This window comes from Pyrus communis, chromosome 5 (genome assembly GCF_963583255.1).
Source record: "Pyrus communis chromosome 5, drPyrComm1.1, whole genome shotgun sequence".
Lineage (NCBI taxonomy): Eukaryota > Viridiplantae > Streptophyta > Magnoliopsida > Rosales > Rosaceae > Pyrus > Pyrus communis.
Window position 1 is genome coordinate 184,873 of NC_084807.1, and position 71,207 is coordinate 256,079.

Consider the following 71,207-nt stretch of genomic DNA (forward strand, 5'->3'; position numbering starts at 1 on the left):
ACATAACTAATGAATTAGCCGAGCGGAAACCTAACTTAGTTGATCGGAGATCTCATGGTCTAAGTTCAATAGGCAAACTGGTTAGGCATGATTCAAAGAAGTTAACACACTATATACCTCATTCCTATGGTGGAAGAAGTGTGTTGTCTACAGAAGTTTTAGGATGTATATTTGTACTTAATGACAGTGATATCTTATAAATAAGAGGAATAAAGCAGATTATTCTTAATCAGTGGTCACCTATGTGAGAGTAGAAGTGGGTCGCTTTTATGAGTATGAGATAGCTAAATTCTCTAAAGCTCTCATGAATCCGGGATCTGTTCAGGACCAAAATGAACACAACCGTATGAACCAGAATATATTAGGATTAGTGATGTGTGTTGCTTATTGTCTCGGTTTACTACTGCGGTGAACAGTTCAAGATTCTATATTCACTGCGTCACCAAGTAAATCCGATAAGTATTCACTATGGTAGGTTCAAGTCCAAAAGACACCTCTCCCGATGCGTCTCTTGTCCGTCTGTACTTTCAAATTCTTCTCATTCATGTGGGGGATTGTTAGAAATTATATATTGTAATATATAATTTTAATAATTGAATGAAAAATATTGTTAATCAATTTCTTGGAAAGGTTATGTTGTTTAGGTGTATTCCTTGATAAGTGATGTATACTTATAGATGAAAAGTTACATCTCTTTAATAAGTAGAAATTCAATTCTATTTAAACCCATGAAACCATTGGTATTAAATATAGAAAATTAGAGTTAATTTTTACTCTTGAGAAATAGGGTTTCCCCACTTTGTTTCTCTCATGCTTCGTGAGTCAAATTCCGAGTCGTGTCTTGAGAGTATGAAATATATAAAGTTCGCCAGAGTCCGAAGATTGAAGTGTTTTTACTTCGGATTATAGATTGTTGAATCCTGAGAGATGGACGCCTACTGAACTACAAGCACAAGAGTAGGGGCGAAATTCTATCTTTAGGACATTGTATTTATGCAAACCTCAATCTCCAAATTTGTCAGTTATTCTAACTTTCTTTCTAGTTGTTTATATTAATCTCATATATAATTGATGTTGTGAATTTCTTTATGATTATTATCATTGGAATTATATTATTATTTTTCATATTTTCTAATATTGCTCCAACAAGTATTTATGTTAAGTATATTAGCAAACGTAGTGCTTTTGCTCTTGCAACGGAATTGTCTTTTTCCCCAGTACTTTTACAAGGATTAGAATGGGGGTAAGCGTATTGCAAATTATTCTGTTCAATAGAAATATAGAGACATGCAGGATGGAACCGATCACATATTTGGTCCTTATTCTTGGAAGATGATTGCATTATTAAATAAACTACATATAATTTGGGTTGGGTTAGATCTATTTTGTTGGTTTAGAATGTAGACAGTTTTGAGTGAGACAGTTACGATGCTGCTGCAGTGGTTTACAAGTACAACAAAAAACTCCACCTTTACATGCAGTTATTGAGATTTCTGCTGCTGTACAATTGTCTTCAGAAAAAATGTTGAGCTTAATGTTATTTTTCCCCCTCTATATGTCGTAAGTTAGCAACTGTATAATGGAACAGAGAAGTTCATCTAGATTATAGTTGGCTTCCTTACATATTCTAAATTCTTTTTTATTTTATTTCTTTATCTATCATGCGAAGAAATGATGACTAAGTTTCTGTTTTCCAGCATGTTTGCAGAACTCAGAGTCCTCTCACAAAGTTTCTGCAGGACCACTGACGGAGAAATTTTTGAACCTCGACCAGAACATGGAGGGAGCAGCCATGGTTGTTGATTCCTTGTTCAACACAAGCCACCCTGATGTTAAATCAAGCAGTTTAAAGGGCCGACAGGCTTGGGTGTCACATGTGTATAATACTTCCACTAGCACGAATGCCACTTCATGGGTGGAAGCCGCCTTAGGGGCTAATATTTTGAAATTCAGTTTGTTCAGAGCACAATGAAATGGTGGAATTCCAAATGGTGAGAAGTATCATTATGCTGTAGTAGAGAATGCTCCAGCGGAATCTAATCTAGATAATAGTACACCCCAAACCAAACTAAATCGTCCACGAGCTTTGAAGAAAATGAGCAGTGAAAGGGACCAGTACCCCAAAGAAAACAGATTAAAAAAGACAGCAAGGTTGGCAGAAAAGCTACTTTTTGTTTGTTGTGAGTGGTTTCTGAAATACTTTGGAGGATTCACTAAATGTGGGGTTCAGATTGAACAAAGAGGAAGGAATCCCTGAGATTGCACGTTTGCTAGGGCAACTCAAAAGGGTGAATTTATGGTTGGATGACTTAATGAAGGGAAGGATTTACGTAGATAAGAGAATAAAGAGCCTGCAGAAGCAGCTCTATGAGTTTGTACTTGAACATATTGACTCCGTTGTATCAAGTAATTAGATATATGCCACTAGCAGGAACAGAACTGTCACCTTCATCTCCAAATACCTTCTCTTTTACCATTACGCATTGTGTTTCTCTGTTTCCTTTTTGACAATCTCATCTTTACCTCTTAGTCTCGTACTAATTCAAGGAAGCTGACAGCCACAAAGTATCAGACTGCAATTGGGCATTTCTTCTGTTGTTCAAGTGTGTAATTGAAATCTATATATTACACTGGGAATATGGTATCAGATTAGACTACAGTTTTGTTCAATTAATTTCATGCTTGCTCGGTGTGGCTTGCTGTGGAGTCGTTGCGCTGTGCAAAGGGATGAAACATAATCCTTTGAAATTTCTTAGTCCATTGGAGAGTAAGTTCACCGTAGCCGTAGTAGTTACTAAAACATACACACGCATGCATGTTTTGGGTCAGTCTTACCCGACAGTTTCTGACAGGACACAGTGACACGACATGAAAATAATGAGTTTCGGATCAACACGATAACTAATCGAGTCATTACCGGATGATCCGTTAAGAACGGGTTCTTAACGGGTATACATGCGGGTAACACGTCGGTAACCCGTTTCGACCCGTTAAGAAAAAAATTATTTTGATAATTTTAAAGTTTAATTACTAAAAGATTTATTATAAAATACAATAGCCATATTAATATATACAATATATTCTATATTAAATATACGGTTTTGTATTATTATTCTAGGGAATTGTTATTGGTACTTCAAAAATCTCATTCTACACTCCAAACTTTCTATATTTGGAAAGAAAAATACACTTGTGAGGAGTGTTGAATGAGATTTTTGGAATGCCAATAACACTTCCCTTATTCTATATAAGTTAAAAAAAATAAAAAAATAAAAAAAAAAGTTATAATCATTATTTATTTTTATTATGAGAGTTCCTTATTATCATTACTAGGATAAATTTTACTTAACATGTTGTCCAAAATTAAAATAAACTAGTATAATATTTGTATAGACAAGAACTAAAAAGACATACAAACAAGTATGAAAAATGTGAAAGAATATATAAACACTCATGATTCATCATTATTCCTCCGCAAGTAGATAATGGTAACACTTACATTATCGTTTAGATTTTTAAAATCCTTCAAACCCTCATGAATAATGTTTTTTATTTGAGGGCAAAATTAATAATAATTATTGTAGAAGTCTAAAAAACGTAAAAAAAATAAATATACAATCACTCATAGTGACAAGCTTTACAACTTTCATGAAGGGATCAGCTTCGAAATCCAACACTATAATCCATAAACCTTAAATTTATATTTAACCGTCAATTATCATTTATGCTTTATTCTTCTTACTGAATTTCATTTTTTTAATTTTCTTTTTTTTAAAACATGATCATCTGGCAAATGTAAGAAGATGAAAGGTTCAAATCTTTGATATCATGTTTTTATATTTATGGTTAACTGAAATGTGAATCAATGTCATATAGTTTGTAGAAACTTTATAAACATCAAGCAATATTTTCACTAACCGTAAAACTCTAAATATAATATCAATGATCCAAACCATTCATCTTCCTACATCCTTTAATAGATCATGTTTTCAAAAAAGAAAATCTGAAAAAACAAAATTTGATGAGAACAATGAAGTGTAAATGTAAACAACAATCAACGGTTAAATTTTGATCTATGATTTATATGATTATAGTGGCGAATTTCGAAGTTAAGCTCTTCATGAAAGTTGTAAAGTTTGTCATTACGAGCGTTTATATATTTTATTTCTATATTTTTTACACTTCTACATTAATTAAAAAATCATTAAAGACTTTACTTAAATAACAACCGTAAGATAAATGAGAGTAAATCTGTATCATTGGATTCTATTTCACTTATATTATTAGAACTTTTTTGGACGAAAAAAACCCCTTCTCTATTCCAATATTTTCTAATTTTACCATTTGATCAATTTAGGTAAGCCAAAACATACTTAAAAGAAAATCCGACTTTATGTTTTGGATGTAACTATTTGGTATGTATATACTTATTTAGTATTATGTTTTTCATTTGATTATTTATTGGTTTAAAATATATTTTCCTTAACGGGTAACGAATCAAGTCATATTACCTGTTAATATTATTGGGTCGATTTCGGATTGGGTCATTTTACCTATTTATTTTAATGGGTGTTATACAACACGACCCATTAAGATATCGGGTATGACACGAAAATGATATGAACGCAGAAAACACGACACGAATATCAGGTCTAAGTCTGTCCCTTTGTCCTGTGATGGTGTACGTAAAATACAGTACAATTCTCATTTGTTTTCTAAAGGTGGACGAATTGTCAACAAATTTGGAAATAGAACAATGCAATGCAACTAGAATATTTCTTTCTTTTTTTAAATCAGTCAATGCAATGCACTATGCCTTTTATATTTACATAAGGGTAAAGAAAGAAGGAAAAGGAAGAAAAGAGACGAAAATTGGCTCCTGCCTTTCATCCTGACTACAGAGTGCAGGCAAGAGTATATTTGATGATCAGTCATTACTGGGCATATTCAGCTGGTCAGGTCAAGAAAGCTGAAGCTGATTCTTCTGAGTTTGAAGTTCTTGATCCCATTTCAGGTATCTTCGTTTCAGCTTTCACTCCTCTGCACGATTTCATGTGTGAGTGCAATTTTTCTGGCTTAAACAGCTTCCTGCACTGCCTGCATTAACATCAAGTCTTTCGAATTTTAGTCGCTTGTTTAGATTTTCCACATAAATGTTCTCTTGGTCACCAAGTTTTATGAATGCCAACATTGACCACATTCACTGTTTTGGGAGAGTTTGTAAACTTATGGCCACATGCTTCTTATACTAATATGATTTGGTATATTGAGGGTAACTTGAGAGCATAATTCTTAATTATCAACAAACACTTAATTAGGGATTTTTGAGGTAGATTTGATTGGGGATTTTATATTATTATATTAACATTAGTTTTTTTGTCTTTGTGCAAACCCTTTACTTTCAACTTGTTATTAGAACAGAGTTTCATCCTTGGTTGAATTCACTGTTAACGCTTCCATGTGGGTCAACAAAGCTAATTTTTTTTTGTTCACCTATTGGCCATGAACCTGAGGGTAATGATTGCCTACAATTGTTAGAAGAAGATGAAAGAAGATTGAATGAAAGAGAGAAAATGTTTACGCTGCCATGAATAAAAAGGAGGAAAACAATTAAAAGGAAGAGGAATTATTGTTGACACAACACGAAGGTAGTAAGGATTATAACTGTAAATACTTGAAGCACCAAAGTTATTGGAATCCATCAGTTTGATAGAAATTCCAAAGATAATTTTGATCAATTGATATTTTTTTTATTTTTTTGTTAAACGATAAATTTTGTTAGATTAAATATTAGATTAGCCACTGACAATGGTCTAACTCACACCGTCATGCAAGAGTTTAACTTCTTTCCACCACTATGTGGTAAAAGGTTACTTGCAATTAATTGAGAATTGATTGAAATATGATTGAAATGGGTTACAACTAAGACAACACTTTAGGACAACTAAAAGGTTTAGAGAAATTAAAACAAAATTAAAATGACGTTAATCCTACAGAACTTGAAAGGTTCACAATTTAATACAGACTTTAAAACACTCTTTTTTCATTACTTTTCCTCGTAGAAATCCGCCCCAATTTTGTCGTACGTCAATTGTCGCTGCCTTGGAGAAAAGAGAGAAGGAAAAATAGTGTTTTTTGGTCATGGTAGGATCCGTTTCCTATCATGAGGGTTTTATTGTTTTATGTTTATTTTTATACAAGAAGTGTTATTGGTACTTCAAAAATCACATTCTATATTCTTCATAAGTGTATTTTTCTTTCCAAAAATAGAAAGTTTGGAGTGTAGAATGAAATTTTTGGAATACCAATAACAATTCCCTTAGTATATTATAACTTTTCTAAATTTAATTCGAAGATGATGCTTGGTTTGGACAAACATTGGCCATTTATGGATGATGTCTACCCTTACACTGGAAAGAAAAAAGAAGGGAAAAAAAAATTAAAAAAAAAATATATATATATATATATATATATGTATATATATTTTAAGGGATAAAGAGATTTGGTGATTCGGACTTCCAAAATGAGGCGCCAGTTCTAGTTATGTTTTCAAAAATATATCGTTAGTTCCAACTAGGCACGTAAAAAGAGACGTTAGTTTTAATGGATTATGATTGGTTGAGCTTTCAAAACGACTACAGTTAGTTTCAGCATATCAGGAAACTACAAGTGTGGCTCACTTAATGCGTGGTCCCACGTATGGAAGCTTAAATGGTAAGTATTTTAGAAATTTGTTTTAATTAGGGAATTTATTTTGAGGTGGATTTTATTACAGATTTTATATTATTATATTAAGATAGGTTTTCCCCTTTTTTTTTCTTTTTTTTTTTTAATCAAATAGGTTTTCCTTTGTCATTGTGGGTTAATGATTGTTTTGATTTATTTCTTTGTTTTATTCTTATAAATACGTAAGAATAAAACATTGAAGTTGTATTTGAGAGTGTGAAATTGTAGATAATTCTGAAATAACTTTTTAGTTAAAATAGTCTTTGAGATTTGCCTAAATCCTCATTTTGGTCTGGGCGATTTGAAATCGATAGAATTGGTCCCTGAGTTTGTCCACTATCGATCATTTTGATCATTCCGCGAAAAATCTCCATTAAATAAGAATAAAATGACAAAAATACCCTTTTAAAAAAAATCATTTTGGCCTATTGTTTATTAAATTGAGAGTTAATTATTTTAATCCTTATTTAACATAATTATTCATGGAATGACCAAAATGATTGATGATGAATAATTTCAGGAACCACTTGTCTTGATTTTAAATCTTAAGAATCAAAGTGAGAAGTTATGCAAATCTTAGAGATTATTTTGACTAAAAAAAACCTTTTGAAATTTACTGCAAACCCTTTATTTTCAAGTGCAGTAGTGTTGGTTGGTTTGATATAAGCCAATGAGACTGAATCTTAATTTGACCTGAGAGATTACCAGTTAGTTGGTACTTGATTGGAAGAAAAACACTGCAGGCCTTGTGCTGATGTGGTTTGATTGTTATTTAGTGTAATACGAGCCGGTAAGCCATTACCTAACCTAATTTAAAACTGGACTTCAGTTGGATTTGGCAGAGTAGAGGAAGTAAGAGTTATCATTAATCAACTAATACATAAGCCTTGCCCATCAAATTATCAATGTATGCAATGCAACCAGGGGAGGGAGGAAGGGAGTAGGGATAGTCACTTACGAGCAATGCGGGCGACCGACGGGCCTGTAAGCAGCAGTAGCCGCTTTTTGGCCACTGAAGTCGCCCTCTTTTTGCTGCTTGGTCGCATCTTTCTGTCCATCATAGCTTTTCCTGCAGCATCAAATCCAAACACAAGCAAAGCCAAAGCCAAATACATATATATATTAGTAGTCTTTTGTCAGTTTTAATAAAGACTTTTCTCATGAATTGAATTTAATCATTACATTGATTCATACTTACCTACTGGCAGTGTGGGGTTGCTGCGGCAGCTCCTGTGGATTCCGGCAAGTCCCAAAAACTCCGGTTGATCTACCTTCAGACTTGTGATCTCCTTTTGAAATACGATGATCAGCCTTGATACTGTCTTGGCTGCTGGTAGACTTGTTGGAAGTTTTATTGGCTCGATTCAACATGACCACAACAGCGTCATTTGTGTCGACAGCACCACAAGTAATCAAATTGCGGAACATGTTGGAAGATGCACTTGAATGTCTCTTAGTAGTACCATTTGCCAATGGCGTCTGCTGAGACAGTGAATGTGAAGACGAAGAAAAAGAAGAAGCAGAGGAAGAAAAAGAAGACGGAGTTGTAGAAGAAGCCAATTCTCTGGCGTCTTTGTCCTTGTTAATAATCTTCTTTTTCCTCTTCAATAAAAAGTTGGAATAAAAATAAGAGCTTTCTAACTTGTCCCTGCCAGCTGCTGAGTGGTTGTGTTCTTGTCGTTCTCCTTTGGGTTTCAGTTTGATGGCATTCACATCATCGAATCCATCGGTCAAAGTAGACCTCTGTGATTCTTGGCTCATTTCAGAGGAAACTTTTGTTTGGATATCTATATTATTCTTTGGATAAATTTGTTGGTGCAATTGAAAGGAGGCCTCTTGTTTTGAATTGGGTGGCTCAACCTCATCTTTAAACAGGCAACTTCTATTTTCGGCAAATGTTTTCGGAGGAGAATCTGTTGCATACAAAATACAATGGTCAACAAAATTAAGGTGGCCAGAAAGGATTCCAAATATGAATATGCGAAATTAATTGAAATTAACCTAAGGGACTTAAAACATATAATTAACTTGGCCAGAAAGGACTCCCAAGCATAAATATATATGAATTGACATTTACCATCTATTTCTATAGATAAGCACATTCAATCAATCAATCAAATTGGTTATATATATATATATATATATATATAACTGTTATTAGCATTCCAAAAATCTCATTATACATTTTTTACAAGTGTATTTTTTTTTTCTAATTATAAAAAATTTAAAGTGTCAAATGAGATTTTTGAAATGCTAATACAATTCCTTATATATATATATATATATATATATATATATATATATATATATATATTAAAGATTTGACGTTGTGTGTAAAATAAATGATGATATATACCAAAAGGGGAAGAGGTGATCTCGGATCCTTTGAGGACGTATTCATTGTCGGATATTGGTGTGATGAGGTCTTCGTCCAGCAAGTCTTGCCAAACATAACCCGTCTTGTACCTCCTGCATTCGCGCATGTCGTTCCATCCACATGAAAATGAAAATGAAATCGAAATCGTACATGCCAACTTGCTAGCTATTGGCCTAATTCATTAGAATGATATTGGAAAAGTACGTCTCCAGTACTCTATTAAGATCAATCGATCAATCATACCTCTTGTAAGACCAAGCGAAGCCCTCCGGCATGTCCTTTCCTCGTAAATCCGCAAGCCACCTCTTAACATCTTTTAAATCAAATAATAGGAACCATCATCATTAGTTGATTAACTAATCAACAAGCATATGATTCTCGTTAAATACGATACAGAGATCTCAAGGAAGGAAGGCTACCTACCTCGCAGATAGACGCCGTTGCGAGTAAAATGGTTGACCCGAATGAGATGGGGATGATCAACGCGACCCATTCGACGACTGAGGAAGTAGATAACGTGAAGTCGCCTTACTTCACCTCCTGATGATGCAGCTTTGGCTTCCATTGGTATTTACTACTACTCTTCTTTTTTTTTCTTCTAATACTACTCCTTAGTTGTGCGCTGCCAATACCAACAAATTAGTACATTAATACCAAAGTACATTAAATACACGAACAAAACTAGAAACAGAACAAGACACCTCTCTTCTTTTCAAAATTAAAATAACATATCATAATAGCTAGTTGTCTCAGGAAACCCAATGGAGATCTTTGTCTTTCTGCCGGCCTGCGCCACAAAAAACCCGAAAAAGACAAGTTTGCTTTCATCTTCATATATTTGTTCGATCCCTATATTTATATATTTGGCAATTTATAATAGATTAAAGATATATTGTAATGCAGGCCTAGCATGCATGTTGCTATATATCTATAAAAATATATAAAAAATTTATTTATTTGAAAAAAGAAAAAAAGAAAAAACTGAACTTTCTCGCAGAAAGGAAAAGGAATCATCGGTTGTCGAGATTACCCAGTTTTTTATATTAATTTGTGCATCTTTTTCCCCTCTGGTAGACTGGTACGTTTTTTTTTGGGGGGGGGGGGGGGGGAGGGGGAGTGGGTGGGGGGAGAGAGAGAGAGAGTTGATATATAGTATTTAGCTCAGTATAATATTATTATACAGTGCAGGATATAAGGAAGATGAGCATAAGATTTGGTCGCAGGTAGGTATGTGCGCCCGAGCTTCATCAGATATCCCCGAGATTTACCAAAAACAGTTGTTACGCACCTTTTGACCAACATACTTCATCAATATCCTTTCCGGAATGAAAGACCCTCACTTGTTCATTTAATTAGATTCACCTCTTCTTTCTCTTGTTTCTCTATATATGGCATCACCTCGGATCCAATCAGTGTGATTTATATACCTTATATAATTTATAAGAAATGCATAGTGTCTGAAATATTCTCATCTCTTATACAAATATAGTATTATTAATACCTATATTGTCAGGTTTAATGATGTACAAGTGAGGAATGAGGATTCCCTTATGTGTCTTACAAAGATTTCGTCACGTGTTAAAGACTATTAAACCATTTGGTTCGGGTGAACCATGACATTTTTGTAAATCACGTCTTGAATAGAGAATTGTTATTAGCATTCAAAGAATTTTATTTTACACTTCAATCTTTCTATATTTGGAAAGAAAAATACTTTTTTAAGGAGTGTATAATAAGATTTTTGGAGTGCCAATAACACTTCCCCTTGAATAAACTCAAAATTTTTGTGAGCCCTTAGATAGTTGAAAATTTAGGCAGATTAATTAAGAAATGAATATCTGGTGAGAAACCGGACCCAAATAAAACTGTAAGTTTTTATTTGTTTGCCAATGTAGCATAGTAAATATTATCTTTATAAAGTGACATGAGTCACCAACATTGATTAAGGGGAAAATTCTTGAAATGTCATGAAGTTATACACATTTTTATAAAGTTTCATATGAACTAAAATTTTAAGCGTTTTGTCATATCAACTTTCCTAAATCATTAATTTTTCATCTCATTCTAACACCATTAAGTTTTGGCTTAAATGTCAAAATAGTCTCTGTTTTATAGTCATATTGTGACATCCCACATCGCCCAGGGGAGTGATCCTCAAATGTATATTCACATCCCTACCTAGCACAAGGCCTTTTGGGAACTCACGAGCAACTTCCCAGTGGGTCACCCATCATGGGATTGCTCTAGCCCCCTTCTCGCTTAACTTCGGAGTTCCTACAAAACCCGAAGCCAGTGAGCTCCCAAAAGGCCTTGTGCTAGGTAGGGATGGGAATATACATTTGAGGATCACTCCCCTGGGCGATGTGGGATGTCACAATCCACCCCCCTTAGGGGCCCGACGTCCTCGTTGGCACACACGACCAGGGTTAGGCTCTGATACCAATTGTCACATCCCGGCCCGGGGTGGATCACTTCCCGGACCCGCTCCACCACCGTAGCACGATATTGTCCGCTTTGGGCTTACCATTCCCTCACGGTTTTGTTTTTGGGAACTCACGAGCAACTTCCAAGTGGGTCACCCATCATGGGATTGCTCTAGCCCCCTTCTCGCTTAACTTCGGAGTTCCTACGAAACCCGAAGCCAGTGAGCTCCCAAAAGGCCTTGTGCTAGGTAGGGATGGGAATATACATTTGAGGATCACTCCCCTGAGCGATGTGGGATGTCACACATATGGTCAATTTAGTCCCCGTGCTTTTGATTTGGCTAACTTAGTCCACGTATTTGTCTCTGTTAGGCAATTAAGGACATTTCATTCAATCTCTTTTAAAAAATTCATAAGAAAAATCACACGAGAAATAATTACCCTTTCTCTTTACAGAAAAATGAAAATCAATGAGAAATAAAACTTCATATCTGAAAAATGATTAAGATTGTGACATAGAAAAGAGAAGGCGTAATGGTAGGGAGGAGGAGAAGAGAATAATTTTTCTTTTAATTTTAATTTTTATTTCATTTTAAATATTTTAAATCAAATAAATTATAATTTTACAAATAAGTTTATAATAATTTATAAAAAAAAAAATTTACAAAAAATTAGATGGAAATGTCCTTAATGGCTAACGGAGATAAACACAATGATCAAATTGGCCAAATTAAAAACACATGAACTAAATTGACTCAACGACTAAAACAAAGGGACATTTTAACATTTAAGCCTTAAGTTTGCCATCCAAAACACTTGCACATGACTTGTGTTTAGGGTTATTTTGGACATTTGACCTCATTTTCAGTTCATTGTTTGCGATGAGCAATAACTTTGTAAAAATAATGTAAGTTTGATATTTACCATTGTTATAGAGGACAACTATATTTCAAGAGCATGTGATATGTGTTTTGGGGACCATACTATTGGAGAGAAACTCGATCAAAATTATATCATGTCATTATATTAAGTTTCATTTTTATTTAGAATAAAAAATATTATTCTATTATATAATAATATTCATTTTTTATTTTGTAGAGACCCTATATTTTTGTTTCATCGAACACAACTTTTTAGGATAGTTAAAATGTCCTAAATGTACTTAAACACAAGTTTTGTGCAAGACACACAACTTATTAAAGGTATAATGGTATATGACAAATTAATAATTTCAAAATGTTAATATGATAAATTGTTTAAAATTTTAATTCATATGAAAAATTGATAATAGTGTTAAGTTCATATGACATTTAAAAAAAATATGAAATTAAATTAATTCCTACTTATATTTAGATATGCAATTATATGTCTAATAATCAATTTGGCGGGAAAACATCACCCATTAACCATTAATATGAAAAATTGCTTAATTACCTCAAGTTCCATTCTATATATTATTATTATTTTTCTTACATATGATAGATTGCTCTGGTAGACATAGGGCCTTCATTTTCATAAATCATGCTGATTAAATGAGGACATGGGCTCCAACTTAACGCATCTACCCTCTAACACGACGTCGACCACCATAAATAAAGGTCAAGAGGGGCGGGTTAGACCGTCCCATTCTAGCCGAAATGCCTAGGAGATTTTCTTCCTCATTAGCATTCTCATGAATCTCTCCCTCTATGTTTGGTTCATCATTGTACAGGCAGATACCTAGCTATGGGGAAACTCTACATATAACCAACTCTCCCTACCCTACGTCCGAGGTGTATACACCTAGGGCACTAATTTCGTGCGTTCTTATTGTTGATGCTTCTTGATCTCGACGCGCGACGATTAAACTTGAGATATATTCCGGTAGGTATGTCCTAATTTCATCAAGTTAGCATATGGTTTTTCACAATGATGTGATTCTTTTCCTAATAAAGGGAAACTCCTGCATATTAACTCCATTGCATATAGAGTACTGAGCTATTTTCGCATGGGGAGTGAACCTTTTGGCAACTCATGCCAAAAGGTTTCGAAAATAATTTCTTTTAATCAAGCGATATTACTACATTAAATTACAAACTATACTAAGGAGGGAGAGTTTAAACTCGAGACATAGTGATTTGAAAATGAAGGCCATTTATTAGGACTAAATTACAAACTAAGAAAACATATAATATATAGAATGAAACTTGAGGCACGCAATTTTTCATAGAGTCCCACATCAAAGAAATACAAAAAAAAAAAAAAAAAGGAATTGTTATTGGCACTCCAAAATTCTCATTCTACACTTCAAACTTTCTATATTTAGAAGGAAAAATACATTTGCGAGGAGTATAGAATGTGATTTTTGGAGTGCCAATAACACTTCTCAAAAAATATACAATTTATATGTAGGTGTTACACTTCTAATATAATCGATCTCTTTTGTGATGAAATTCAACACCTAGTTAAATTGAAACAATAACAGTAACATTGATGGTATGCTGAAAAATTTATCAAGCCCTAACTAATAGGGCAATCTACCCACCTGTGGGAATGAAAACTTAGTTCATCAATATTTATTGTTTGAAAGATAAAATGGTCATCAATTTGATATTATGCTTTTTGAGGAAAAAGAGAGGACTTATATTAAGCTTCTTTCTATATATAAATACATTTATATACATACATATATAGGGAAGTGTTATTGGCACTTCAAATATCTCATTCTACACTTCTCACAAGTGTATTTTTCTTTCCTAATATAGAAAGTATGGAGTGTAAAATGAAATTTTTGAAGTGCTAATAACAATTCCCCATATATATTAATATAAAACCAAGAGCTAGTTGGTTACGTGGTGCATGCTATATCAGTATATGATCATATATGCGCCAAATGAAGATGACTGAAGGAGAATGATGTCTTCAAACTAATTTCTCACACTGAATAGAAACTTTTAGTCCCAATTAAAAAGTAAGAAATCAAACACAGCGGATTCATCACTTGTGTGATTTATCCATATAGAAGAAAAGATTGAATTTTCTTACCTCAGAGCTGGTAGCTTGAAAAGATACAATTTAACCAATACTGCCCCGCGCGAGTGGGATCAAAAGTGATCATTGTTCTGAAAAGGAGCCGATTTTGGAGAGAGCTAGCTGATGATATATATGATATATTTGAGGGGTATATATATATATATATAGGTAAGTGTAAAGTGATAAAGCGAAGAGAATGTGTGAAGTGAGGTCACTGTTTATTGGTACCAAACAAGACAAAAAAGACGAAATAAGGGCAATTTGTAAGATTATGAATACTTAGGAGGAAAGATACCTTTTTAGCGAGGGAGTGACGGAGTGCGAGTGTCCGATTGAAAATGCAATTTCATCCAAAGTTAAGCGTGCCGTTTCAGTCGAAACTCATTAACTGAAAAGGATTATCAATATATGTTACCTGCGTAAGTTAATCAACTGGAAAAGTAAACGTACGGAACGGGACCAAACAAATTAATTAACAGAAAAAAAAACGTCTTCCATCGAGATGAATTTGATGAACAATTCCTTGTCGTCTAGTTACTCCAAGTATATGTTGAATAAACCTGTCCTCACGTCTTTAAGTTTCTAACTAATACAGGTACTTCTTTTCCTCATTCATAATGATCCACAACCACTACAATACAGATAATAGTATAAGCTGCCTAAGAGCATTGACTTATACTAAAGTGGTAGTTACATATATGAAGTTCTAGCATATGTGATAAGATTCTTCATAGAGCTAGTAGTTGAACTTGAACTACCTAATTTAGGTGTACATAATGTGTACTTCTATCGTTTGTGGAAAAAAGAGAGGATAATTAAGAAGTAGATTTAAAATTCTATACCCGATGAAATTATTGCGTCTACTCAGGTCGTGGGTGAAAATTTAAGCAACTGGGAGAAAGAGTTTTATAAATGCATGCAGCTGCTGGAAAATCTGTAACTATGGTAGTTGGTGGCTAGAAGATGGGAATGAGGAGAAAGGTTTGGGTTTTTGTTGCTATGGTGCTAGCTTGTAGCAGACAAAATGGGTCTTCGGGCTTTACCCAAAAAAAATGGGGAGAAAGCCTCCCTTTTACTTTGGTCATGGCCTCTGTTTTATGAAAGGTCTAGATGTTGGAGAAAAAGTCTCCTCTTTTGTGATAAAATCAAATACCTGTTGTGGATGCAGATAGTAAAATTGTAACAATATTGATGTGATTAGTAGTGAAAATAGAGGAAGGAGTTGAAAAGAGTTAGTATCTCATTTGCTTGCCCAAGACATTGCTCCACGTAATGGTCTAAGACTTGGGTACTCTCTTTTAGCTCAAAAGTTTCCTCTGTCAAAGAGTCCTCCATGGACCTTGTGGGCCGCCGTCAGAGCACATTGCCATATTTAATGAAGACCTTATGGCCTAGGTCAATTGGTAATCTAACTCTAAAATTAGAAAAACAGTTTCTAGCACAACCAAATTAGCCTAGGCAAACTGAAGCCCGAGCACCTTGTGAGGCCAAAACATCCCAGCGCTTCCCATTTATGTAGCCTAAACGCAAATGCCACAATTTGCGTGTACTTATTTTTTCGCGAGGTCGTTTGCTCTCACTGACATTATTGTCACTTGTATTGTGTATCCCACCTTCTAGTTGAAGGATATAACATGTCACTAGATAATTTTATCTATTATTTAATTCTTAAATATGATGTCACATCTCGAATCATCATGATTTACGAAGTATCCATTTAAATCTAGAAATTGGATCGACACAATATTATAAATACATATCGGAATGAAATAGCACTCTTTTAGTTGAAGAGTTTTGCCATTGGAAAGCCCTAAACATGCATGCTTGTAGCAGGCACGAAACCATTCTCCTTTCTTAGGCACAGTTGTCCTGATTTTAAGTTTCTATCCACCTTCATGTCGTGTAACGTATTACACACATGATAGCTAACCCTTGAATCAAGTATACATGATTGGATAGAATTCACTGCAATCGTAGAATCTAAATAGCAAGGACTTGTGGATCGAAATTTGCCCCAAGTTCTAAAACAATTTCTTCCTTAGAAGTCCTTTGCCTCTTAGTTCAATCATTTGGTTATCGGGTTTTAATTGTGAACTAAAGCTATTACGAAGACTCTTGTCTATAGAAAACAAAACAAAACAAAATTTTAATTAGCGAAAGTTATATTCTGATTAAAATGGGTCTTTATTTAAAAGGAAAATTAATGAAAATGGTTTGAAAACTTTGAGTTTTAACGATAAGGACAAAATAAAGGGTAAAATGAATAGTACCAAGTTTGACTTTTTAGTGTAAAAATGTGGTTTTTCGTTAAAGTGAACAGTGTCACATCCTGGCCCGGGACGGATCACTTCCCGAGCCTGCTCCACCACCGTAGCACGATATTGTCCGCTTTGGGCTTACCATTCCCTCACGGTTTTGGTTTTGGGAACTCACGAGCAACTTCCCAGTGGGTCACCCATCATGAGATTGCTCTAGCCCCCTTCTCGCTTAACTTCGGAATTCCTACGGAACCCGAAGCCAGTGAGCTCCCAAAAGGCCTCGTGCTAGGTAGGGATGGGAATATACATTTAAGGATCACTCCCCTGGACGATGTGGGATGTCACAATCCACCCCCCTTAGGGGCTCGACGTCCTCGTCGACACACACACGACCAGGATTAGGCTATAATACCATTTTGTCACATCCCAGTCCGGGGCGGATCACTTCCCAGGCCCGCTCCACCACCGTAACACGATATTGTCCGCTTTAGGCTTACCATTCCCTCACGGTTTTGTTTTTGGGAACTCACGAGCAACTTCCCAGTGGGTCACCCATCATGGGATTGCTCTAGCCCCCTTCTCGCTTAACTTCGGAGTTCCTACGGAACCCGAAGCCAGTGAACTCCCAAAAGGCCTCGTGCTAGGTAGGGATGGGAATATACATTTAAAGATCACTCCCCTGGACGATGTGGGATGTCACAAACAGTACCGCGGACTTTTCGTTAAAACTTATTATTTTAATTGTTGTCCCATCTAATTTTATCGATTTCGAATTAAGCCTTTACGAAATCGGGAGTTGCTCCCACTAGGCATGGACCATTTTCATACATGGGATTGGAAATTTGCAACGGCAGACTAAAAACCGCATGAACAACTAATCATTCTATCACGCCCATTCAGGAGAGTGTATGCTACTCCCATGCATGTTATGCATGCTCCAATTATGTTTGGCCTCTAATCTCTAATTTAAATTGCTTGTACAACTAATCCTAATTTAACATTAGTTGAATTGTTACCCAACAAATAGTGCCTTATTGGAATTTGAACCTTAAATAAACCTCAAACAACCACAGTAGTCATTTAAAATATTCCTCAACACTAACGTCAATACGTATGCATTAGCCAGTCCTTTGGATTGGAGTCCCTAAATCTCCCACCATGGCAAGCATTTAGGGCAGTCCTCCATAGTGATTACGCGCTTCGGTGGAAGGCCATGAATAGAACAATTTTCCAATTCAATAATAATTGGTGAGGGTTTTGTTACAGGTTTTATACATATCTGTCTTAAACGAAATTTAAAACAAAAGATCTAATGACATCGCATCGTGTGGATTAAAGAAGCTGGTTATGGTCTAGGCGGGGTGATTTGTTGTTAATTCTAACATCACTTCCTCAAATAAAATTAAACAAGCAAGCAAAAAAATATAATCACCATTCAATGAAAGCTAGCCTTGGGGCCGTGCCTTTTTCTCTTAATTCTTCTCAGGATCATCTTCAAATGGAGTTTGATGAGGAGGAAGACTGAAGATTACAACACCAAGAAATAGAGGTTGAAATGTCTCTGTGAGTCTTCCTGGTCCTCGGAATAGATGAATAACCGTGACTTGCCACCAGTTGTCCCCCTTTTTAAAGAAAAAGAAATAGAGGGAGGATGCATGCAAGACCCATTTAATTAAATCTGAAGGAAAATTCAAAATTAAGAACAAAACATACAAGGCCAAACCATACTCTCATATTATAGCTGCCACTTACATAGCTTAATTATATAGTCTAATCCATAATCATCCTTATATTTATATTCAGCAATTAAATTTAAATAAAAAAGAAATTCTCATTCTAATTATGCATTCAATTAATTAGGTTTTGTGGACGCGTTACTGGGCCAAAATTGTACCACGTATTTCAGCCCTAGTATCCCCTAGTATCCCTAGGGTATGCCGAAATTTGTAAGGTTAGGATCCAAGTCCAACTTGGTCTCCATCTTAGCTCCCACTACTCAAAGAGAATTTACAACAATTAAAATTTTTAATTCGGCTAGGAAATAATATTTTAAATAGGATTTATAACTTTTAGTGTCATATCTTGGTCCATACCCCTACCACATCCCATGCTTGAATCCATCGTAGCACGATATTGTTCGTTTTAGACTCCAACCACGCTTTCACAGTTTTGTTTTTGGGAACTCACACGAGATAATGTATAAAATGTGAATAAATTAAAATCTAATAAGATTTCTAAGTACACGAGTGCGCGGTGAGTGGGTCTTAGTAGACATTCCAAGTTAGAGTGTGTCATTTAGAATCTAATTTGGATATGGAAATAATTTTCCATCACAGTCCTAGTCATAATAGGATATTGATTTCCTATTACTTCTATTCAACAATTCAATAAAATTAGGAAACCTAATTCAATACAGAACTCTATTCCAAATAGAATCCCCTTTCCTATTAGATTCATAATCTAATTGAAATCATGAGAGCTGCTCCCAAAGGTCCTCATTGTGAGGACTTGGGAAGTTTTTTTTTCTTATATGAACTCTCAGATTAATCTTGCCGTAAATTAAACTCTCAACTTAAATAATTTTTGTCATATCCCGGCCCGGGGCAGATCACTTCCTGGACCCGCTCCACTACCGTAGCACGATATTGTCCGCTTTGGGCTTACCATTCCCTCACGGTTTTGTTTTTGGGAGCTCACGAGCAACTTCTCAGTGGATCATCCATCATGGGATTGCTCTAGCCCCCATCTCGCTTAACTTCGGAGTTCCTACGAAACCCGAAGCCAATGAGTTCCCAAAAGGCCTCGTGCTAGGTAGGGATGGGAAAATACATATAAGGATCACTCCCCTGAGCGATGTGGGATGTCATAATCCACCCCCCTTAGGGGCCCGACGTCCTCGTCGACACACCACGGTCAGGGTTAGACTCTGATACCAAATGTCACATCCCCGCCCGGGGCGAATCACTTCCTGAGCCCGCTCCACTACCGTAGCACGATATTGTCCGCTTTGGGCTTACCATTCCCTCACGGTTTTGTTTTTGGGAACTTATGAGCAACTTCCCATTGAGTCACCCATCATGGGATTGCTCTAGCCCTCATCTCGTTTAACTTCGGAGTTCCTACGAAACCCGAAGCCAGTGAGTTCCCAAAAGGCCTCGTGCTAGGTAGGGATGGGAAAATACATATAAGGATCACTCCCCTAGGCGATGTGGGATGTCACAATTTTAGTTACATGAAACAAAATATTAATTGATAAAACAAAAAAAATAAGTAGATTAAACTCTCAACTTAAATATTTGGTTCCACCTTCAATATAATGTTCATTATTTTAAAAGTAATTATTAAGACTTCTTATCAAAATAAGGATAAACTTAAAATTTTACCTTCTTTTAATTTAAAAAAGAGGAGTGTTGTTTGTCAAGTAAAATACAGATTAATGGTTTAGTTTTATGTAATTGGAGAAACTTGGCTTTATCCCCAAGTAAACCCTACACACTGACACTGATTCTCTGTTAATTTTTTTATTTATTGTTTCTCACCACTTGTATATTTTATTGGATAAAGTACAAAAAACTACTTCAACTATTAGTGTCACGACACTTTCATACCTTATCTTTTAAAATTGACAATGTCATACCTCATCTTTAGAATTTGTGTCAATGTTATACTTTCCGTTAGCTTGGCCGTTTATTTCTCAGTTAAATGCTGACGTGGCTTGATCCAGACCCAATTTTTATTAAAAAATTAATAAAATAATATTAAAAACTAAAAAAAAATCATTTAATATTTTTAAATATTAAAATAATAAAGAAAAGGAAATAAAATAAAAAATAAAATAAAAACCTCAGGTGTCCCCCCCCCCCTCTCTTCCCTATCTTCTTGCAACCCAAAAATAAGAAGAAGGAGGAAGAAGAGAAAAAAAAACCCAAACCAAACCCAGTTCGTCCCCCTTCTCCCCACCACAAACCCAACCCCCTGCAACCCAGAAAGAAGGAGGCAGAAGAAGAAAAAACAAAGGAAAAAAAAAAAAAAAAAACCCCAACCCAACCCAAAGGAGGAAGAAGAAGAAGGAAGAAAAAAAAAAAGAAAAAAAAAAGGAAACCCAGTTCGTCCTCCCCCTAACCCAACCTACAGAGGAAGAACAAGAACAAGAACAAGAGAGAGAAGAAAAAAAAAAACCCAATTCGTCTGTTCCTCCCCCCCCCAGCACCCACCATCTTCCCTCCACACCCATTCCCCCCATTTTCTTCGCGCCCAGGTTCTCAACCTTCCGAATTGGCCTGGCGAAGGTTTCCCGATTCCACCTCAACGGGATCTAGGTTTTTTTTTTTTTTTTTTTTGGGTTGCAGGTAGTGGGTGCGAGGTTGGGTGCAGAGGGTGGGTGCGAAGGTGGGGAGGTTGGGTGCGGGGAGAAGAGGGGGGGGAGCGGGGAAGACAAATTGGTTTTTTTTTTTTCTTTTTTTTTCTCTTCTTTTTTTTTGGGTTGCAGTTGTAGGAGGAGGGGAGAAGATGAAGATGAAGATGGGGAGAAGAGAGAGAAGGGAGGGGGAAGGGGACGAACTAAATGTTGGTTTTTTTTTATTTTTTTATTTTTTTTTAACTTTTCTTTATTATTTTAATATTTAAAAAATATTAAATGATTTTTTTTAGTTTTTAATAATTTTTTAATAAAAAATGGATTCCAGATCAAGCCACAACAGCATTTAACTGAGAAATTCACGCCTAACTAACGGAAGGTATAACATTGACAAAAATTCGTAAGATGAGGTATGACATCGTCAATTTTAAAAGATAAGGTATAAAAATATCGTGACACTAATAATTAAGGTAATTTTTTGTACTTTACCTTATTTTATTTCAAACAAGAGCCACCTTACGTTTGTTTGAGAGAGTTTCACAGTTTGCATTGAAATATGACGAATAAGACATCCGTCTGGCAGCAGGAGCGGGAGCAAGACCATCCCAATTGCATCTTCCTACCGCAAAACCTCAAATTCCGATCACTCACGCCTTCAAACTCGGTGCCGTTAAATCAGCGCCTGTCAATTTCAGGTACCTGAATTTCTGGCTTTGTTTTGTTTTCACCTCTTGAGTCTTGTGACTTGAGATTTCTTGTTTGCTTGATTAGTTGGCTGAAGAACAAGTCGAAAATATGATTGTTGTTTTCGTAGACTGTATTTGCATGCATGTCAATCTTTTTTGTAAATTCTGAATGGTTCAAGTTAACGTCAAGATCAATAATAGATGATGTTAAGTATCCTTAAACTTTCAGAGGTTTTTTTTTTCCTTTCTTTCTTTCTTCTGATCAGGTTCAAGAAGAGCGTTTTGAGATTGCAAATAAGGGAAAGATGGCATGCTGTGTATGCATCAAAAAACTCAAAGATAAATCGGGCACGGTTGAAAAGGATGATGCTGCCCAAGGCCCTTCTCTGCCAACCATTTTGGCTGGACTTCTAAGGCTTATCGTTCTTTTTCTCGTGTTTGTTTTTGCATCAGTTCTATCTTGGTGCATTGGTTTATTGGGCACTATGCAATTTTTAGATTGGGCGTTGTCCTCGTCTCGTAAATAAATTCAGAACCTTGTCTGCTAACCATTTTGGCTGGATTTCTGAGATTTTTTCGGCCTTTTTCTCATGTTTGTTCTTATCAGTTCAGTTGTATTCTGGTACATTGGTATTTGGATTGATACTATGATGATTTTCCTCCTAAATAAATATTCCATTTCATAAGTTTAATAGAGAAGGATGCAGGGACATTTTGATGTTTCATATGATTGGAATTTGGAATTGAATTGATTTGAGTATTGCTGAGGATTGATTTTATCATTACCAGTTTATCTGTAGAGGCCGTCTTGACTTCTATGAATTTCTTGCATCAAGGGGATACAATGAGCCGATACATTCTCTAACATACCAACCGGAATATATTTCACTTTATCTACATCTCTCAAATCATATTACACAAATCATATTACAAACAACTCGGGAGGGATAACCTATTTATTTTCATTTCTCATTCAGCTTTGCCCCGAAAAACGATCATCTGAATTTGCTTTCGTTTTTAAGCACCCGACAAAAAAGAGTAATACTACAAGCACCAAAATAAATCCACGATTTTATGGGTTCTGTTGAATATAAGGAATATGTAGAACTGGCATCTCATCGTCAGCGTGGTGTTTACTTAAACGCTTATTAGGATGGGCTCAATACACAACAAAATCCTGCCACTGTTAACTGAAGAATCTGAAATTTAACAGGAACGACTAGACTAGAAAACAAACATGCACACCGGCTAGCTATTCATCTCTTGTGGTACTTTTCTTCTCAATGTTGAATGGTGTCAACTGCTAACTGGAACTTCTCTCTTTTGCTTCTGGGTTATCATCTGCCACTGAAGTTGTAAAATTGCGTCGTTCATCAGCAGTGGCAGTAATAACTGGCATCCATACATCTGCAGTACCACTCAACAGTGACTTCACCTGGGGATCTGCAGCCATCGCTGAAGAAATCATCTCATCTACATCATCCAACTTTGCCGATAATTTATCCAACTCCTTGGCTATTTCCAGCTGATCAGATGGTATGCAGATATATACACCAACAGAGAAAAGACCTTAAATATTTATTTCATATGTAGAATTCATGATTGTTTTGTTTCTGAAAATGTAAAACATTGAGGAGAAATGAGGAAACCATGGAAAAGAGAATCTATTTTCAAACTACCTCGTCCAGATGCTGCGTTGACTGCGATGGAAGTTTTGTAACCTCCAATCCAAGGGCTTCGATTTTTGAACGCAATTCAACTTCTTCTTCATTGGTCAATGCTTCCACCTTCACAGTATAAGTTATAGAAAAGTTCCTTCTCAGGGGAAAATGAAAGGAAAACATTCATACAAGCATACAAAAGTAGTTCCAAAACTAGGACTACATACATCAGACCCTGAGTTGGCAAAGTGTAATTATTACTAGACAAAAGCATAGTTGTCATCCCATATATCCCACATTTACTTTCTTCTTCCAACAAAATGTGAAAACCATTTTCAATTAGGTGGGATGCGAATGCTTTTAGTATTCGAGAAAAAAGATAAAAAGGTATAACGAATCACACGGCACATCAATACAAGGCTTTCATGCTACGACATTCACGTACACAAACTCAATCTCCTAACAGAGCTTTGAAAACATTCTCTGACTAAATTTTCCAGCTACTGCCCCAAAATTTGGTTACACAAGTGGTTCTTTTCAAATCCTTTATATTAACTGTAAAACTTTAAAATAGTCTCCATGACCCTCAGAGGAAGTTTGTAAGTGTCATAAAAGACCACACGAATTTATTTGCCAGTCATTCTTACTCCATCATCCTAAAGTTGGGCAGTCTTACTCTAACATATGCACCCTCTAGCAAACAAAACAGGTGTAACTGTCATAAAATAACTCAAAAGAATATGCTTACTAGTTTCAAAGGTTAACCAAGGGGATGAATCAATAATTTTCCCAAAAGAACAGATGGAAATTCATTGAAGCATTCAGTGATATTGCTACCAGTGTTAGCCATTCGTAGCAACTAGCAAGTATACGATGATTGGCATCCTCCCCTGGTATTTTACCCCATTAGATCATACTCACCTTTTGAAGATAAAGATAGGACAGTCTCTCCTACTAGGTTTTCAAATTCAAAAGAAAAGAAGAAGGATTTTGCATCATTACCAGAAAGAAAGAGGAACTGTGCCTCAATTTCAATCTCAAATGCATAATTATTTAATTATGTTTTGCAATTTTCTCTTCAGGATTTCAGTCACCTCTTTTGCAATCAGTTAAGTAGCAATACATTGTGTGTGAAAAAGATGAAGCGCTTGACATCATGCAGAATCTCTTCCACCACTCACCGCTTTGATTGGACATCATGTTGAAATGAATCCTACATATGTTCATGACAAGAGTCCCTTTTTCTAAAACAAAAGAGATGTCTACCACATCACTCAGAAGAGACATTGTAATTTTCTTCCGGTCAATGGGGAAGGGGGAATTCGAACTCTGGCCTTAAGTGTGGGGTAAATGTTCACTGCTACTGGAACTATAAGCCCCCACATGGCGTTACGCCATCACATTGCATAACAGAGTGGATGGGCATGACTGTCTTCAATTTTACCTTTAGTATGACACAAAATGGTATTCGCAGGGATTGGAATCCAATTACTCAAGTATTCATGAATTATACACAACAAATGGCTAACAATGATATCTATCAAATTATCAAAGGTTCGTCAAGAGAATCCAAATAAAGCCAAAACTAAAAGCCCCAAGTCACCTAGTAAAACACATTCTAAAAAAGAAATTTGAAATAAGAGCACATCAGAACACCTCAGAACACCATAAACTCAAACACCCAGATCATAAATTTATCAAGACAAAAAGCGGTTTTCTGCCACACCCAGATGATTACAACCATGTTTCTATTCATAGTTTTGATAAATTAAAACCGTAAAAGAGAAGTTAGAAACGAGAAGCAAATCAAATTAGGCGAAATTGGAAGAAATAAATGTTGGATTTGCAAAGGAGAAGATAATAAAACCTGTTGGAGGAGACCAGAGAGGAGCTGAAACAGGTGGGCATCTGGCTTTCCTTCCTCTGCCATGGGAGAGATTCGTCACCCCTCACGTGTGTTCCTTCGGACAGTTTCGCTACCTGGCAAACGGGTGTGATTGTCATGGTCGTGTCAGCCTAATTATATTAACCGATCGTGTTTGTGTTAAATTTGTCGGTCTGTCCTCCTAATTTCTCTAATCTTTCATGCTTTTGTATTTAAACAATTACGGTTAAGCCACGTCAATATTTTATATTGATTTTATTATAAAAATGATAAGATAAAAAATAATGTGTGAGAGGAGGGAATGAAATAAGATGTGAATAAGACCATCTCCAATGGTTGGGCTAAAAATTAAAATTTTTAGCCGGAAAAATTTAGCTCTTAGCCCAGAAACAGTTTTTATGTTCCAACCGTTCTAGCCTAAAATTTTAGCCCGAGATTATTAAAGAATGAACTTAGGCTATTTTTTTGTTAAATTAATTTTTTTTTAAATAAATATGTAGACTATCGTAAATTAATTTTATGAACATTTTAATCTAAAAAAATTTAAATTCCGATAAATATTGGGTGGAGTCCACTCCGATTTCTGGGCTAAATTTTGGGGGGAATTTGGCATTGGTTTAGCATTTAGCATTTAACCCAAAATTTCCCCTTGGGTTGGAGTGGGTTTGGGAGGAAATTTTGAGGGATAATTTGACTTTTAGTCCACCATTGAAGTTGGTCTAAGAGAGTAAAGAATCCCCTTCCAAATTTATTATGTTAACAATTTTTATTGGTTTGACCAGTTAAACGATCTAACGTGTTATACCTTTGACCTAGGACTCATTGGCAAAACTATACAGGCACAAGTAGGTGTGGCCGCGCTTTCGGTCATAAATCGACATTGTGTAAAAATCTGCCCCCTGGTTCTTTGAACATGCACTAAATGTTGCTGTTGAGTTGTGCGCGGCACCCAGGCTAAAACGTCGTTTTTTATCTAAAAAAAGAGAAAGTTGAAGCAACATCATTTCGGGTTTTTAATATAATATATGTGTGTGTGTATAATGTATACACATAATAAGGGACTACTCGTCCCTTATTACACATACAAGGCTGGAGTTTCGTGGTCCAAAGACAAACTTCAGACAAAAAGAAGGCATAAGCTTCTGCCATTGGAAGCAGCAACCAGCAGGTCAACGCTGCCCAGCCACGCGTCGTCACCCTTCACAGCTCCACGCTGTCATCAGCCACCAAAACCCACCATCGCACAGTTAATTTTGAAGTAAATCTCTAAGACCATCTCCAAAAGAGATGTCAAAATTGTTACGTAAGCATACAACAGTAAAAAATGGCAACAAACTCTCTCCAACCGAGCCTTCAATTTCTTAGGTGGCTCTAAATCATTTGAAGGCAAAGCCTTTTGCTGTCAAATTTGATAGCGGATGTCAAATTTATTAAATGATATTTTAATAGATTAATATAATATATAATAAATGTTGTTATGTTTTTTAAATATTTGATTGGTTGCCTTAATTATTGGACTCCACAAAAAGATAAAAAGTTTATTAAATAACATTATTATTTAACATATCGGGTGGAGCAAAATATTGTACAAAATGTCAAATTGCCACATAAGCTATCCACTATCATTTTGATGTTTAAATTTTGACATCTTCCTTAGAGATACTCTAATTTTTCAAATTTAAATCACTAATTAATAATTTAACATGAAATTTTTGTTTAATTGATATAATTTAATATGGTTATTGATTAATTGAATTGGTTTTTTTTGTTAAACAAATGGGCTAATAGTCCGACAAAAGCAAAATCACAAAATAATGTTGCGAGGTGGAGAGATATCAGACAATAATAATTGTTTACAGAAGATGGAGCTTGCTCAAAATAGACTGGACCCAAAGGATGAGAGAGGATCAGGTTAACCAACTGATCAACAACAAAATTCATCTCACGATGGATATGCAAGTAACATCCTATGAGAGAGTTATTCGAATAATGATTATTCAAACTAGTTGACGAATTGGCTCACCAACAACATTGAATATGAAACGAGACAAGTTAACATTTGAGTAAGACAAAGCTAGAGATGAAGTAAATGCGAAAGAAAGGGAGTTAAATAGGCAAGAAAGACGAGGAGAAGGATTGGAAGATCATGTCCCGACACCTTGACGATGAGCTCCTAATCCAAAATGTTTTTTTGGAGAATTGAAAAACAATCGCGTCATAAGAAGAAGACCTACAAAAGATGAGGAAGTTTCATATACTCCAAAGGTAAAGTAAATAGTACCATGATTGACTTTTTAATGTAAAATTGTGATTTTTTATTAAAATGAATAGTACCGGAAGCTCTTTATTAAAATTCTCAAATAAATATTGTAAATAGTACTTGTCCTCTATCTTTGTGCATTTTAAACAAGCGTTAGTTGTACAAAGGCAAGGATTTTACAAAGTAAATAGTAAAAGTAACTTGTTATTCCACTAACGGGTAACAATGCTATTAATAAATACAAAAATAATCCGTAAACAAACTCTTTCGAGTGTGAAATCGCGCCCGTGGTGTTTGGTGTGTGCTTTCGGGGCATGGGTAACAATGCTCTTAATAAATACAAAAATAATCCGTAAACGAACTCTTTCGAGTGTGAAATCGCGCCCGTGGTGTTTGGTGTGTGCTTTCGGGGCATGTAGGCAATTGCACTGCAAGTCAATCACACATATCGCAAGTGCCTGCAAAGTTGCAATGCATAGTTCATTCGTAGTGCATACACGTGACCCACCAACCATTGGCAAACTTAATTGGACTTTCCATGTCAGATTGTCCGGTTCCCCAGATTTTCCCCCAACCCGCCAATAGTATCCGAATGAGAGGATCCTCATGAAGATCTTCCAATCACAGGTATCTTCATCTTACATTGTACAATTAATTTTTATTAAATACTGTTTGTATTTAATTTTAAATAAAAAATTTATAATAGATTTTGAATGCACAATGTACAAAAAAATGACATAAGTGGAGAATTTTTTGAATTCTCACAAAGAAAATCAAGATAAGATCCTCATTTATAGGAGAGATTTTTCAGTGAAATCAATATACGGGATGATACATCATTCTATAAAAAGACGTGGTGTACCATTCGTGTTCTGATCACAATGAAAAATTCATCCATTCATAGTATCCCGCACATCGAGAAATTTTTAATTGTTACGGGAACACGGGTGGTACACCCCGTGTTTTTATGTAAGTAGTGGAAAATTTCATTTTTTTAAGTTATTAACTTTTTGACACATATATCTCATAATTTATATAATAACATGTAATGTATTATTCTGTATGATGGTCACATTGAAAAATATCTTCCGAGAACGCAGAGAGAAGACAGAAAGAAACTAAAGTGATGATGTGGCACCCTTGACAAGTGAGATGTGGGACCCAGCCTTGACTTGGAAAGGAGAGAGATATTTTGCGTCTGCGATTATGCCAGCCTGCCTTGACTTGGAGAGGAGAGAGATATTTTGGGCATGCAATTCTGCCCTATCTTTGTAGCCCCTGTATTATTGATTATTGATTATTGGTAGCTAGCGCTTCCACTAATCAGAGAAGAGTGTCAGCGTGTCTCTCAGTCTCTCAGTCTCTCTGTCAAGGGTGCATGTGTTTCCCTTAATTTTATTCTTTTTTGGAGACTTGAACGGATCTCCAGGAACTGGTAAAGCGTTTACTTGCTTTAAAAAAAATGCGCTTTTCTTTCTTCTTTCTTCGTCCTTCTTGTTCGCTATGGTCCTCTTCCTCCTGAAACTTCCCAGAAGTTACCCACTTCCTCCTCCCTCAGGACCCTCTCATCATATAATATGATCTTTTGCTTCTGTGGCTGCCCAGACAATCTCAGTTGCTTCTGAGTAGAAGTAGAAATTGGAACAAAGAACAAAGGTAAATCAAATCAAATCAAATCTTTGATTTCGCAACATACACGCACATACATATCGTTTTCTTGTTTGTTTTGGTCTAGTAAGCTTTCTTTTTTTCCCGCAAAGGCAAAGGCAAGGGCAAGGGCAAGGTGGTTCGTTTCCTTTTGTTATCTTTTGTATTTCGATTTCCCTTTGTTTTGCTGCTGCTAAAGAGTAAAAACACGACTTGGATTGCATATTTCATATTTTATTCAGGGTTTGGAGGTTTTTTATGGAAAGTTGGAAACTTTACAGAAAACAGAGAGTTATACTGTTCAATTACATTTAGACTCAACTTCATGGTTTCCACGGATGGCAATTTTTGAAATTATTCTCTGCTTGCCTGAACCCATATTTACCTGGCATCCCAGTTGGGATTTCAGTTCAGTCATACGGATCGTTATGCGATTAGGAAATTATGGGGCTTTCCTCTGCTCCTGATATATGCTTGTGTCATTGATATCAACATGTAGTCAGGGTCAGGTACACAAGTTAGTTTGATTGGTCTTCAGGGCTTAAAGTCTAGAGATGGCATATCGAAGAGGAGGGTTTGAAGGGCAGCCGCAGAGGCGGATTCTGCGCACCCAGACTGCTGGGAGTTTTGGAGAGCCTATGCTGGATAGTGAGGTGGTGCCTTCTTCCCTCGTTGACATTGCTCCTATTCTCCGTGTTGCAAACGAAGTTGAGTCCAGGAATCCAAGAGTTGCCTATCTATGTGAGTTGCACCTTTTTTTTCTCAAGTTGTATGTTTGTATTCTATTATCCGTCTTAACAATCGTGCTTGTTTTGGCTTAGGTATCATTAATTCTGATCAATCAGAGCTCATGAAACCAGTTGGATATTTTGTAGTGTGGACTATATTCCCATAGTAACTGTCGATAATTACACACGATTCAAATGTTAGGTTTTGTCCAGCGTGAAAGGAATACATGATGAATTTGGTTGATACATGTACTACCTTGTTTTTGATTGATGAGGAATCCCTAACCCAGGCAAACCCCAGGTATGCCACCCATTTTGGGGGGTGGGGGGCATACCTCAGTTACATGGACTGTTAACTTGTTCACTAAGCCTTCTCCCTTGGAGTTTATAACCACCTCTTTTTTCTTTAACTTATTGTTTACAGTGCTCAAGGCTATTATTATTTATTGATGAAAAACTTTCAAAACTGGATCCAGTATTGTGTGATACTCAAGTGGTTTAAATGTTGTCTCACACGCTGCAATGCTGTATCCTGCTAGAGAAATTGATTCTGTGTGTGTGTGTGTGTGTGTTTAGGGTAATGTTCTCTTGCTGGATATCTGTCATATTACGTATTGTGTTGCCAAAGTGTCAATTTTAACTACACATTTAAATCACATTCCACCTAATTAGTAGTCTAAATTGACACTATTTATATACATATCTCTTGTTTTTCTAACTGGTGAACCCTCTCAGTCTGTTTTTGCTATTTCCCCCATAAATTTTGTTGATATGACGATGTTTTGATAAACCCAATGGATTTTTTATGTACTTTATTATATGTTTAGGAAACCAATCAATACTAACGTCTATGTTGGAATTAGGTCGGTTCTATGCCTTTGAGAAAGCTCACAGACTAGATCCCACATCTAGTGGACGTGGTGTTCGCCAGTTTAAAACTGCACTTCTTCAGCGTCTAGAAAGGGTAAGCTTTAATTTGCCTTGGTATTTCCAACAACTTCTTGTTTTCATACATGTGATGTGGTCTTTCAAGGGCATAAAAAACAAGTAGGGTTAAAAAAAGAAGAAGAAATATTGAATAAATCATAAATGACAGATTATCGTAAAAAAAAGAATTTAAAACATGAGATGAGGACTGGAAGTTCAAAGTCCACATCGGACATGTTAAGGAATAAGTAGTTTTCTTCTGAAAGCAGTTATTAGTTTCTCGGAAAATATCTGTTTTCTAGTTTTTGCCAAGGATAGTTATTTGGAATTGAGCAGAGATATTACTCATGTCATTTCATTCTTTTCAGGAAAATGAAACAACACTGGCAGGAAGGGCAAAGAGTGATGCTCGGGAAATGCAGAGTTTTTATAGAGATTACTACAAAAAATACATTCAAGCTTTGCAGAATGCTGCTGATAAAGCAGATCGGTCTGTCTCTAGGAGTAAAGAATTGTTCTTTGTTTGATTGAAGAGTTGTTACGTGTTTTACTTTAGGTTCTTAAGCTTCTTTGTCCTTATATAGGGCACAACTTACAAAAGCATACCAAACTGCTGCTGTTTTATTTGAGGTTTTGAAGGCTGTCAATCAGACGGAGGCTGTTGAAGTAGCTGAGGAGGTGATACATAATCTTTTGACCTGTAACTTTTGCATAATACTAATGTTCACTTACACTTGTTTCTTTTGTTGTAAGAATATATCTGTAATTTTTGTAATGTAGATTTTGGAAGCTCATACCAAGGTTGAAGAAAAACAGCAGATATATGTACCTTACAATATTCTTCCTCTTGATCCTGATAGTCAAAATCAGGCGATCATGAGATATCCCGAGGTTTCAACCTGTTCATTTAGTGGAATTTATTTTATTTTATTCATTGGACTACAGGTGATACATTGCCTCTTGTTTTTTGTTGACAGATTCATGCTACTGTTTCTGCACTCCGTAACACCAGGGGTCTACCTTGGCCGAAGGGCCACAAAAAGAAAGTAGATGAAGACATTCTAGACTGGCTTCAGGCCATGTTTGGTTTTCAGGTGAGTGACTATTGACTAATCAAACTGAGTGTCATAAATTACTGAGTTTTTCATATTTCATCAGCATCTATGCTCTGCTCATTAATGTGCAGAAAGATAATGTGGCAAATCAAAGGGAACACTTGATTCTGCTGGTTGCTAATGTGCACATACGGCAATTACCGAAGCCTGATCAACAACCCAAGGTCTTTATCCTTCTCAGTTCTACCTTAGATTTTCACTTTCTGAACTAGTTTTCATCCCCTTCTTACCTTACTCTATATGCCAAATCTTTTTCTGTGTAGTTGGATGACCGCGCTTTAACGGATGTGATGAAGAAGCTTTTCAAAAATTACAAAAAGTGGTGTAAATACCTGGATCGGAAAAGTAGCCTTTGGTGAGGAATCCTATTTGAAAACAGAGTGATTTAGTATAACACTGATGTGTTGTTGTAAATGTTAAGTGGAATAGTGATAGTGTTCTTACAAGCAGCATGAGAATTGCTTTCTTTACTCGGTGCTTATAGTAATCCAATGCAATACTGGGATGTGCTTCTTTCCTTTTGTTTCCATTCTATTAACATACAAACATTGTTTTTAACTGGCAGGTTGCCAACTATTCAGCAGGAAGTACAGCAACGAAAATTGCTATACATGGGTTTATATCTTCTTATATGGGGAGAAGCTGCAAATTTGAGATTCATGCCAGAATGCCTTTGCTATATCTATCATCATGTACGCTTTAAGATGTCTTTGTTACCTTGCTTTATAACATACATATTCGTGCAACGCAATTTAAAAATCTTATACTTTACAATGTCTTGTAGGCTTGTAGCATTGTATTCTTACAAACTATAACATTCTTTTCAATTGGAACGGTGATAAACCTCTAGAAGTTATGTAATCTGTATGTAGGTCATTGAATTATGCTATTTTCATGATATATGTAATTAGAGAGGAAAAACTAGTAAGTTACTATAAGTTCTTACGTTTTATGTTAGCTGCTTGGTTTTTCTGTTAAACAGTTTCATAAGATTCACTGGTTTGGTATTATAGATATGTCAAACCAAATGGCACCGTATGTTCTATAGACTAATGAGTTTCAAACAATATATTTTCAGATTCAAAGTTAATTTATGGGAGAAGTTTGATAATATCATGTTCTGTATTGAATTTATGGATATATTTTGTATAAGTTATATTATTCTTACCATGTAATCATTATTATTCCTGAGCCAAGCCCTAATAATTGGGATAAAGCCTATGTTATGTTTAGCAGTTGTACTTTACCCCTTGCAGATGGCATTTGAATTGTATGGAATGCTAGCTGGGAGTGTTAGTCCATTGACAGGTGAGCACATAAAACCAGCCTATGGTGGTGAAGATGAGGCCTTTTTGTTGAAAGTAGTCACTCCAATATATGATACAATAGCAAAGGTGTTGCTTCTGCTACCTTTACTTGGTTCACTAGAATTTCTGCATCATATCTTGCTAAATTTGTTGTTTGGTCCTTACAGGAGGCTAAAAGGAGCAAAGGAGGAAAATCAAAGCATTCTCAATGGAGAAATTATGACGACTTGAATGAATATTTTTGGTACATTCTTTTCTTTGTTTATGTTGCTTTGACCAATGAAATACTGTACATTACTAAAACATTTTGGTTTGAAATTGTAGGTCAGTTGATTGTTTTAAGCTAGGCTGGCCTATGCGTGCAGATGCTGATTTCTTTTGCCAGCCTATTGACGACATTCAAGGTGATAGAGATGAGGTATGCTGTAATTGTGGATACAAAATATTCATTTTCATTCTCTCCTCGTCGATCATCCCTGGTTTCAGTATATCACTAATCAAACCAGGAAAAACTCAGTTGTGAACCGTAGCAATTTAATCCTAGGTACCTTGTTATTAGAATACTTTGAAATTAGTCTATATAGGAAAACTCAAAAGTTAATAAATGTTTAAGTAGGAATCAGATTAACCAGGTCAAAACACTTTTCTTTTAAAATTACTAAAGCTATTTTCTTTCTCATCATACTCTTTGGTTTTAATGTTTTTCCTTTTTTTTTTTGTAATTTATGATTTCAGAGAAAGAAACCATTTACTGGGGACCGATGGATTGGCAAAGTAAACTTTGTTGAAATACGCTCATTTTGGCACATTTTCAGAAGTTTTGATAGAATGTGGAGCTTTTATATATTGAGTTTACAGGTAATTTTTATTCTACTATCACCTTCTTTCTCTCCTGTCTTTATGTGTATTTTTGTTACCAAACTATGTTTATGTCTGTTTAATCTTAGGACTTATGTGAACAATGTAATTTTCTTTAGGCAATGATCATTGTTGCTTGGAATGGGTCGGGTGACTTAGGTTCCATGTTTGAGGGTGACGTCTTTAAGAAAGTGCTGAGTATCTTCATAACTGCTGCGATATTGAAGCTTGCACAAGGTAAATAAAATCATGTGACTTTACTATTGCTATTGTTGGTTTATTATTTTTGTTTAGTTTATCAAACAATATTCATCCAAATAATTTGAAGCAATAACATAAAATAACTTTACGTGCAAAATCCAAGATGGAAAAACTATGTGACTAAGTAGAGCAGGAAAACCCACAAAAACGAAGAAAAGAAACAAATAAAACACCATACAAGACTTGATTTTAGAGTTTCATAAGACTCATTCAAGGACCTGCATTTTTTTATTAACGGTTTTTTCATCATTTCATTTTCTTTTACAGCTGTTCTTGATTTAATTTTGAGCTGGAAAGCTAGGCAAAGCATGTCAGTCTTTGTCAAGCTAAGATATGTCTTGAAGGCTGTTTCAGCTGCAGCATGGGTCATTGTTTTACCAGTGACTTACGCATTTAGTTGGAAAGATCCTACTGGATTTGCACGGACCATCAAAAGTTGGTTTGGCAATGGTCCAAGTTCAAATTCTTTGTTCATTTTGGCTGTTGTCATCTACTTATCTCCGAACATACTCTCTGGATTGTTGTTTATGTTCCCATTCATTCGCCGGTATCTTGAAAGGTCAAACTTAAAGCTTGTGATGCTCATGATGTGGTGGTCTCAGGTATGTGGATGGACCTTATAAGAAAAATTCTATATATCACTTTGTGGGGACTGAGACAGTAACCACTTGCTTCTGGATATGATACCTCAAATAATTTATTTCCCAGCCATTTAGTTTTTGTTCTCTTATTTTTCCTCTGCATGTTGCCTCCTTATAATACATCATTTGATATCTTGCAGACCCGGCTTTATGTTGGAAGGGGAATGCATGAAAGCTCAATTTCTCTTTTCAAGTAAACATACAGATTTTGATTTGTCTGTTCTTTCTATGGGAACGGCTTATCTTTCATTGTTACTGACTGTTCTTTTTTTTTTTTTTTTTTTTTTTTTTTTTAAATTTTTTAATTTTTATATAGGTATACCCTTTTTTGGGTTCTCCTGCTTGTGTCGAAATTAGCCTTCAGTTACTATGTAGAGGTATTTCTTTAGTCCATCTTCATCTTTTACAAGCATCCCCACTGTCGCTTTAAAAGAAGCATATGATATATGTTACCTTATGTCTTTGTATGTTTAACATTCACTCTGGTGAAATAACATTGACTCTTTCCAATAATTAATGACTTATTTGTTTATTTAGGTAATCGGGGGCACAAAAGTAACCTTTTCTTCATCCCTTGACCATAAATCATTGCCTCAACTTCCCACCATAAATTTTGCCTTTCCATCTTGTTTTTTATCCCATAATTTGTCGAGGAAGGATTTAAAGTCTATTTGGATATCAGAATACCAATGAACTTGAAAGAAGCATAAGCATAAGAAATGAACTTAGCATATCATCGCTGATTTTATTATATGTGATCATTTGGCCAATTTGAGTTTTGTCTATGACGTTTGAATAATAGCAGCCTGTTTGAAAATGCTTCAATATTCTTGTCTTAGTCTTGGGTAAAAGATGAAGACTAGTGTCATATTGGTGGTGGGCAAGACAAAAGTGTTGGATTCTGGGAGGATTGTTGTTGGGAGAACAGCCTTTGAAGTCACTTTTCCTCTGGCTTTTTAAGGTTATCCAGGTTTCATAGTATAGTCAGTGCCAGGCTTGTATTTATTCTTTTGCTTTGGGGAGTTAGGATTTTGGATTCAGAAGAAATTTGAATGAAGTTGAGGTAGACCAATTATCAGCCTTGGCTGCCATTTTAAAATGTCCGTTTGTATGCAAGCACAGAGGATTTGAGGTGCTGGTGTTTGGAATCCTCAGGTGACTCCTCCTGCATGTCTTTGTTCAGATTTTTAGTTGATACTTTCCGTCTACCAGCCTTTAGTCCAGCTAGGGAGATTTAGGAAGCAAAAGGTTCCTACAACAACAACAACAAAGCCTTTTCCCACTAAGTGGGGTCAGCTATATGAATCCTAGAACGCCATTGCGCTCGGTCCTATGTCATGTCTTCCATTAGATCCAAGTACTAGTCTTTTCTTAGAGTCTCTTCCAAAGTCTTCCTAGGTCTTCCTCTACCCCTTCGGCCTATACCTTTGTCCTGCAGTCGCATCTTCTAACCGGAGCGTCCATAGGCCTTCGTTGCACATGTCCAAACCATCGTAACCGATTTTCTCTACTGAGGTGAAAATCTTGGGCTGGCTAGTTAGCTCACAAGTAGTGATTGTGCGATTTGGGTTGGGGTGCCCATTTGGTCTACATGGGTACCCATGAGTTGTTAGTTATGTTTTAATGTCTTAATGATGATGAGTGGTGATGAGTAGTGTTAATTGGGGTGGTGATGGTGATGATGGAGTATATCCATGGGTACCCTGCCATCCCTACTCACACTAGGGTTAATACATGTGAGTTGCTTCTAAAAAGGAGACCTAATTGTTGTCTCTCTCGTAGTTTGTGTAGCATATGAGAACATCTTTTTGTTCATTGTCCAGTAGCTCTTTGTTTGTGGTATTTATTCAGGGATGCTGAAGTGTGTTGGGTAATAATATCAAATGGGTGCCATTTTGGGTAGAGAGGAAAGAAGACAAGAGTTTATGGGGTTTATGCAGGATGACTATTTGTGGACGATTTGGATGGACAGGAACATGAGGAATTTTAACAATTATAAGGGGGTGGTGGTAGGGGTGGAAGAGCTTTGGGAGAGGGTGAGGTTTCTATCTTCAATTTGGGAAACCGTTTGTTCACAATTCAGGGATCATTTTCTTCCACTATTTTGCTAGATTGGAAGGCAGCTATAGGATAATTTCTTTGTTGAAACTTATGTAGATGCCTTTTCGTGTGGTCATTTTTTTTTTGGGTTCATGGTCGACTCCTTTTGAGTTTTTCTATTTTATTTTCTGTTGATAAATTTATTTCCCCTGATGAAAAATTGGTTGAATAATATCATTTCTTTTTCGTCGTTACAGATTAGGCCTCTTGTAAAACCAACTAAAGCTATAATGAAGGTTCACGTAAAGACCTACCAATGGCATGAGTTCTTCCCTCAAGGTAAATGCATGAGTGATATAAACTTCCTTGTACTATACAGATGGTTTATGATGACATTATTTGAACCTTTTCAGCCAAGAATAACATTGGTGTGGTGATTGCGCTATGGGCTCCCATTGTTCTTGTATGTTACTCTTCATCACATTTTCACATCAGTGTCTATCATTCCCTTGGTTGTGTTCATTTATTCTAATTTTCTCTGCAGGTCTACTTTATGGATACTCAAATTTGGTATGCCATATTTTCCACACTATTCGGAGGTATATATGGTGCATTTCGCCGTCTCGGAGAGGTTGGTGGAGAATTATATTTTATATAAATCCTATTCATTATATTAGATTACATATTGATGAAGCTCAATAAGTCCAGTGTTCTATAGCCCAACCATCTTTATCTATCACTTTAGGGGATTTCATTTGAAATGGAAAAAGAACCTGGATAGTTAGAATGACTTGCTTTTGAGTCATGGTGAATCTACAATGGACTCTCAATGCCTCCATTGGGGGTTTGTTTAAAAGTACTCCAGGTTTATGTACACTTTTTAACTTTTCCCAGTATGATTTCTTAGGATATAAATTGGAGATATATTAATTGTGTGAGGTTCTTGCCATTTGACAAGAAGAAAACTTCGCTTTCTGCAAAATAGGGCGTATGATCCGCAGTTAGTTTCAGTACCAGCATTTTCAATAGAATATCTTGTACATTGTAGTTCCATTTTCTCTTATTCTTTTTTATATTGTGGCGATAAATTAAATCTTCAGATTTTAGTTTTTTCTTTTTCAATTGAAGACTGGCTCTTTAATTGTTGTAGTCCCGCGTAAACCTATGCATCTGTGTTTATAGGTCTAAAGTAGATGATTCGGATTATGGAACTATTTTTTCCAAAAGAAAACTTGCGTTCCGTCCTTCTCTGGAACATGGTTAAAAGCACGAAATACTTTCTTTTTCTTTAATAATTTATTTGCTAAATTGAATTTAGCATGAATTTGTCTATAAACTCTTGACTAAGAAGTACAATATGGTCATCTGCTTCATGCTTTTTTTGGGGGCTTTAATTGTAGGTTTTTGGGACTTAAAAAACCTTACCAGATGTTTCTCTTTCTTTCAGATTCGAACGCTGGGAATGTTGCGGTCTCGATTTGAATCACTGCCAGGTGCTTTTAATAATTTTTTGATTCCAGTGGAAAGGAATGAGCAGACTAAAAAGAAGGGAATACTAAAAGCCACTTTCTCTCGCAAGTTTGATAAGGTTTGATCACTGTTCTGCATTAGAAGCCACCAATATTGATAATGATCTTCAATACAGAAATTGGTGCCTTTCTCTGTTGATCTCTGAAAGAACATTTGAGTCATTGTATCTTTTCTGGCTGCTTCAGAACCCATCTAGTAAAGAAAAGGAAGCAGCAAAGTTTGCACAGATGTGGAACGAAATAATTAGCAGTTTCAGAGAAGAGGATCTGATTAGTGATAGGTAAATAATGTGCCACGTAAGGAACTGCGTTCTTTAATTTGGAATGAACGTTGAATTCCAATCTTTTACTCTTTGGATAAAACAGTTGGAGTTAGAATACTTATTTGTTTTGCAGGGAAATGAACTTGTTGCTCGTTCCATATGGGGCTGACCCAGATTTAGTCGACCTAATCCAGTGGCCTCCTTTTCTGCTTGCTAGCAAGGTCTATCTTATTATGAAATTTTTTTCCACTAGTCTTACCAAGACCAATAAATGTACTCACTTCGCAGTAATTCTATAGATCCCGATAGCACTGGACATGGCAAAAGACAGCAAAGATAAAGACCGTGAGCTGAAAAAGAGAATGAGTACTGACAATTATATGCGCTGTGCTATTCACGAATGCTATCTCTCGTTTAGAAGTATTATTAACTTTTTGGTCCTTGGAGATCGTGAAAAGAAGTGAGTAAAATATTAGTTGAATTAGAACTGAAATAGTAGAAAAGTTAACTTCATCTGCCAGATTTTGTTATCTTCCTGATGTTTCCTTTGTCCAGGGATATAAATGACATCTTCGCCATAGTTGACGATCATATTGAAAAGGGAAACCTGACAACAGAGTTCAATATGAGTGCTCTTCCAAGTCTCCATGAACAATTTGTCAAGTTAATTGAATATCTGGTATTCTTCTTTGACAATAAACTCTCATATATCTGTTGATTAACCTAGGTAGTAGCTAGTCCCAACCATATCTTTCTGATGAATACAGATGGAAAACAAAAAGGAGGACAAGGACCAGGTTGTAATTGTCTTGCTTAACATGTTAGAGGTTGTGACAAGAGACATAATGGAGGATGAAAGTCCCAAGTAAATGAGTTCTATCCCAATATCTCGAATAATGTAAATATTTTGATATTCCTCTCAATCCTCCTTTATATTTCTTTTTCATGCAGCTTGCTAGATTCGAGTCATGGATCATATGGAAAAGATGAGGGAATGATACCCCTTGATCAACGGGATACATATTTTGGTGCACTGAGGTTCCCAGTCCCAGTGACCGCAAAAACAGGAGCTTGGAAAGAAAAGGTAATGTTTCCTTGAGAAAATTATGATTTCAGTGCTGTTTGTAGGATTAGCTGCAGACACCTTGTCGTGGCCCAGGATATTCATGCTATTTATGTATATAGGACGAGCCCTTCTAGTGCAGGCCTTTCCTATCTGGTTTCTCAGTCTGAAGTTTTTTTGTTCATATCTTTCTTATTTTCATATCTTTTCTCTCTCCTAATTGAGTCCATCATCTTCTGCAGATCAGAAGGCTACATCTATTACTTACAGAGAAAGAGTCTGCTATGGATGTCCCATCCAACTTGGAAGCAAGAAGGCGCATTTCTTTCTTCTCCAACTCGTTGTTTATGGACATGCCTCCTGCACCCAAAGTTCGAAATATGCTTTCCTTCTCGTATGTTCTCTTCAATTTAGACTTTCTTTCATTATTATTTCATTTTTACTTTCACAGGTGACCAGTAGTGTCAATTATTGTCATGCCCTTGACATAGGATAATTTTTCTTTATTATTTTCTCAAGCTGAGGCTGTAATTATCAGCGAGGTGTTGACACAGGATATGAGAAGTGGATAACTTTTTGTACTAAACCAGTCCGAACAACTAAACCGTTTGCGGAAGCGTAGAAAACTCATAGATTTAGCATCTTCACTACACCATTGTGTGACAGTTCAGACAAGAATAGAAATTACCAAATTGAACTGCAATTGACTTATCTTCACAATACTCAGTTTCAAGTAAATTGTGAGGTGGAGTAACACTAAAGTTCTCCAATGACCATGTATGCACTAAGATATGCGTCATATAATGTGTATAAAATACTGTTAGCTAATCAGAATAAACACCGCTCAATCGATTTTCATCTTACACGATTGCATATAATCTTTCAAGTGCAATAATCTAATAAGTTTGGGAGATATCTTTTCTTTCAACCACTTCATAGTATTGATAAGTTGTAAAAAAATAGTATGGCAGATCACTTTATCCTTTTTGGGGAGTAAATTATTTTGGTAGCTATATATTGCCTGATGGTTTTGATTACTTCGTAGGGTTTTGACACCATACTATTCAGAAGAAGTTCTTTTCTCCAAAAAACATCTGGAATGGCAGAACGAAGATGGTGTCTCTATCCTTTTCTACTTGCAGAAGATCTTTCCAGGTTAGTTGTTTTCTGTTTATTGTTTTGCCTTTCGTCTCAATTTCTTCTTTTATATTTATCGATCCATGATTGGTTACAGATGAATGGACTAACTTTCTTGAGCGGGTCAAGTGTGAAAATGAAGAAGAACTCACAGAAAACGATGAATTGGAAGAGAAACTCCGTCTATGGGCATCCTATCGAGGCCAAACCTTGACCAAAACTGGTATAAGAAAAACGCAGATCTCTCTCCCTCTCTCTTTGAAACTTGATTGATGTGTTATTTTACATTTATACGATTTGAGTTGTCTTCAACTATTCTTTCAATTAAGTACGAGGTATGATGTATTACCGGAAAGCTTTGGAACTTCAGGCCTTCCTTGATATGGCAAAAGATGAAGGTAATCAACTTTAGTTTGTATTGTAAATTTGTAATTACCAATTACCATACCTCTTGTTCAGTTAAGTTTTGAAATGCTGATTTCAAAATTTCCTCATTATTAGAGCTAATGGAAGGCTATAAGGCTGCTGAATCAACTATTGAGGAACGCTCAAAAGCCGAAGGGTCACTTTTGGCACAATGTCAGGCAGTGGTTGATATGAAATTCTCATATGTTGTGTCCTGCCAACAATATGGAATTCACAAGCGATCTGGAGATGCTCGTTCCAAGGACATTTTGAAACTTATGGCAACGTATGTTCTTTAGTATCTAGTTAATTAGTTTTTTATGTCTGTGAAATGCATACTGAATTGCTAATAGTGTAGTCTAATAGATTAAGCAAACATCAAGTTTTTGTGCGAATTAGTTATATTATGCCAGGCCTTTTTACCCAAGGTCAAAGCTTTAAGTGGTTTACAAATTTAAAAAGAAGGTCCTAACTATTTTACAAGAAAAATATTATTTGAGGGTAAAATTGTTAGTGGACGCATAACTAATAGAACAAAAGAAAAAATGGAATATATTTGTATCCTGTTATTTGATAAAATTTGTTGGTTACTATGGTCGATAAAGTTTCAGCAGTTACTGTATGGTTAACGTCCTCAGGTCCTACTTTTGCTCCTCCTAATTGCTTGGAAAGAGAATGTTGTGTTTTAATTTTCAATGTGATGACATTCTAAGTTAAAACTTAAAATACACTTTTCTGTCACAAAAGCACAAGGTGGTGTTTGTAGAGTTTTGTTACTTATAGAAGCAGTCATGATTTATGTCGCTTAATTTTCCCTCTTGCAGTTATCCGTCTCTTCGAGTAGCTTACATTGATGAGGTAGAGAAAACTAGTGAAGATAAGTCCAAAAAGAATGTTTGGAAGGTCTACTATTCGGCTCTTGTAAAGGCGGCTCCTCCAACTAAGTCAGTTGATTCTTCTGATCCAGTTCAAAGGCTGGACCAGGTAAAATTTGAATAATATTCAATATTGGATAGTGGCAGTACTTAAATGAGACCTTTGTGGCAGAGCCTCATAGACCTGTAAGAGATTCATGGCGGTCTCCTTCTATTAATTTTTGTTTTAAGCAAATTCAGCTTAGGGAACTCTAACACGGCAACACATTTTCTCCCATTAACAATGCTTTATAATGTATTACCTAATCTTCTTTTACAGGATATTTATCGGATAAAGCTTCCTGGACCTGCAATATTGGGAGGGGGAAAGCCAGAAAATCAAAACCACGCCATCATTTTCACACGTGGAGAAGGCTTGCAAACCATAGATATGAACCAGGTACACACATGCGCACAAAAAAGATCATATGTACATGCTTTGTGTTGAAGATAGAGAATGAGAAGGGTTTAGTTAAACTATACTTCTCCAATATTGAGGGTAGCTGTAAAAGGGATCAGAAAATGTAAAGTACAAATTGCATCAAATCAGACTTTTCTAGAATATTATATCAATCCTGGTAACTTCCTATAATTGAGTTAATCTTGTTTAACTAAGCTAAAACTTCTTCCTCTTTTTGTGTGCGTGATAGAACGAATATACTATTTGTTAACATAAAGTAGAGTAAAAATGATGGCCTACTGGGGTCATAGAGAGGAAGGGGAAATGAAAGATGTGGATGAAATAGAGCCACAAGGTGTGGATGAATTTTGTTATTGCAGGGACTTGGACATTGTAAGTGGTTTCAAGATTCTTTTACCTGTTTCAATCCTCACGTTTATAGTAGCTAGAACTTCTTTGTGTGAAGTCACTAGGTTTTTTTCGGGAAAGAAAGTTTGATAACGAGATAGACAGTCACACTGAAATAGGGCATTGACCTTGTTTGCTGTATAGGTATGAACTCTGTCTGCTTGAACTTCTTGGAAACTCAGTGTCCTAACCTAACGACATTGTTGTATCTATCTAACAGGATAATTACTTGGAAGAAGCATTCAAAATGAGGAACTTACTGCAAGAATTTCTTGAGAAGCATGATGGTGTTAGATTTCCGACAATACTTGGACTTAGGGAGCATATTTTCACTGGCAGGTATATGCTGTGTTGTAGCTCTGGAGCAGGATTTCCAATGCAACAATAATTAAAAATCCATAGATTGTTTGATCTTTGGTGCGTGTGCGTGTGGCTTAGCATCCCTTCTGTTAATTTTGCAGTGTTTCATCTCTTGCATGGTTTATGTCAAATCAAGAGACTTGTTTTGTAACTATTGGGCAGAGATTGCTGGCTAACCCTCTGAGGTAAGAGTATTGAATTTGGATTAGTTTCTGTTTTCAAAATTTCTGGTATACTATTTGAAAATGTAAACTTTATTCCGCATCCAAATGAGATTTAGATGTCATAATGTGCTACCTGTTTGTTCGATATAAGTCTCATACCAACTGTGATTTTATGCACACTGCATGCTTTTCATATCCAACATGCATTCAAATTCTTATTAGTTAATTTGTACGAGGTCGCGGACTAGATTTGTTTACTTTTTTGGTTTAATAAGAATGGTTATATTTATTTTCAGTCAAAAGTACAACATGGATTTTTTTTCATGATTATTCCTGCTTTATTGTTTTTGTTGAATTTAGTCCACTCTCAGCAGGTTAAAATATGTGAGGGTGTGAAGAACATCCCACATCGGAAAGTTAAGAAACCTTGCATGGGTTTATAAGGAATTGGGATACTCCACCCATTGCCAATTGTTTTCGGGTGGAACCTCAACTTCCTTCTTGGTATCAATGCCAAGTTTTTTTTCGCTTGTGATGCTCAACTGCCGCATGTGCTCCATCTCACCTAATTAAATTTGATGTGTTAGGCTAGAAATTTCTCCACGCATGATGGGGCATGTGAGGATGTGAAGGCCCATCGGAAAGCTAAGAAGCCTTGGGCAGCTTAGGAGTTGGCCTGCTAACCCCTCCCCACCACACACACACACACACACACACACACACACAAAACTGGGCCACATTACTGAATGTGTAAACCAAAGTTCACTTGTAACATTACTAGTTACCTTGTTTGAACAACCAAGTTATTAAAACATAAGGGAAACATGGAGAAACTTATGTTTTGTAATGATCAATTACTAATTCATGTTTTCTATTAAACTCATAACCTAATATTAGTTGGATTTTATTTTATTTTTTGAGGTAAAATATTAGTTGGAATTAAGTGTACGCAAAAAATTGATATAGAGATTGATTTTGTGAACTACGCAAGTGTATGATGTTAGATATTGTTTATTTTTGTTGTGCTTTTCTTGAAGTTTTTCCAGAAACACAATTCACACCTTTTCAGCTACCATATGTTTTCTTGTCTAGTTGAAGTCTGCTGACTCCATAATTGTTGTTGCTCGTTCAGAGTTAGATTCCACTATGGTCACCCAGATGTATTTGATCGACTGTTTCATCTGACTAGAGGAGGTGTCAGCAAAGCTTCCAAAGTCATCAACTTAAGCGAGGACATATTTGCAGGCATTCTTATTGCTTTGTTTAAGACTCCCCCGCCCCAAAGAATGACAGTGAACCAATTTAACATATTTGTTATCTGCAGGTTTCAATTCTACATTACGCGAAGGTAGTGTCACTCATCATGAATATATACAAGTAGGGAAAGGACGAGATGTCGGCCTCAACCAGATCTCAATTTTTGAGGCAAAAATAGCTAATGGGAATGGCGAACAGACACTGAGTCGTGACATCTATAGGCTTGGGCATCGATTTGATTTCTTTAGAATGTTATCCTGCTATGTCACCACAATTGGTTTCTATTTCAGCACTTTAGTACGTACCTGTCTACCTCTTTCTTCAATTAATAATGTAATCTCCCTTTCCCGTTATCTCAAATGTTTTATTTCTGGTTTGACAGTTGACTGTGCTTACGGTCTATGTGTTTCTCTACGGTCGCCTTTATCTTGTTGTCAGCGGACTTGAAAAACAGTTGAGTACTCAGCGAGGTATTCGAAACAATAAGCCTCTTCAAGTAGCTCTTGCTTCTCAGTCTCTTGTGCAAATTGGATTTTTGATGGCCTTGCCTATGGTTATGGAAATTGGTTTGGAAAAGGGGTTCCGCACTGCACTTAGCGATTTTGTATTGATGCAATTACAATTGGCCCCGGTGTTTTTCACATTTTCTCTTGGTACAAAGACCCACTATTATGGAAAGACTTTGCTTCATGGAGGTGCAGAATACAGAGGAACGGGTCGTAGCTTTGTAGTGTTCCATGCCAAATTTGCTGATAACTATAGACTCTACTCTAGAAGTCACTTTGTCAAGGGCATTGAGTTACTGATTCTGCTTGTTGTGTACCACCTATTTGGTCGTTCATATAAAAGTGGAGTTGTATATATCCTCATTACAATACAGATATGGTTCATGGTTGGAACATGGCTTTTTGCTCCTTTCCTCTTCAATCCATCAGGGTTTGAGTGGCAAAAGATCGTCGATGACTGGACAGATTGGAAAAAGTGGATAAACAATCATGGAGGGATCGGTGTATCACCTGAAAAAAGTTGGGAATCCTGGTGGGAAAAAGAACATGAGCATCTTCTTTACTCTGGGGTGCGTGGTATCGTTGTTGAGATATTATTAGCATTGCGCTTTTTCATTTACCAGTATGGGCTTGTTTATCACCTTAACATCACAGACAACAAAAGTTTCCTGGTATATCATTTCTTGACCTTTATATATGCATTCCCAATAACTGTTTTATTCATAATACGGGTATATTAATTTACTTTTCACTGCACGTGCAGGTATATGGTGTTTCGTGGCTTGTTATCATTCTGATTTTGTGTCTGATGAAGGTGTGTAGTAAAATTTCTGGACTCCTAACATATATCTTGAAGCGAAGCCGTATTTCCTTGTTTATAGATTTATATTTATTGCAGCATTGTATGATGTCAGTCATGAGTTGTTTTAGGGGCAGAACTTACCATATAGAGAAGCTTTCTTCTTTATTGCACTGAGAAGAAACTGAGGCTTTTTGCATTTGCTTTGGGTTTGAAAATTCAAAATCTGTCTTTTGAGAAGTTAAGGAAATATTTTCTGTCAATACCAACAGAAAAATGGTTCACATGTTTGCTTCCGTGTACTTTCAGAGAAAAAGTTCAGTTGACTTTTTTTTGTACTTTCAAATACAGCATTAAACAACAGAACTTTTTTTAACCGAGTTCGTGGATTGGAGCATGAAGTTTTGCTGGAAAATTATTTCTTCTGCCTACCAGTGCACGTACTTTAGAGATTTTTATACGTGAAAAATTTAGACAAACGCTTATTTAAATAAAGATTCTTGGTGTTAACGTACTGTTCGTAGAAGCCAAATGCTTATACAGGGATTATGAGTGAATATAGTGGTGTACGTTATGTTAAAAATTGCATATTTGCATGAAGGAAAAATATGCTTGGGTTTTACTAACTGTTTTGTTTGGGCATACTGATAATGATAAGTAAATTTGTTTGCCTCTTGGATTTTATTTTCAGGCTGTGTCTGCTGGAAGGCGACGATTAAGTGCAGATTATCAGCTTTTGTTTCGACTGGTTAAGGGATTTATATTTATTACATTTTTAGCTATATTCGTTACCTTAATAGTGCTCCCTCATATGACGCTTCGGGATGTCGTAGTGTGCATTCTTGCCTTCATGCCAACTGGTTGGGGATTGCTTTTGGTCAGTAAATTGTTTTCATCAGTTTCTGTCTACTCTTTTGCAAATTTATTCTCTCCTGTTTTCTTTAAATAATTCCATATTTTGTGGTTTTGTTTTTACAGATTGCGCAAGCTTGTAAGCCGGTAATTAAACGAGCAGGGTTTTGGGAATCAGTTCAAACACTTGCTCGTGGTTATGAAATAATCATGGGGTTGCTTCTTTTTACCCCGGTTGCATTCTTGGCTTGGTTTCCGTTTGTTTCCGAATTCCAGACGCGAATGCTTTTCAACCAAGCATTCAGTAGAGGTTTACAGATCTCGCGTATTCTTGGAGGACAAAAGAAGGGCCCTCACTCCTCCAACAATAATGAATAGTCGATCCTGATTCCCAAGGGATGGCCTTATTTATCTCTCATTGTAATTAGCACCATTGCTTGCTTAAATAGATGACTCGCTCTTTATAATTTTGTTTTCTTGGAAACATTAGAATAAATACACAGGTAAATGTATAATTATTAAGGTTTGAAGCTTGACAATGTTTATTTGTAATAGAAAAAGAAATCATTTAATAAAATATTTAGAGCTTTAGGTTAGGGGTTTTAGAAGGTAATGGCGATGGAACACTCGAGACGACTAGTATGGTCGCAATCTTTGCAGCAGTAGACCCAGCAGCCCTCTGGGAAAGACCCTCCACAGATATCGCAAATGTTTTGTTTGTCGATCATTTTCGTGATTCGGGGGCAATGAAGAATATAGGAGAGTGAGGGTGTGCTCATGATGATGATGATGATGCTGAAGGCTCAGAATTTCAGGCAACGCAGCGGACTGAAGATGGAGATCGTATTTGCAGTGGACGCAGTGGGAGGCGAAACAATTAGAGCCGAATCCAGAGCAGGCATCGCATTTGAACTCGCCATATTCTTAGGGAGGGGTGGAGATGATAATGAAGGGGTGTTGGGGGGTGAGACTTGTGCTTTATTTGTCGGGGAAGCTCGAAGCACAAGTCGTGGAGGTAAAACTCGCACTTGGACTTGCTGCATTTGTAAGCTGAAGTACCCGAGTTCATCATCAACTCCAGGTCACACCCTGAGCAAATGATAATTTCATCATCCTCTTCTTGCACTTGAAATGGGCATGACTCATGGCAGTGGTTGAAATGCTTCACCATCACCATCTCGATCGATCTTTCTTTCGACTCTAAATTGATTTCTCCTTGTATTGGATGATCGACGTTCTAATTAAATTCTAACGGATTAATCAACAACTATGGATGAAGAAGAAGTTGGAGTAGTACGTACGAAGCTGGGTAGGTAGTTAGTTATGCTCACATCGTGCGGTCAACTAAAATATGACCATATAAAGTGGTCGGATAATACTTAGTACTGACTACTCAATACCCATTTTATTCACCAACTTGTGTGGACCAATTATTTTAAAACACTCGTAAACAAAGTTTTTTCCAATACTTTTGCAATCTTTGTAACCAAACAGAATTTCTCCTTTTAAATCTGTGGACAAACATGGATCTTCTTCGCCACTGCATCTTCCTCCTCCACAACCTCAAGTCCGCAACCACGCTACCTCGTCAACTCTGCCATTGTCTGCATGATCCAAGTAATGGCTTTAGCAATCGCAGGATGAGACTCTACAGAAAGATGACGTCCATCGCTGAATTTCGTTAATCTGTCTATCAAGTATGCAGTAGTCAACTCACGGAATTTCCCTTGCGCTGCCTTCTTCATTCATTTATACATATCGCATTTTAACAATATTGATTTCGGTTAGAGTAATGTATAAATAAATATGTGAGATCTTGGATCTTGCAATAATGCTTGAAAGTTTCAGTATATATATACACCCACACTAATTAAAAGAAAGATTGCATTTGACTTTTGCATCCTTTCCCACTCTTCTTCTTAATTCCTTGTATATATCCTTTGTGTAGCATGAAGTGGTTGAGAATGTATAGGAAGACAATGTCAACTTAACCGATTGGTTTTCCCAGTGCTTCAAGTTGCTAATTTTACTTAATGTTTTGCAACCTAGATACCACCGTGAAATTATGTGTTTATATAGGGTTACATTATATAACTACATATCTCTGTAATACCTTCATTTTCTCTAGAATCCTCATCTCTGGCCAATGAAATTATAGTTAATTAGGGTGAAATTAACCGTTGGACTCTATAACTGTAAACATTAGTCATATAAAATTGTATGGTGTTATCAGGATATATGTTCGCTCTTTAAGAGGTAGGCTCATTGACTTAAATTTCAAGATAAATGATCCAAGATAATTTCAGTGACGATGCTTAATAATTTCGTAGTTGTAGCCTATTTCATTCTTTTCTTTGCCAATTGGGGAGATATATTAGAAAGAACTCTTGAGATCGATGATCGGACGATCCGGTACGATTACTTTAACAAGGCTTGCTGTTGGAGAGGTAGGCTCATCGACTTCAATGTGTATAAAATCACCCTACAATTTCCTTCCAACCAGTTCATAATTAACTAACTAGTTTCAATAAAAGAATTGATTTCACCAGTCTCATATATATATTGACACACACACACACACACACACACACACACACACACACACACACATATTGTATTGACCCCAGTAATATCTCTGATTATATAGTTAAGTCCAAGGATTGAAATATCGGCCGATACACTGATATATCGGCTGATATATCGATATTTTTAACTGTCGATACCGATACTGAGGGGGTAAGGCCATATCCTCCCCTATATCCCCGATAAGTGCGATATCTCTGATATTTCCCAAAAGATTTTTTCGAGGTATGTGGGCAGTGATTAGATATGTGTGAAGGCTTTTGGCAATATCCAATTCAAAAGATTTTTTGGAGTATCCATTAATCATTACTATAAAGAATCTATGCACAATGAATGGAGGGGACATACGTGTGTTATCTGAAGAGAAAGAAATACACAAATCCAAATATTAAATTTTTGGTCAAATATATCTTTAATACCTGCGAGAAATGATGCACATGTGTCTGAGCTTCTTGTGGAACTCTGTATCATTTAATATTTGTTTTGTTTTTTGATTGTTTCTTTTTCACTTTTTGAAGTCAGGCAATTGGCGATATGCAATGCACTGCCCATATACCTCCAAAAAAATCTGACTACCTTTATTTCCATCAAAGCCAGAGAATCATCCAAATGGAATCCATAAAATAAAGTCTGCAAAGCCCATATACCATTGTCCCCCAACCCCCAAAACTTCCCATTGTTATCACGAGAGAAGCCCTCTTTAAATCAGAGGCTATTTTACTTTTTTTGGGGCACCAAATCTTCACTTCTCTTCTTTCTCTGTGAGCTTTTCAATTTTTATTTAGTCTGTGAGTTTCTTTCCTTGTTTGCAAGTTCTCTTTGACTGCTGTTTCAGGTATGTGGCACTCCCTCATGGTCTGTATTATTTTTGTGATAGATTTGATATTGTAAGTTAATTTAATATATTTAAGTGTGATAGATTAAAAATGGCAAGTAGTAGTAGACCGAGTGGAGCTAGTGTGCCTGGTGGTCTTGATGTGGCATGGAAATATGCTTGTCCAATAAGCATGGCACAATATGCACATTTTGTGAATCCACATTTCAAAGCGGTGGAATTACACGGTTAAAGTATCATTTGGCCGGATTTGATCCACATAAGAGTGTAAAGAAGTGCAAAGAAGTACCACCAAATATTAAGAAGGAGGTAATTGCATGGATAAAGGATAAAGAGTCTAGCAAACAACATAAGAAATCTGTTGAAGAAAACATAAGATCTACAGCAAGAGGGGGATACATGGGCAATAAAAGTAGCAATCATGTTGATGATGATGATGATGAGGATGGATATGCATATCCTCCAGACATGCACCCTGCGGAGAAAGAAGATTACCTTGCTGCCATTAGAGAGTCGAAGGAAGAAGAATGGTTTAGACAATGAGGAGTTTACGGAATGGGAAGTAAACGATTTGCAAGGGGAGCAAGTGGTAGTAGTCAACCGCAATACCGTCACACTCAAAGCCTTCGAGACCCATTCCGATCTCTTCTGGTACCAATGCCACATAAGAATACTAGAGCAAAACAGAGAACAATCAAATGTATGATTAGAAACTCAGCAGAGGTACTTGGAAGATACTGTAGCAAATTCTTCATACTTGAGAATGTGGCTCCTCAAAAAGCAGGTTCCCCTCATTTCAAGAACATGATTGATGCAGCCAAACAAACAGGTTTTGCTTTATTCCTTATGACTTTCTTTTCTTGAACTTAAATATTCTAAACACACCAATTGCTAATATAAGTTCGATTATATTAGGCTAGGGCATAGCCACACCATCGCCGTATGAAATAAAGCATAAGTACTTAGATATAGAACACACAGACATGCAAGCCTATGTGGAAAAGGTAAAGGAAGATTGGGGCGTGTATGAATGCACCATCATGAGTGATGGATGGACTGGCCCAACGATGTTGTCCATAATAAATTTCATGGTCTATTCAAACGGGAAAACAATTTTTTTTTTGAAATCAATGGATGCTTCAAATAAAACCAAGGATGCAAAGTACATCACCAAATTGTTAAAAGATGTCATAAAAGAGGTTGGCCCATCTAATGTTGTTCATATTGTCACCGACAATGGTTTAGCCTTTATTAAGGCTGGAGAGATAATGATGGAGCAATATCCTATTTATTGGACTCCTTGTGTTGCACATTGCATTTGTTGATGTACAAAATCGGCGAGGACTTTGGTACAACAGAAAGTGTCAAGTTTGTGACATTCGCTAGGTTGCTCTGGTCATTAGTGTGGATAAGTATGTAAATGAATAGAGACAAGGAAGCAAACAACACAAGATGTACGTGGTTCACCCATATTGGCTACGTCCACGGAGTAGAGGAGTTCTCATTAGTTGTGAAGGGTTTACACAAATACATAGGTTCAAGCTCTCTTTTAGTCAGTTCTAGTAAATAGTTTAGTACAAATGACATTAGAGATTATTGTGGGAGAATGATCCCCTTTTATAGAAGAGAGTTTCTAGCTTTGTTCTGACATTGACACGTGTCGTGTTGTGATTGGCCTCTGATATCGACACGTGTCGCGCTATGATTAGCCTCTGATACCGACATGTGTCGTGTTGTGATTGGCCTCCTGGTTGGAGGAAAAATCTTATGGGTCCTTGACGGTATGTTGTTGACCGGTGCTTAGTAGTTTCAGGATTGGTCAAGTATGGTACAAACAGTGCTCCCCTAAGTTCCTAAGTGAGGGAAACTCCTCGGTTAGGGACTTGCAAGATCTAAGCCATTGAGTAATCACGAAACTTCCAAGTACCAAAGTGTGGTGTCGTCTTCATTTTCCTTCTATGTTCTGTAAGTAGATGTGGCATCTTCTCTTGGAAGTACTTTTCTTGTAGTTTCGGGTTTGGTCAAGTGCGATACAAACCATATAGTAGGAGTCCCCCAAGTCTTTAAGCGAGGAGATCTGTCGAGGGAGGTGACAAACAAGGTAAGCAATCAGGGTTCCAAGCAATCAGTCTCAGATCGTTAGGTTAATCCTGGGTTTCGGCTGATTGTACTCATTCTCCCTGTCTTTCATTCAGTAATAAGGATAAAAAAAAGAAACAGGGAGAAGAGATGATATGAGGTACTCTTGTTTTTGGAGAAGACGGACGAATCGGCACGTGCTTTGTTGTACTTGACTTTCCACATATGTATTCTTGAACTGGGCTGGAGGGTTTTCTGGTTTCCTCCAAAGGAGTGAGCCGACTCCAGAATTTGAGGGTCAAAATAAGTTCGTCAAACCTGGAGTATGTTCGATCCTGATGATATTGGATACTTTTGCTGTTTAACAAAGTAGTAGATGTGGTATGGCGAAGCTTTGTTCTTCGACGACGGTGCTAGCAAAAGGCTGTTGAGACTTCTCGATCTCTTCAATTAGAGCAATGATGTCGAGCTTGGATTTGACTCAGACTCTTCCGTCTGGATTGTGTAGTTCCACAAGAAGGGCGTCGTGCTGTAGTGATTTGTTCTAGCTAGCCGTTGAACCTTCTGCTTCAATCTTTTGTATAGCAAAAATGGTGCACAACCTTTGCATTTAAATGGTCCTTTAGAGCATGACTTCTCAGTGACTCATCCATGCTTGACAGCTTCAGTGTAAAGAGCCAATATCGTACCAACTGTTCTAAGGTATTTGCCGAAGGAATTCATGATCTTGACAACAGTTGAGGATGAGTACTCGAGAGCAATGCTAGGCAAGCGACCAGGCAAGCGACCAGGCATAGGTTCTGGGCAATCAGTTCTAGATCGGAAGTTTGATTTCAGGTTCCGACTGATTGCATTCTTTCTCATTGTCATGCAGGTAAGAGCAAGGGCAAAGGAAAAGACAGGGAAAAAGCATGATATGGGATACTCTTGCTTTCAACCCTGATGATATGAGATATTTTTTCTCTAATGTAGCTGGTTGGCATGGGTATTATCGAAGGAAAAGAAAACGGAGTATTTCGAGGGGCTAGATTGGGAGTGCCATTTCAGATGTAAGGAAGGGTTGAGCATATTTTTGTATTTATTTGGCAGGTCTGCCTGGCTGTGGAGGATGAAGGTCGACATATATAGGAATTTTCCCAACAGCGAGTGGTAATGCTGTTCCTTTACCCTTCTCGGTCAAAGCAATGTAGTGGTCGCTGCAAGGTTCACATGTTTTAACTTTGTCAGAGCACTTTGAAAAAGTGGTCTGTGGTATCCAGAAAACTGATGTTGCGTGTGAGGATTGTGGACAAATTTTATCCAATGAAATCCGACTTCTCGAAGTTCGGGGAACGGTGCCTCTTCGATTTATGAGCAGGCAATCTTGTTGGGGATATGGTTTTCGATTTCTGGGCAAGCAATCTTGTTGGGAGTGTTTTCTCAGATGTGAAGAAAGGTTGGGCATTTTTGCAAGTCTACTTTGCCACGGAGCACAGAGGTTGACACACATAAGGATTTTCCAATAATCAAGCAGTGGTGCTATTCCTTTATCCTTGTGGGTAATAGTAGGGTAACTGGGCCTTCAACATTTACCTGTCTTAACTTTGTTAGAGTTCTTAGGCAAAGTTGTCCTTGGTAGCCGAGGAACTGATGTCGCGTGTGAAGATTGCTAATAAATTTTAATTCAGGAAATCCGTTTCTCGAAATTCAGAGCGTGGTGCTTCTTCGATTTTTGAACAAGCAACCTTGTTGAAGATCTGGCTTTTTCTTTTATTAGAGCACCAATTAAGTTCAAGGAGTACGTTCCGAAAGTTATTGCTTGTAGGAAATTTTCCCTTATTTTTGTACTTCTAAGACTTACTGTACCTTATTTTTTCTTCATCTTTTCTGAGAATGTCTGGCCCATCCGACCGTCGTTTGGACTTGAATGTTGTAGGAGAGGTAACCATGTCTCCTCAGGATAACATATGGCGTTCATCCTTCTTATCTCCTATTGGTCCCCTTACTATTGGGGACTCTGTGATGAAGAATGATATGATCGCTGCGGTGGTGGCCAAGAATCTTCTTACTCCCAAAGACAACAAACTACTTTGCAAACAATCCGATGAGTTGGCTGTTAAGGATTCTCTGGCTTTCAGTGTTCAGTGTGCATGTTCTGTGTCTAATATGGCCCAACGCCTATTTGCTCGAACTCGCCAAGTTGAATCATTGGCGGCTGAAGTGATAAGTCTTAAACAGGAGATCAAAGGGCTTAAGCATGAGAATAGACAGTTGCACATGCTCACACAAAGCTATGCTACAACCATGAAGAGAAAGCTTGACCAGTTACAGGAATCCAAGGGTTAGATTTTAAATGATCATCAGAGGTTTGTGAGTTTGTTCGAAAGACATTTATTGCCTTCGTCCTCTGGGGTTGTACCACATACTGAAGCTCCAAATGATCAACCTCTGGTGCCTCATCTTTTTGGGGTTCTGCCCAGTACTGAGGCTCCAAATAATCACCCATCGGTGCCTCCTATTTCTGGGACTTTGCCGAGTGTTGAAACTTCTCCTGAGTAGCCTTTGTGAAGGCGCCCTCCTGTTCGTTTGTTTTGATTCATGTGTATGCACATATTTGTAATTTATCGAATATATCAATAAATAAGCTTTACTTCATTCAACGTGTTGTGTTAAATACACTAAGGTACCCTTCACTAAGTTCTTTGAATTTTTTATTTTGTTGAAGTTTGCATGTTGAAACTTCGTGGGTGGACCCTGTAGGTTGAAGTAGTGCTCCCTTAATTTCTTGAGTGAGGAAAACTTCTCGGTTGAGGACTTGAAAAATTCAAGGCACTGAGTAGTCGCGAAATTTCTGAGTACCAAGGTGTAGTGGTATATGGTAGGAGTCCCCCAAGTCTCCGGTCGAGGGAGGTTTTTTTTTTTTTTGTTTTTTTTTTTGGGTGAAGCTTTGATGTTGAAGTTTTGTAGGTGAAGTTTTGGTGTTGAAACTTTTGTGTTGAAGCTTTGTAGGTGAAGTTTTTGTGTTGAAGCTTTGTAGTTGAGAGTTGAACCTTTCTAGGTGAAACTTTGGTGTTGAAGCTTTTGTGTTGAAACTTTGTAGTTGAGAGTTGAACCTTTGTAGTGAAACTTTGGTGTTGAAGCTTTTGTGTTGAAGTTTTGTAGTTGAGAGTTGAACCTTTGTAGGTGAAAATTTGGTGTTAAAGCTTTTGTGTTGAAGCTTTGTAGATGAAGCTCTTGTGTTGAAACTTTGTAGGTGAAGCTTTTGTGTTGAAGCTTTGTTGGGCACCATAAATTGATTTTGCTTCACACTATCTTGATCAAGAGTGTGTGAAGCTTTTGAGAATTGTAGTTGCTCTCCATTGATGAAGCTTTGTTTGATGTTTAAACTTTGTAAGTGAAGCTTTTGTGTTGAAGCTTTGTTGGGCACCATAAATTGATTTTGCTTCACACTATCTTGATCAAGAGTGTGTGAAGCTTTTGAGAATTGTAGTTGCTCTCCATTGATGAAGTTTTGTTTAATGTTGAAACTTTGTAGGTGAAGCTTTTGTGTTGAAGCTTTGTTGGGTACCATAAATTGATTTTGCTTCACATTATCTTGATCAAGAGTGTGTGAGCCTTTTGACATTTGTTGTTGCCCTTCATTTGTTGAAGCTTTTGTTGGCACCATAAATTTATTTTGCTTCACACTATCTTGATAAAGAGTGTGTGAAGCTTTTGAGAATTGTAGTTACCCTCCATTTGTTGAAGTTGTTGAATTTCCCAATTTCTTTTTCTTTTTCTTTTTTTTATTTTTTTATTTTTTTTATTTTTTATTTTTTTTGGGAAAATTAGAAATTTGAAAATGTGGAAGAGACAACATATACAAATTTTGTGGAAGAGAGAAAACATATACAAATTCTATTTTTGCCTCAGTAATGGTTGTCAAGGGTTCTACTTCGGCCCACTTTGTGAAGTAGTCAACTGCAACGATTGCATAGCGGAGCTTGCCCTTTCCTGCAGGCATTGGGCAGATCAAATCAAGTCACCATTGGGCGAAGGGCCAAGGGCTGATCATAGGAGTAAGAGGCTCGGGAGGGGAGTGATGAATAGTTGCGTAGCGTTGACACTTATCACATGAGTGGGATATTCTGATGGCATATTGGTGGAGTGTTGGCCAGTAATATCCTTGGCGAAAAGCATTGTGTGCTAGGGATCGAGATCCAGCATGATCTCCGCAGACTCCTTCATGTATTTCTCGAAGGACAATTTCCGCTTCCGCATGTGTGAGACACTGTAAGTATGGTAGGTTAAAACCTCGCTTGTAGAGTTGGTCATTAATGATCAGGTAGCGCGTAGACTTATATCGAATCTGTTTAGCTTAGACTTTATCATTTGGGAGAGTGCCATGAACAAGAAATTTATAACTTGGGGTGATCTAGCTATCCCCCTGTTACAAGTTGCACACTTCTGTGACCATGGTGTTTGGTGTTGCCAACAATTCGACATGAATTTTTCTCCCAATCTTGTCTTCCACTGCTGAGGCGAGGTGAGCCAAAGCGTCTGCATGACTGTTTGCCGCTCGAGGGACTTGGGTGATCTGGTAGTGGAAGTGCTTGAGCAAAATCTACGTTTGCGGAAGATACGCTGCCATGGAGTTATCCTTAGCGTCAAAGTTGTTCGTGACCTGGTTAACCACCAATTGGGAGTCACTGAAGATATTAATTTGTTTAACTCCAAGGTGTTTGGCCAAACGTAAGCCTGCTAAAAGGACCTCATACTCGGGTTCATTGTTTGACGCCTTGAATTTGAAGCGAAGAACATACTCCATTGCCACTTTGTCGGGGGTAGTCATGACTAGTCCTGCTCCACAACCCTGTTGGTTGGATAAGCCATCAACATATAGAGTCCATACTGGGAGTGTTGGTTCTACCTTCCGAGTTTCCAGGGGTGATGAAGCCGCTGCCTCAGGTGTAAGAGAAATGTCAACGAGATAAGTGAATTCCGCAATGAAATCTGCAACTGCTTGGCCCTTTTCAGCTAACTTTGGGTGGTAGGAGATGTCAAACTCTCCCAGTGCTATGACCCATTTGACCATTCACCCTAAAATGTCAGGACTCTAAAGTATTTGTTGAAGGGGGTGATTGGTAAGCACGATGATGGAGTGTGCTTGGAAGTAGGGGCGAAGTTTCCGAGCAGACATGACTAATGCTTAAGCTAATTTCTCAATGTTGGAGTATCGTGTCTCCGCATCTTGTAGATCCTTGCTAGCGTAGTAGATAGGTCGTTCGATACTACCATCCCTACGAATGAGGACAGAACTGACTGCTGAAGCTGAGACAGATAGATAGACAATTAGGGTGTCGTCAACTTCAGGTTTGGAAAGCAGAGGAGCTTTACTTATGTAAACCTTGAGGTTCTTAAATGCTTCGGCACATTCATCGGTCCACGTGATGTACTTCTTACTTCCTTTAAATGCTTTGAAAAAAAGAGCGCATTTGTCTGTGGACTTAGAGATGAACCTAGTCAAGGCTGCCACCTTGCCAGTAAGGCTCTGGATGTCTTTTGAGGTTACTGGTTCTTTCATGTCCATGATTGCTTTGATCTTCTCGGGGTTAGCTTCAATGCCTCGTTGGCTAATCATGAAGCCCAATAATTTTCCAGAGCCCACACCGAAATCGCATTTGTTGGGGTTCAACCTCATTCGATACTTTTTCAGGATGGAGAAGGTTTCAGAAAAGTTGGCAATATGTTAGTTAGCATGTTTGTTTTTGACTAACATATCATCAACATAAACTTCCATGCTTTTCCCAATCTGTTCAGCGAACATTGAATTAACTAATCTTTGATAAGTCGCCCCTGCATTCTTTAGGCCGAATGGCATGACTTTATAGCAATATAGTCCTCTATCAGTGGTGAAGGTCGTGTGTTCTTAGTCCGAATGGTTCATGAGGATTTGATTGTACCCTGAGTAAGCATCCATGAAGCTCAAGAGTTCACACCCTGCTGTAGAGTCTACAAGTCTATCAATGAGAGGAAGGGGAAAGCTATCATTCGGGCATCATTTGTTTAAGTCGGTGTAGTCGACACACATTCTCCACAAGATCTTTTGAAGCAAGAGACTTTCCTTGGTCGGATTTTTCTTAACAAGGACCACATTTGCTACCCACGTTGGATAATTGACTTCACGGATAAAGCTTATGCTTTTGAGTTTTTCAACTTCTGCCATCATTGCTTCATATTGTTCAGCATCATAAGATCTTTGCTTCTGTCTCACCGGCTTGGTTTGGGATCAATACTCAAGCGATGACAGATTATATCGGAAAAGATGCCTGGCATGTCCTCGTATGACCAGGCGAAGACTTCAGTGTTCTCTTGCAAAAAAGAGATCAATGCCAACCGAATGGGTGGCGACAAAGTGGTACCAATCTTCACTATGCGATCTGGATAATCTTTTGAGATAGAGACCTTCTCCAACTCTTCAGCAGGTTGTGCTTGCTGGGTGAAAAAGTCATCTCGAGGATCGTCGGGTTGATTGTTACCACCGTGAATATTCAAGTTGGCTTTATCCAAGCTGGTCTTGATAACTTGGTCATGTATAGAAAGTGTTTCTTTAGGTACATGCAAGTGTTGTTGCTTGACTGAAGTGTTGTAACATGATCGTGCACTAAGTTGATCTCCTCTGATGTAACCATTCCCATAGGGGGTTGGAAATTTCATCAACAACATATGCGTGGATACCATGGCCTTGAGATCATTAATGCCTGTGCGTCCAAAGATGACATTGTATGTCATTGGGCAGTCAACCACCAAGAAGTTAGTGGTGATAGTGGCTATGTACGGGCTTGTATCGATGGTGAAGGGTAAATGTGCGCTCCTTAAAGGTTGCACGACATCACCAGAGAAGCTTATCAAAGTAGACACCGAGTGATCGAGCAAATGTTCTGCTACATTAAGTGTTTTGAAGGCTTCAGCAAACATGATATTGACCGACGCCCCCGTGTCTACCAGGATTCGTCGTACATCAAAGTTATCTATGTGAGCCTCCACAATTAGTGGGTCGCTGTGAGGATAGATGATACCTCTTTCTTCCTCAGGGTAGAAACATATTGGATCCCAGTTAGGCTTTTGATACTTGTCTCCCCTGATGTCTTCCACGTGAAACACTTGGTGGCCAGGCTTCAACGTTCGTTCATTGTTTTTCATGGCCCTGTTGGAAGATTCAAATATTGGTGTGTCGCCGCTTATGGAATATATCACATTCACTTGGCGTTGGTTGCGGTTATCCCTTGGAGGGTGAAAGAGGAACTGGTCAATTTTTCTTTCACGTGCCAAAGCTTCAATATGATCACGGAGGGTGATACATTTCTCGCCGTCATGGCCATTATACTTGTGGTAACCACAAAACATGCATGTGTTCTTCGTGGACTTGAAATCTGGCTCCCTCGGCCTTGGCTTTGGTATAAAGTGAGCTATACGGGGGTAAATGACCGTGCATGTGGTGTTTAAAGGTGTATATGTCTCATACCTCGGGGTAGGACCATTCTTGACACGTGTTTGGCCCACTGCATTAACCGCTTGGGGGCGGGTATTATCATGGTGATATCTTTGGTTATCGCGATAGTGCCCCTTACTCTTTTTATTAAAATGAGACTGGTGAGGATGGAAGTCTTTCCTCTTGCCCTGAGAATGATACGCCTGTTGACTTGGCGAGGTATTAGGTAGGGCAGGGGGAAACGTCGCTGCTGTTTGGAAGGTTGAGGTTTTCTCATTTGGTTGGATTTGGCTTCTACTCCCCATTTGCTGATAAGGGATGGCTATAAGGAGTTTTCCTTGATATGTCATCGCCTCGGCGGAGGCATGGTTATAAGTCTGTGCCATTACCTCGGAGTAAGTCTTCCAAGTGTTAGCACTGATCATGTACTTGAAGAAACAGTCGCGTAGGCCTGATGTGAAGGCTTTAAGGGCGGTCTTGTCATCTGCCTCAGCGCAGCGAGAATACTCATGGCTGAAGCGGCCAACATACTTTCGTAGTGACTCATCCGGCTTCTGGCGAATAGTGTACAAGTCATCTGCGGAATGCAAGCGATCTGTCTAAAAGATGTGTTGAGAGACAAATAGTTTCTTCAGTTCCTCAAATGAGTCTACTGTCTTAAGTGGAAGACGACAATACCAATTCAGAGCTCCGCCAGAGAGGGTAAAGGGGAAGAGAAGACATCGTTTTTCGTTAGTGTGCATCCGGTATGCCATGGTGGACTCAAAGAGTTTAAGGTGTTCAATCGGGTCCTCCCTTCCAGTGTAGAGTTGTAAGCCAAGCTTCTGCTTTGTCTTTGCTTGGAGGGAGGTGTCGAGGATCCTCATTGTAAGAGGGCCAGGCCTAGGTTGGTTCCACTCACGTATTTCGGCCTGACGTTCGGCCTTTAACTTGTTTACTTCCTCAATAAGTTGTAGGACAAGGGGGTCTTGAGTGGAGTCATGTATTGCTGGATCCTTCTTCCGTAAGTCTCCATCTCCTCTTGGAAGTAGGAAAACTTGGTCAAGGGCATGATATTTTTCTTTGGACTCACTGTACTGACTTCCAGGGCGAGCCTGTTGAAATGCCCCCGAGTCCCTCGTACCTTCATATTCCTCTAGGACGTGTCGCTCATTCCCTAGATTGGCAATTGTCTTGGGGCATGGGAAATGACCGAACCTTTCAGAAACCCTTGGATCATTGATCTTCGAGCTTATGTGGATGGGGTTCTCTCGACGCTGCCTCAGGAAGTCCCGATAGTCGTGATAAACGGCTTTTGATCCTTCTACTCCTTCTGCAAGAAGGTGTCTTCCTCCACTTCTCCTGCTTCGGGTCGAAGCAGCTAGGTCGAGAGAGGTCTCATGTTGATCAACACCTTGATGAGTAACTCGCTCCCCATTAGGGATATCCATATTGAAGGCAGGTGATCCCCCGTGTTGGGGGGCACCCAGGTGGTGGTTAACTTCCTTGGGGGCGATGAGTTCATGTGTTTGAGTATGCCTAGCTTCATGGAACATTCCGAAGAACTTCTCATACTGCTTCTGGAGGATCTCATTCTTTATCGCTATCTTGTTGTTCTGAGCCTCTAGCTCATCGACTTTAGCCTGAAGAGCAAACTTCTTTCGTTCCTTCTTTCGTTGCTTTGCACTAAGTACGAGGAGGGTGTCGTTCTGCATGTTGTGGCTCCCTTCACTCCCCATGTTGGAGAGGGGTGCATGGTCGAAAGAAAGTGTGCGAATGGTGGAAACCAGCTTGACAAAGCTGGAGAGAGTAGGAATAAGTGCGATTCCCACAGACGGCGCCAAATGTTAATGCACAAAATCGGCGAGGACTTTGGTACAACAGAAAGTGTCAAGTTTGTGACCTTCGCTAGGTTGCTCTGGTCATTATTGTGGATAAGTATGTAAATGAATAGAGACAGGGAAACAAACAACACAAGATGTACGTGGTTCACCCAGATTGGCTACGTCCACGGAGTAGAGGAGTTCTCATTAGTTGTGAAGGGTTTACACAAATACATAGGTTTAAGCTCTCTTTTAGTCAGTTCTAGTAAATAGTTTAGTACAAATGACATTAGGGATTATTGTGGGAGAATGATCCCCTTTTATAGAAAAGAGTTTCTAGCTTTGTTCTGACATTGACACGTGTCATGTTGTGATTAGTCTCTGATATCGACACGTGTCGTGATATGATTGGCTTCTGATACCGACATGTGTCGTGTTGTGATTGGCCTCCTGGTTGGAGGAAAAGTCTTGTGGGTCCTTGACGGTATGCTGTTGACCGGTGCTTAGTAGTTTCGGGATTGGTCAAGTATGGTACAAACAACATGGATTTAATATTTGAAGATATTGGGAAGCAAGAGTCGGTGGCTAATGTCATAAATAAAGCTAGGAAATTAACCAACTACATTTACAATCATGGTTGACTATTGGGTCAGATGAGGATCTTCTGTCAATGAGATTTGGTCCGACCCGGTGCAACTCGGTTTGCGACAAACTACATCACCATCAATAACATCTTAAATAAGAAAGCTGGGTTGAGGCAACTTTTTACAAGTGAGGAATGGTATAATAGTCGATTCAGCGAATCAGAAGAAGGGAATAGAATTGAAAGTCGAGTCCTTGATCATAGATTCTGGGATGCCATGGAAGAAGTGCAATCCATCTATGAGCCTTTTGTATAGCATTCTGCGAATTGTTGACACAGAGGTAGTTTCTACAATGCCTATCTTATATGATATGTTTCACATAATGAAAGAGAAGATTTCTAAGTTGAAGGGAAAAAAATGGATTCTCAAAATCATCAATCACATATGGGATGTCACATTATCTCGTCCATTACATCAAGCTGGTATGTTTTAATCTCTTAGTAAAAATGTGCATCAATTTTTAAATTTATACAACGGGCATTAACTAATCTTCATATTTGTAGCCCACTACTTGAACCCTAGATATCAATATGAAACAAGGGTTGGCCACAATAAAGAGTTACTATCAGGACTCCAAAGTGTATTTGAAAGGTTGAATCCAATTGGGGATATAGGTTTGCAAGCATTTGTGGCGGGGGTAAGTGAACACAAAACAATGTCTTCCTCATTAGTTTAGTTTTATGCATACTGAACACAAAACATTGTGAATCCAGGTGATAAATTTTAGAGACTGTAGAAAGACATTTCGCACTGAGATGGCCATCAAATCAAGAAAATTGATCCCCCCAGTAGAATGGTGGAATCTTCATGATGATTCTGCCCCGAACTTGCAAAAAATTGCTATGCATATATTGTCACAGACAGTATCATCATCGGCATGTGAGTGAAATTGGAGTACATTTGCTCTTATTCACACGAAACAAAGGAACCGTCTCACATATACTAGGCTGGAAAAGATTGTCTTTTGCTATTATAATATGAAACTTAAGCTACGTGATGAAGAGGCCGAAATGAACAAGGTTGCAAAAAATGACTACATAGACCTTCTTGATATTGGAGGGCAACCATCTGATGATGATAATAATCCAATTCAACAATGGATTATGACAACTCACTTGGATGATGAACAAGGTAACCCTGATGTCGTTATAGCACAACATGTTGCCCAAGAAGGAGTTGATGTTAATAGAGTCATATCTGAAGATGTTAGGAATGGAGATACTTCATCATTTGAAAGGGATATGCTTGGCACTCGTCAAGGTCAAAGACATCCCTTGAGAGATGATGCCATACTAGTAGAAAGGAAAGTTCATCCAATTGGTCAGATAATGATGGATGAAGTAATGCTGGATCAGGAGGTAATGAAGAAGGAAGACAATATAGCCCATTTACTATCGAGGCTGATTTTACTCATGCCACCCAAGATGAGGATCATGCATGCAGAGAAGCTAGACCAGGCATTGGCGCAATTGGGAAGCAATACTCAGGGAAAAGAAGCCAACCAATCAATCTATCTAAAGATGGCATAGCGATCAGTTTTGGATCTATGAGCATAGGAACTAGATCTAGTACTAACTCAAATGAATCTTATGATGGCTATGAGTATGTCATGTCTGATTATAATGGAACTAGTTATGGAGCTCAAGATGATGAAACAGACTATGGACCTACTAGTTGGGTTAATCCTAACTATCCCATGTATGGGTTGACAGTTGGGAGCTCAAGAGAGACATATGTGCACCATGTTCAAACATGGCTTACAAACTGCTCGGGTTACATGACTTGATATGACTATTGTATGAATCTAGATGGTTGTTCCTCATTGTTTGAACCTCATAGGAGCTCTTCATTTATGTAGTTGGACACTTATCTAAATTGTAATCTAATGTTTAAACAAACTATGATTTATGCATGGTTTATTCATTCTAATAAACATTTTATTAGAAAACTTTTCGTTAACGCGCATTACATACCACTTATATTTCATCATATATATATATATATATCTTATTATTAATAAATTTTGACTTTTATTTGTTCAATACATTCATTGATAATGTACATAACATCTATGAAAGTTTTAGACCAAAATTATGTGTTTCAATGCCTATATTTGCCATTTTTGTTGATTTTTTTCCGATACCTAAAACGATAACGATATATCCCTGAAATATCAGTAAATTGGAGGCCCAATATTATTTGCATGGCCGATATTTTAATCCTTGGTTAAGTCCACTAGGCTTAATTCGATCGATATACATTGCACACAAGGAATGAAGGGGACGAAATTATCATAATTAAGAGCACCTATTGATTTAATTATCCAATTAAGAGACAAGAAAGTTAGCTAGAGATCATCTGAAACACAAGTTCCTCCCTCTGTGCGTGTGTGAGAGAGTGAGGGAACGAGAGATCTGATTATGCAGGTAGTTGGTCAACCTCAACCTTAGGCCTTGCTTCAACATTTTAGCCACCCACATCCCTTGATCCTTTCTAATCTTTATCACCCACAGACCCAACAGAAAATCTTAAACGGGCAGCGACTAGCTGCTTCATGCGCAGCCTGCAAACTAGATGCCTCTGGCGGATGGATATACAGTTGCACACCATGCATTTGCTTGCTTCCCGTCTCATGTTCACAAATGCCTCAGCAAATCACGCATCCGTTTGATGAAAAAGAACGTATCCTACGAACTTTGCTCCCAACCCCATTATATTCTGATGGGGTCTTCAATTGCCATGCATGCATGAAGCACGTAAATGGATTTTCCTACCACTGCGGAGATTGCAAGACTGATCTCCAAACAACTTGTGCTTCAAAGCCATTGGTTCATACTCACCACTCCCACCCTCACCAACTCCTTCTTTCCTTCTCACTTCCTCCGGGGCCTGCCAGCAGCGAGACCTTCATGTGTCATTAATGCAACCAAGTTGGGCGGGTACAAAGAGTGGCTCCAGTTATGCCATCCTTGTGGTTTTGCGGCTCATTTGTGCAAAAATTCTTAAAATAACTTTCTTTATCATTGCATATGTTTTTTTATTATTAACGACATTTTTTAAATTATTAAGGCCATTTTCTTTTAATTTAAAACCCTCTTGAAGTGTGGTTCTTTTTTTAATTCTTTGTCCCTTAACATAAAGAACATCCTTAATAATAAGTAAAGTTGTTTAAGTGTTATTCTATAAAAAAAAATTAAAAAAATTAAAAAAATTTGTGAGGGACTTTTTATTAGTTCCCAAAAAAAAATTGTTTAAAATTAATGAATGAGAAAATATCAAGATTCAAGAATAGCAGCCTATATTGGGCTCCAAGTCAGGGTTTGAAGCAGGGCAATCGACGGGCCTAAGCGAGTCTGGGCCGTCTCCCAGCAGACCCGGAGGGAAACCTAACGGCACCAACAGCACGTTATGGTCATGAACTGGCTTGGCTCCAAGGCAGTATATTCCCAGTCGCTTATCTGCCATTGGCGCCTCTCTCTCTCTCTCTCTCTCTCTCATGCACAAAACACAGAGGAAAGAAGAAATAAACGAAGCAGCTGGCTCCTGGGTCCTTGGCCGATCCTATACCTATACATATACATACAGGTATAGCTTTATTCAATTATTTCTTCTTTCCTTTTTAATTTGTTCCTGTAGTTGTTCTCTCTGTTTAACGACGATATATCATATATAATGTTTAAAGGTACATAAATCTGATCATCTGCCAATTGGAAATCTTTCCTTGTTGATATTTCTTGATTCGTTGTTTGCCTGGACTTACGCAGGGCTTGTAATTTTCCTGAATCAAAGCATAATTAATTAGAAAATGGTGATGTACGTTTGAGTTTTCAATTTTCAAGGAATTTTTTTTACCAGGGTTATGTAATGTATGAGATAAAATGTTCAGTTTAATTTGTTTTGGTTGTATTGAAGTGATGAAGCATACCCCTTTAAATCCAATGACATTGTTTTTGCATGTTTGACAGGAAAGTAACCTTGGTTGTTGCTTATTTTCTGGTAGTGGGTGATTCAAATTGTTCTGGATTCAACTGGGTTCTTGTTCCGAAAGGAATAAGGTTGGTGGAAATATATGGAGATGGGGAGTAATATAAGGGAAGAAATCATGATTTTAGATTTAAACCAAGAGCCTTTAGACCAACTGCCTGATTCGGTGATCGGATTAGATAACATACTCGATGAGCTTGAAACTGCCCATGGACGCATTGAAGAACGTATCAGACAACTAGAAGCAGTCACTTCCAGGGCTAGGCAGCGTCAGAGGTGGCGACAAGCTCAAATTTCCCCTCAAATTGTGAATATCACTGCTGGTGTTGTTGCTTCTGATACACAAAACGAACACAGTCAGAATGAGGACGATGCTCCAGCTGCCCGAGAAACAGTGGAATCTGGCAAAACCAACAGAGGTGATAACATGCATTTGATAGCCAAGGCACTGGGGATGGATACAAATGTGAAAAAGGCAGAGCCTCATACTGGGAGCTTTTTTGATTGTAATATATGCTTGGATATGGCAAGAGATCCTATGTTGACATGTTGCGGTCATTTGTTTTGTTGGCCATGCTTCTATCAGTTGTCGTATGTGGATTCAAATGCAAGGGAATGCCCCGTGTGTAAAGGAGAAGTAACTGATTCAAGTCTGATTCCAATTTACGGGAATGGGGATGGTAAATGTTTTCACAAGTCAAACGAGTCTGTTTCAAAGGCCCCTCCTAGGCCCCCTGCACACAGGATTGAGGGTTTGAGGCAGCAGCTTATTAGGCGGGGCCCATCTTCTGCATTGATTGAAGAAAGGATTCAGCAACTTAGCAACATAGTTGGTTCAATGGGGGAGAGAAGACGGTCACGGGATAGTTTCCGTGCACAAGTCATGGCTGAAAGAACTAGTTTCGTGCCCAGCCAGGACCAGACATCACAGGCATCACCTGCCACTGAGACAAGAAACCAACACCAGCATGATTCCCTTCAAGTTTCAAGATTATTACTACAAGGGGCCGCTTCAGTATCTTCCCTTTCGTCAGCGTTGAATACTGCATTGGATTCAGCAGAAAGATTAGTCGAGGACCTCGAGGAATATAGTAATGGTCACCATGTTAGAAGAAACCGTCATCAGTCTTTACATATTGATAATGGAGATACATCTGCGAGCATCGCTGCAGCTATACAACCAGAAACGCAGACTTCTGATACTGCTGCTGAAATCAATTCTGATGCGCTCCCCTCTGCTTCCTTTATAAGAACTGATACCATTATTGTGGATCAGCCAACAGGTTCAGAAACAACTTTTGCATTGCTTCCCTCGTCTTCTAGGAGAACTAATTCAAGAGGTTCTGATTCAAACAACGGATATACATCTGAACCTAGAAGGAGAAGGTTGAGATAAACAAAAAGCTGTTTCCTGGAGATATAGATCAATATAATTCAAGTTTCCTCATCATTATCCTGCAAACATTTTTGTTTGCAGAAGGTTTCCGAATTTAGTTCATATGGCTGTGTTTGGCAACCATGTATGAAGTTCTGACTGCTGTTAAAAGCATTTTTGAATTCATTCAGTAAAAAGGTACTGCAATTTGATGTATGGCATCTGGGCTATCTATAAGAGCACATTTTTGTCCTCTTTCCAAGAATTGAACTTTCCCTGGAAGAATCTTTCGGTGTTGTTCTCTTTCAAAGGATATATTGAGGATAGTTACTGGTGTTATGCCATGGCACAGGGTCCTTTTTGTATGCCAAAGAGCAGTCTATATTTGTAAGTCTTATAGGTGCTAATTCTTGATTCTGTATGCTTGTACATGCTTTATATCTTGGTAAATATATATGTACTACTACTAGCTTTTGAAACTGTCAGCTGCTAGTTCTTTAAACTGATACTTTCTTGGATTTTATTATGACAAGTCCAAAACTAATGGTCGGTTGTGGCATTATTTTGCTGACCAACTCTACTTTCGTTGAGTTTACTTGATCCTTCGATTAATTCTGCATTAAGTTATCAGGCACCATTATTCATATTGTATATTTTGGTTGGATGACAAGTGTTAAGATAAGGTCATCTGAGTTACACATTTGCAACCCAATCCTCTAAGTTTGGAAGTAGAAATAAAGATAATACGATGGCATTTTTCAATGCTAAACATTGACTTCTTGAAATACCTTGGACATGCAAGTGGTAAGAAGAAGATTAGGATTGCGAATTTTTTCAATTGATTTGTGAGGGATGTTGACATTTAGCTCTAAAGAGAAAGATTTCAGTTAGGGCTATACTTTGTAATAAGAACCTATTTCTAATGTCTTTTAAGATGGCAGAAATGTGACAAGGTAGCAAATCTTATCACTCAAAATGGAAAGAAAAAAAAAAAAAAATTGGAAACAGCTGGTTGTCAGTCGCGTTCTTTTTGGTCTTCATAGGTTTTTAAGTTGAAAGTCTGTACATCAGTAGGCGTCTAATTTTTACCTTTGTAGGTTTAATTTTCAAAATATATATGAAAACTACTCGGTCAATGTTTGGTGCATGAGCTTGGGCTGCCAAACTCTGAAAGTTCGATCACTTTTTTGTTAAGTATCCTATGGAAGAAAAGGTCAATTTCCCATATTTAGACTCAAATGCTAATAGATCCTGAGTGGTTTTTAATCTTTGATGGGCTGGTATCCGGTTTGTAGATTTCTCACTCCGTTATTTTATGACCTTATCCTTGTTGATGCTGGAGTTAATAACTTTTGTTCGTTCCATATTTAGGGCATATATTGTCTATTTTGTTGTCTGACTCACCAGCTTCAGTTATGCATATTGGTGATATATAAGACGCCATAAATTACATTTATAGAACATCAAGTTTCTGTCTTTGTGCATGCCTGATACAGTGCATGAGTATTACATCGAGCAAATTGTTTTTTTCTGTGAACATGGTCAAGTATTTGTCCTTGGGTATGCTAGTGATCACCTCAACAAGTATCAGACATTCACCGCTAAAAACAGTCTATTTTTCTTGTTACCAAGGAAAAGTCATTACCGTATTCTAGAATGAGAAATAAATGTTTCTGGTTAGAAAATGATATCCTTCCACTTCATTTCTCTAGTAGCAGTTCTTTCATAGATCACTGAAAGTAGTTATACAATGAAGAAGTTACTCATTGGAAGCATCAATATGATTATGTTAGGTTGAAAATGAAGAGGACCTAAGAGTGAGTCCCTATCAATATATAATGTGAGATTTTATGAAGGTGCACCTTCTTTCATTGAATTTTTCTAGCTTTTTGCTTATCTCTTGGTCATTCAGTGCTTCTTGTGGCATACTTCAGAGCCGTGTTGGTTTAGATGTTTGCCTCAATCGTGGCCATTGACTCGACCATAGTAAATCACCTCAGTTATATAGCTGAGTTATTGCCAGAAGGTTGTTTTGGGTTTCAGTTCAAAATTCAGATTGATTGACATTGTTTGAAGGGACGTGGAAATGGAAGACAAGAAGCAACCAGATTTTAAAGAGGTATTTTTCATATTTAAGATAGTATCAGGTATCAGGTATGTTTCTCATTGACCAAAGATATGGTAATTTGGAATCCGTTTTGGTTGTCGGATTCTCAGTTTAGTATATCTCAAGTTTCGTTTTCTTCTGATGTGTTTGCTATCATTTAAATTGCAGCTAGCTATAATCGTAAGGGTTAAATTTGCCACTGAAGATTTGTAGGTTTCTGGAGTAGAATGATTTTATTCATTTATCGAAGACTAGTGAAAAGATTGAAAATTTATAAAACAGTAAAATGTTTCTACTGACAGAAATCTGCCACGGTCAGGTGCTTAGTTTTAACATGCAAAGTACGTCAGTGTTTAAAACCATGGTTAATTTTTCTCTGGTAAATAGATTTTTTTATTTTTTTATTTTTGTAAACTTTATCTCTCTTTGAAGTCTCAACCCTGTCCCATGGATTCTTAAATGATATAGAATTGAACCCCTAACGGTTAGTATAATATAAGTATGCTCCATTAGCCTCATCTGCTTACTAGCTTGCTCTGTTACTCAAGGAATTGATTATTGCATAATGCCGAAAAAGCTTTGAATGTTTCTGTTTCAGGGAGAGTGATTGCTGCTGTTGAAATTGAAAGCGCGAGTTGCAGCTGACTGAGATTAAGGTGCGATTGCATTGCATGTGATTGTGGGGCTGTATTAGATTTTGCAAGTTGAGGGCTGGTTTGGTATTGCTGTGCTTTGAAAAAAAAAACTGTTTCTGCTGTGCTCTGAGAATAAGCAGCTGTGAAATAAAGTAGCTGAGTGTTTGGTAAACTTTTTTGTAAAAGTGCTTTTGAAAGAAATAAAAAAAAAGCAGTATTAGAGTGTTTGATAAACTTTTATGTAAAACAGATGTGAAAAAAAACCGGTTTTTCAAAGCTGGGTTTTGCAGCTTCTTGTTTTTGGCTTTTTTTCACCCAAAACTGTGAAAAAAAAAGCAGAAGCTGAGTGTTTACCAAACACAAAAATAGCTCCCAGCTTTTTTTTATAGCAGTTTTTTTTCAGAATCACCTCAGTACCAAACCAGGTCTGAATCAAGTTTATTCCTCTCAAAAGAGAAGTATACAAGGTTGGTAGACAAATGCATAA

At 37.3% G+C, this 71,207-nt stretch overlaps 5 protein-coding genes across 6 annotated transcripts; 2 read left to right on the forward strand and 3 right to left on the reverse strand.

Moving 5' to 3' along the window:
* Positions 1–4,896: 4,896 nt before the first annotated feature.
* LOC137733481 (protein SOSEKI 1) lies at positions 4,897–9,668 on the reverse strand. The gene is made up of 6 exons (XM_068472629.1): positions 9,527–9,668; positions 9,347–9,416; positions 9,083–9,195; positions 7,925–8,639; positions 7,685–7,795; positions 4,897–5,097 (listed from the first exon to the last, which is right to left on the reverse strand). Exons 1-6 carry the CDS (start codon positions 9,666–9,668, stop codon positions 4,956–4,958), a joined length of 1,293 nt encoding a protein of 430 aa, XP_068328730.1. The 3' UTR covers positions 4,897–4,955.
* A 13,230-nt stretch (positions 9,669–22,898) lies between these two features.
* On the reverse strand, positions 22,899–25,504 carry LOC137734627 (uncharacterized). The gene is made up of 3 exons (XM_068473875.1): positions 25,368–25,504; positions 23,519–23,626; positions 22,899–23,364 (listed from the first exon to the last, which is right to left on the reverse strand). The coding sequence occupies exons 1-3, from the start codon at positions 25,428–25,430 to the stop codon at positions 23,143–23,145; spliced, it is 393 nt and encodes a 130-aa protein (XP_068329976.1). The 5' UTR covers positions 25,431–25,504; the 3' UTR covers positions 22,899–23,142.
* Positions 25,505–28,940: 3,436 nt separating this feature from the next.
* LOC137733460 (callose synthase 1) lies at positions 28,941–47,805 on the forward strand. 2 transcript variants are annotated; one of them, XM_068472612.1, is made up of 43 exons: positions 28,941–29,301; positions 29,792–30,033; positions 30,884–30,984; positions 31,316–31,437; positions 31,532–31,625; positions 31,728–31,838; positions 31,925–32,041; positions 32,134–32,226; positions 32,326–32,417; positions 32,628–32,754; positions 33,319–33,456; positions 33,537–33,613; positions 33,694–33,787; positions 34,105–34,227; positions 34,347–34,464; positions 34,756–35,090; positions 35,270–35,322; positions 35,446–35,506; positions 37,427–37,508; positions 37,583–37,632; positions 37,714–37,800; positions 38,617–38,757; positions 38,885–38,979; positions 39,095–39,182; positions 39,261–39,421; positions 39,517–39,640; positions 39,729–39,826; positions 39,913–40,045; positions 40,267–40,418; positions 41,070–41,179; positions 41,259–41,384; positions 41,491–41,559; positions 41,663–41,852; positions 42,391–42,550; positions 42,761–42,880; positions 43,509–43,627; positions 43,750–43,833; positions 44,945–45,057; positions 45,137–45,366; positions 45,452–46,246; positions 46,339–46,389; positions 47,066–47,251; positions 47,353–47,805. In XM_068472612.1, the coding sequence occupies exons 2-43, from the start codon at positions 29,847–29,849 to the stop codon at positions 47,602–47,604; spliced, it is 5,859 nt and encodes a 1,952-aa protein (XP_068328713.1). In that variant the 5' UTR covers positions 28,941–29,301; positions 29,792–29,846; the 3' UTR covers positions 47,605–47,805. The 2 variants fall into 2 exon arrangements, with proteins under 2 accessions (XP_068328713.1, XP_068328714.1); XM_068472613.1 differs by having other exon boundaries at positions 29,831–30,033.
* Positions 47,806–57,305: 9,500 nt separating this feature from the next.
* Positions 57,306–57,776, reverse strand: LOC137733482 (uncharacterized). Its single transcript, XM_068472630.1, has one exon. The coding sequence runs from the start codon at positions 57,774–57,776 to the stop codon at positions 57,306–57,308; it is 471 nt and encodes a 156-aa protein (XP_068328731.1).
* An 8,292-nt stretch (positions 57,777–66,068) lies between these two features.
* LOC137735163 (uncharacterized) lies at positions 66,069–68,449 on the forward strand. The gene is made up of 2 exons (XM_068474557.1): positions 66,069–66,204; positions 66,585–68,449. Exon 2 carries the CDS (start codon positions 66,689–66,691, stop codon positions 67,997–67,999), a length of 1,311 nt encoding a protein of 436 aa, XP_068330658.1. The 5' UTR covers positions 66,069–66,204; positions 66,585–66,688; the 3' UTR covers positions 68,000–68,449.
* The last annotated feature ends 2,758 nt before the right edge of the window (positions 68,450–71,207 follow it).

What these genes read in the sequence shown, in the direction of transcription:
- LOC137733481 (XM_068472629.1), bottom strand. Translation starts at nt 9,668, where the DNA reads ATGGAAGCCAAAGCTGCATCATCAGGAGGTGAAGTAAGGCGACTTCAC. An exon ending in GATCACCTCTTCCCCTTTTG is followed by an intron (nt 8,640 to 9,082) that starts GTATATATCATC and finishes TGTATGCAACAG; the next exon opens with ATTCTCCTCCGAAAACATTT. An exon ending in CAACCCCACACTGCCAGTAG is followed by an intron (nt 7,796 to 7,924) that starts GTAAGTATGAAT and finishes TTGATGCTGCAG; the next exon opens with GAAAAGCTATGATGGACAGA.
- LOC137734627 (XM_068473875.1), bottom strand. Translation starts at nt 25,430, where the DNA reads ATGGCAGAGGAAGGAAAGCCAGATGCCCACCTGTTTCAGCTCCTCTCT. An exon ending in TCTCTGGTCTCCTCCAACAG is followed by an intron (nt 23,627 to 25,367) that starts GTTTTATTATCT and finishes TATACTGTGAAG; the next exon opens with GTGGAAGCATTGACCAATGA. An exon ending in CAACGCAGCATCTGGACGAG is followed by an intron (nt 23,365 to 23,518) that starts GTAGTTTGAAAA and finishes CCATCTGATCAG; the next exon opens with CTGGAAATAGCCAAGGAGTT.
- LOC137733460 (XM_068472612.1), top strand. Translation starts at nt 29,847, where the DNA reads ATGGCATATCGAAGAGGAGGGTTTGAAGGGCAGCCGCAGAGGCGGATT. An exon ending in AGGCCATGTTTGGTTTTCAG is followed by an intron (nt 32,042 to 32,133) that starts GTGAGTGACTAT and finishes ATTAATGTGCAG; the next exon opens with AAAGATAATGTGGCAAATCA. An exon ending in CCTTCAGTTACTATGTAGAG is followed by an intron (nt 35,507 to 37,426) that starts GTATTTCTTTAG and finishes TCGTCGTTACAG; the next exon opens with ATTAGGCCTCTTGTAAAACC.
- LOC137733482 (XM_068472630.1), bottom strand. Translation starts at nt 57,776, where the DNA reads ATGGTCAAATGGGTCATAGCACTGGGAGAGTTTGACATCTCCTACCAC.
- LOC137735163 (XM_068474557.1), top strand. Translation starts at nt 66,689, where the DNA reads ATGGAGATGGGGAGTAATATAAGGGAAGAAATCATGATTTTAGATTTA.